Source organism: Carettochelys insculpta, chromosome 22 (assembly GCF_033958435.1).
Source record: "Carettochelys insculpta isolate YL-2023 chromosome 22, ASM3395843v1, whole genome shotgun sequence".
Classification (NCBI taxonomy): Eukaryota; Metazoa; Chordata; order Testudines; family Carettochelyidae; genus Carettochelys; species Carettochelys insculpta.
Genome location: NC_134158.1, coordinates 20,264,174 through 20,325,121, shown reverse-complemented (window position 1 = coordinate 20,325,121; position 60,948 = coordinate 20,264,174). Strand labels below are relative to the sequence as shown.

At 57.8% G+C, this 60,948-nt stretch overlaps 1 protein-coding gene across 2 annotated transcripts; it reads right to left on the bottom strand.

The window, feature by feature from the left end:
* Positions 1–961: 961 nt before the first annotated feature.
* PLEKHG2 (pleckstrin homology and RhoGEF domain containing G2) lies at positions 962–47,487 on the bottom strand. Of its 2 annotated transcripts, XM_075016736.1 has the most exons (19): positions 47,288–47,487; positions 34,524–34,597; positions 29,687–30,147; positions 25,459–25,559; positions 20,592–20,658; positions 19,673–19,719; positions 19,067–19,217; positions 18,330–18,461; positions 17,733–17,915; positions 17,221–17,313; positions 16,586–16,672; positions 16,352–16,385; positions 14,947–15,048; positions 14,616–14,717; positions 13,840–13,881; positions 13,360–13,397; positions 12,477–12,743; positions 8,307–9,810; positions 962–4,564 (listed from the first exon to the last, which is right to left on the bottom strand). In XM_075016736.1, the coding sequence occupies exons 2-19, from the start codon at positions 34,570–34,572 to the stop codon at positions 2,220–2,222; spliced, it is 5,805 nt and encodes a 1,934-aa protein (XP_074872837.1). In that variant the 5' UTR covers positions 34,573–34,597; positions 47,288–47,487; the 3' UTR covers positions 962–2,219. The 2 variants fall into 2 exon arrangements, with proteins under 2 accessions (XP_074872837.1, XP_074872838.1); XM_075016737.1 differs by lacking the exon at positions 14,947–15,048.
* Between the last annotated feature and the right edge of the window lie 13,461 nt (positions 47,488–60,948).

The window sequence follows — 60,948 nt, the reverse complement described above, 5'->3', positions numbered from 1 at the left end:
GCACCAGTACATGCCTCTTATTCCAGAATCCACAGTCTAAACAATTATTCTCCCCATGGGGGATCTGAGGCATGGGCAGGTTAAACAAATTGACTATAGTCACACATTGAGTTTGTAACAGAACTGGGACTACAACCACTGGCTAATGGCTCATGCATCACATGAATCCCAAAGGTTTAAGAGGGACTGAGATGGAGCTGGATTTCTGCCGAGGGAGTCCCAACACCACAGTTCAGCATCTCAGTGCACTGACGTCCAGAGCGCAACCAACCCACGTTGAGCACGACCCCTTAGCTTAACTGGGACAGACACAGCAGGGCTGGCGGCTTTTCAGTGGGAGAACGACCTCTCCGGGCCTACTGCCCTCCTCTGCTGGGCTGCTTCCAGGAGAGTTTGGTGGGGGCCCAGACTTGGGGATTGTGCCTAGCTGTCACTTTCGGCTGCACACGTGGAAAGAGAAGGAAAATGTACATATTCATACCACCCTCCCCCTTGCTGTGTCCATACTGCCTGCTGCTAGCTAGGCATTCCTCTGCATCTCCACACTGCCCCCTGCTGGCTAGACATGCGTGTACAGCCCATGCTTCCATACTGCCCCCTACTGACTGTGTCCATACTGCCCCCTGCTGGCTAGACATGCGTGTACAACCCATACGTCCATACGACCCCTACCGGCTCTGTGTGTCCATACTGCCCCCTGCTGGACAGACAGACATGTGCAGTCCATGTATCCATACTGCTCCCTCTGGCCAGAACACGCATGTACAGCCCATGTGCCCACACTGCCCCCTGCTGGCTAAACATGCATGTGCAGCCCCCACACTGCCCCCTGCTGGCTAGACATGTATGTGCAGCCCCCACACTGCCCCCTGCTGGCTAGATATGCGTGTGGAGCCCATGTGGCTATACTGCCCCCTGCTGGCTCTGTGTCTCCATACTGCCCCCCCCCCCCCCCCGCGGCTCACTAGGCTGTGGTGTGCACCCGTCTTCCGATCTCAAACAAGACTTACTCTGCTGCCCCCTGCCGGCTGGGGGTGGGAGGGAAGAGGGTATGCTCCCCCTTCTGGTGGTGAGAGTGTGAGCACAGGCATGTTAGCATGTGCCCTATCCCCATGCTACTCACTTTGGTCCCCATTGAGAATGAACCAGCTGAGGAAGGAGCCAGGTGGGGAAAACGACCAAAAGTCGTTTGCCTCCTGAGAGGCCCTGCGTGGCAGAGAGCACTTTGCCTGGTGGCTGGCAGGTGCTGTGGCCACCTGGACCGGACATCACCATCAGCCAAGCTTGGGTGGCTTCTAGAGACGTGGCCCAGCAGATTCCTCCTGTCCTGGGAGAGACTGGGGCCAGTCGTTAATTCCACAGACAGATCTTGAGTTCAGGTGGCCTTATTCACCCCACTGCACTCTAATGTCAACCAGGAGCATCCGGAGCCGGATCCACAGCTGGTGTCAGGAGCCAGAACTCAGCTAGCATCAATGGGCATTGCTCCATTGGGTCAAGGGGCCAGATGCCAGCTGGGATCTATGCACCAACCCCAGCTGGCATCAATGGGTGTCACTCCATTGCGTCAATGGGCCAGATCCCAACTGGTATTAATGGACTTTGCTCCATTGGGTCAGTGGGCCAGACCCCAGCTAGCATCAATGGGTATCACTCCATTGGGTCAATGGGCCAGACCCCAGCTGGTATCAATGGACATTGCTCCATTGGGTCAATGGTCCAGACCCCGCTAGCATCAATGGGTATCATTCCATTGGGTCAGTGGGCCAGACTCCAACTAACATCTATGGGTATCACTCCATTGGGTCAATGGGCTAGATCCCAGCTGGTATCAATGGACATTGCTCCATTGGGTCAATGGGCCAGACCCCGCTAGCATCAACGGGTATCACGCCACTGGGTCAATGGGCCAGACCCCAGCTGGTATCAATAGACGTTCCTCCATTGGGCCCATGGGCCAGACTCCAGCTGGCATCAATGTGTGTTGCTCCAATGGGTCAATGGGCCAGACCCCAGATGGCCTCAATAGAGCAGGGCCAAATGACTCTAGTTGTGGCACTGCCACTGCCCCTGATGTCATGAGCAGGTCAGTAACAATTCATCCTCCACCCCCACACACCTTGTACCATCCAGCACCAGACACGTTACCATTGGTCCCCAGCATGTGCAGAGCTGGGATTGGTTCCCTGGTCGTAACTCCCGCCTGCCCCCTCGGGCTGTCATGTTTTTGGCTGGGTCTCCACGGTGCTGCCGTTGATCCGCCTGGCACCATGCGGCCCAGGCGCCACCAGCAGCGGGTGGGTGAGGCTGACCTGAGCATTGCTGAAGGAGGCGATCCGCCCACTGCCCCCGATCTGGATGTTGACGGTGGTGGAGTAGCTGGCCCGATGGGGGCCTGTGTCCCGAGCCAAGTCCGCCCTCATTTGGGAGCACTCCTCTGCTGAGCCCAGTGCCCCAGGGCTGCCCTCCTGGCCGGCATACCCGGAACGCAAGCCGGGGACATCTGGCCACTTGATGCCATCCAGTTCGTCAGGGCTGAGGCTGGGTGAGCCCTGAGGGGGCTCTCTGGAGCAGCACCCCACCCTGCCTCCATCCCCGGGGGACTGTGGGCTCTCAGGGTTTCCCCTCGGTCTTCTGCCAGGCTGAGGTAACGTGGTGGAGTCGGGGGAGGAGAGGCAAGGGGCAGAAGACTGGCCGGGGATGTGCAGGGGAGTGAAGCAGGGTCGCGGGGGGGCACTGCTAGGTCTCCCTCCTGTGGGGCGCTGGCTGGAGGGAGGCGGGGAGCACACCCGCGGGCAGGCTGGTGCTGGGGACTGGACCCTGGAGCTGGGTTCTGAGGCGGAGAAGTGGGGGGGCTGCTTGGCCCGGGGGGCTGGACAAATCCCCGAGAGACGGTCGAAGGCTGGCAGCGTGCTTGAGCCGGACACCAGGGGGGTGGGCTCCCCTAGCCAGCTGGCATCGCGGCAGAAGCCAGAGGGAGAGGGTGGCCTGGGGTTGGCCCGGGGGGGTGGGCAGGCACGGAGGGGGGAAGGCACCCGCTTGCTGGTGCAACGGGACCAGGCACCGACCTCCTCCTGGGGGAATGGAGCAGACCAGGGCGCTGGGGCTCTGGGGCCCATGGGGGGCCTGGCGATGGCAGAGCAAGGAGGCAACGGCCTGGTGGGTGCTGGTGTCTCTGGTGGGGACGGCTGTGTGCCAGGAATTCCTGAGGAGAAGTGGGGCGGCCTCGGGCTGGCTGAGCACCGAGGGAGAGGCCTGGTGGGTGCTGGCGTCTCTGTTAGGGGAGGCTGGGCACCAGGTGGCCCCGAGGAGCAGGGGGGCAGTTTCGCGACAGCTAAAAATGGAGGCAGAGGCCTGGTGGGTGCTGGCGTCTCCGGCTGCGTGTTGGGCAGCTCCGAGGGGGCACCGTTTTTCTTGGCCAGGCTCTGGCTGATGCAGGAGGCAGCGATGTACCTGGAAAGGGCGGCGGCGCTGGAAGAGAGGCGCCGGTGCGCCGGGGAGGAGGGCTGCAGGCGCAGCAGGCTCGGGAGGGGGCCACGATCCGGGCCGCAGCTCATCAGAGAAGCGGGAGCTGGCTGGGCCACAGAACGGCCAGGCTGGGCAGTGGCAGCTGAGGGCAGGTGCGTCACGCTGGAGGCCCTGGCAAGCACACGGGAGCCACGGGCTGGCAGCACTGCTGGGGACGGGAAGCTGCTGCGGAGAGGAGACGGGAATCCTGCAGCCCCGGAGGGAACAGGTGGTGGCTCACAAGGCTCCGGGCTGGGAGGCGGGGACGCCTCTCTGGTCCCGCAACCGCTGGGCCCCGGTGATGGACGGGGGAGCAACTCCTCGGTGCCAGGCTGGGGATCCCTGCCCCAGCCCCGGGCCTGCTCTTGCGGCGGCAGCACAGGGATGGGCACACGCTGCTCTCCCGCCAGCAGCATGGGGGGGCTCTCCCCCTGCAGGCCGGGCTCAGTGAAGGAGGCACCGGATGGTACCGGCTGCCGTTCCACCACGGGGCTCGGGGAAGGACCAGGGAGTGGCCCGGCCACCTCTGGTGCCTGTGGGCTCAGGGGCGCTTCCCAGAAGGGACAGGAAGCTGCTGTCTTCATGGAAACCTCCCCAGTGACGGTCTCCTCCTGTCGCCCGCAAGCCGCCAGTTCTGCCCCCCGCAGCTTCGCCCGGCAGCCTGGCACCGACGGACACCCAGCCCCCTCGACCTCCAGGGCCTCGGGCGTCAGGCCGGTTCCACTGGCAGCATTGTCAGCAGCTGGGCTGGGGCTGTCCCCAGCCAGGTCACCTGGGCTCGGGGGGTCTCTGCTGACCTTCGGGGGGTGCTCCCCGGCCGATTCAGCCGGCCGGGGGGAAGGCGAAATAGCCATGGGCAACCCCAAGCTTGGGAGCTCCTGCCGGGCAGGTCCTGGCTCCTCTGCGGGGGGTGAACCCAGGCGGGGTAGAGGCCGGTCACTGCGCAGATCCAGCGCATTCTCTCGGGGGGCGGTCACCAGCGGGACGTTCTCCTGGACACAGTTCACGTGCAGGGGGGGCTCCCGGATGAGCACGTGGCCATAGATCCGAGGCTCACCTGTGGGGAAGGGACAGGCAGAGAGATCAGCAGGGACAACAGCACTCAGCTGGCATAAGCCCCCTCTCCCTAGTGACAGCTGCGTGGCCTAGTGGTTAGTGCGCCAAGGTCAGCTTCATGAGACCCCAATTCCAGTGCTGCAGGGTAACCTTGGGCAAGGCCCATGCCTCAGTTTCCCCCTCTGTAAAAAGGGTGCAATGGGGGCCAATTTTGTGAAGCAGTTGGGAGACAAGCCAGGTTTTGTTGTTATTCACTCGTCTGCTACAGGGCTGAACAATGGGCCCCTATTTTCCTTCAGAGCTGGGGTGCAGGGACCCAAACAGGGCAGAGCCCAGGGTCAGACCACACAGCTGGTATAGATGGACAGGAGCTACAGATGGAGATATTACTTGGACCAGCGTTCCCTGTAAAGTGAGCGCTTGGGAGACCACCCAGGAGAGATTCAGGTGCCGCCCAGCTGATTAGCCTGTGTTTCTATGAGCGGTGCACATCTGCACATGCCTCAGTGCACAGAACAAAATTTATTCCACCCACAGATGGAACCAGTTAGAGGGAACCCTGCCTGTGACACCCATTCACACCTGCTGGGGATCTCTCCTAGTAAATCAATGGCTGAATCTGTATTCTGAGCAGCTAACTCCACCCCATCCAGCAACCACAGCCAGTGCCAGCAGGGGGTGCTGTGAGCTCCGAGTCACGCCTAGGAAACCAGGGTGCTGGCTGAGAACCTATCTACTCTTCTGTCCTGCAAGGAACATTTTCTTTCCTAGGCACCTCTCCCAGCATGCACAACTGCTTTTGTTCTGCCTCACAGCTGGGGGCCCCGCTAGCTGTGTGGGAGGAGCAGCCAGCTGGGGTTACAACCCCTCCTGCTGCAGAAATACCAGCTCTTTATTCTGATCCTGGATAGGATGGCTGTGCATGTGTGTGAACCAAAGGAGCCCAGCTCAGCCTGTATATGGTTACTGCACCACACTGATGGGTTGCAGGGAAAACCACTACACAAACCTCACCCATCCAGAGGAGCTGAGATTAGAACCCACATCCCAGAGATCCACCCACCAGGGCAACCTATGGCTTGAGCTGAGAGCACCACAAAGGGGACCTTCTTCTTTAGTTGTTAAGCAAGGCTCAACTACCAGCAGGTGCTATACACCCACCCAAGGAAAGCCAGGACAGGCAGGGGAGATGGCCCAAGAATGGGGCACAGACCTCCCTGCCAGTAGGGGACACTGGCTTGAACCCTGCCTTTTGCCACTGGCTGCCGGGCTATTTTGGGTGACCCAGCCCTCACAGGAGAGGAGCACCAGCCCTTGTGCTTAACCCCCACAGATCTTAAAGCGCTTGACTCAGGAGGGCTAATAGCACTAATCCCTGTGGACATATAGAGAAATTGAGGCATGACACAGGGCCACATCTTGACCAAGGTCAGGCAGCAGCCTAGCGGCAGGGCAACGGCTAGGACACAGGTCTCTGAAGGGCCACCCCAACCCTGTGGCCACTAGAAAACTCAGCCTCTCAGAGCGAGAGGGGTACTCGCAGTCACACCAAACTGGCACTCCCCCAGTGAACCCTTCGGGGCATTGAGAAGAGCTCCTGATGCTGCCTTCCTGAAGCAGCCGCACATGGCTGCTATAAGAGAAGCGAGGCCTGCTTTTGAGTCCATTTAAAAGGTCGGTGTTGACTCTGAACCCTAATGACGAGGGTTTCCGTTGCCAGCACTCTGAACTAATTAGGGGCTGGCTGCTTTGGCAGCGAAGCAACCAATTAGTGCTGGAAGAGCTCGGGGGCGGGGGGGACACAACAGTCCCATCCCCCAGCTCTGATCCTCTGGAGATGGGTCTGAAGGCTCAGAAGTGCCCTAGTCATGGCCCCTTTGCGAGAAGCCTGAGCAGAATCCAAGGACACAATGGGCTACAGAGGCAGGGGAAGCTTTGTGTGTCTCCCTTCTGCCTCCTGCTGCAGGGGCTGAGCCTTGTCCTGTGTGTGTCCCCACCGACCCCTGCTAAAGGGGCTGAGCCCTGCCCTGTGTCTGTCCCTAACGCCCCCTGCTGGAGGGGCCGAGCCCTGTCCTGTGTGTGTCCCTAACACCCCCTGCTGGAGGGGCTGAGCCCTGCCCTGTGTGTGTGTGTCCCTATCGCCCCCTGCTGGAGGGGCTGAGCCCTGCCCTGTGTGTGTCCCCACCGCCCCCTGCTGGAGGGGCCGAGCCCTGTCCTGTGTGTGTCCCCACCGCCCCCTGCTAAAGGGGCTGAGCCCTGCCCCCCCCATGTGTGTGTGAGAGAGAGAGAGAGAGACCACCTAGGCATCACCCACAGAGTAGACAAGGGACATACACTAGGACAAATATCTGCCCAACCCGGGGAACCAGGTCACAGTCACTCCCCCACCACCCTCCATTGCTCCCCCGAGCCACCTCCTGCCCTGTAAGCCCTCCCCCAGCTGCCCCAGAGTCCTCTCCACAGCCCTTGGCAGCTGCACCCCTCACCTCCCCTAGCACTGCTTTGCTGAGGCTGCAAACGCCCATCTCCCTTGGTGGCCCAAGGACCCCGCTCTGCCTGCTGCCTAGCTGTGGGACTGGCGCCTCGGCTCCGGCGTGCAGGGCAGCCTGCTTTGGTGTCCAGGCACCTGGGGACAAACGCCTGGGGTGGCAGGGAACAGCGCTGTTACAGGGCAGGAGCCAAGGACAGATGGGGGAAGGCAAGGAAAGCCAAAGGCTGGGGCCAACCAGGGCAATGCTGTTTCAGGTTCAGGTCCTGCCCTAGCCTGGACCCCATGCTACCCATTGCCCTGGGATCCATTAGGCGTCTCCACGCAGCCTAGCCCTGGGGTGGCCACGCCGGGGCTCTTGAGCCGCATACGGCTCTCTGAGCCATTAAATGCAGCTCCTCCTCTGAGCCACGCACTAGGAGTGCCGTCTGCCGCCCCGAGCATGTGCCCCAGCGCATCGTGGATGGCGGGAGAAGAGCCTGGCGGCAGCAGCAGTAATACTGGCATTGGCAGCTCCGGTGAGTCGCTGGCGTCGAGTTAGAGCGGGGGGGTGACTGGCCCTAGGGGAGGGCATTGAGTGTAGGGGCCTGGGGGTGCCTGGATCTGGGGGAGAGGTGGGGAATTGGGTTATACCAGAGAGCTCAGGGTGCCTGGCTCTGCGGACAGCTATACCGGTGTAGAGCCCCTTCTCCCTGCCTTCCCGCCACAGGGCCGCCGTCAGGCTGACAGCCCCGCGGCTGGGGGCACGCAGGGAGAAGCAGCCAGGAAAGAGACCGATCCTGGTGGGCTGCTCAGTTTCCCAGGTCCCGCATGCAGCAGCCTGGTTCCCGTCTCCCCACCCCAACCTGCATGAAAATTTGAGTTTCGTGGAGGTTGCAGGAACGTGACTCCCGCCTAACCCAGGGTTTTAGCGTCTCTCTCTCTGTGTATAGCTACATATTATATCTATAGCGACACAGATGAAAACAAACACATAATACGTGGCTCTTTGCACTCTACCTGTGGCTCTTGTCCGTTACTGGTTAGGCCCTCTGGTCTAGAGATCCAACTGTCTGTCTTAGTGGTCTGGGAAATGGGACACAACATGCAGCCATTCCCCTCGGGGGGCGGAGGGGGGCAGCTTGATCCAGCCCAGAGCCCTACCCAGGGTTGGGCTCTGACACCTGAGGTGCCCTGAACCCCTCCCATGTCCCCCCAAGCCATGTCGCAGTGGAAGTGGGCTCCAACCCACCCAGCCAGGGGCCCTGGCTCTTACAGCGAGGCAGGCAGGCTCCTGGCGTCTCCTCCCGCAGGCTTTCCAGACCTCCTAGCCTGCGGCAGGCCAGGCGGCGCCCCCCGTCCTGTACCCGCCGGGGCACCTTGGCCTGGCTGATCTTCTCACTGTACATCCGCGCCAGGGCCTGCACCTTGCTGAGGATGCGCTCCGAGTTCTCCAGCAAGCAGGAGGCGCCGTCCTCGTACAGCCCCGGTGGGGGCGCGTAGCCCACAGGTGGGGTGGCGCTGGTGCGAGAGACCCCGTCGCCGTGGGGCAGCACGGCCAGATCGGACTCCTCCACAATCTGCAGCGGTTCCAGGAAGGGTGGGGGCTCCTGGGTAGCAGGTGGTCCTTTGCTGCCCCGCTTCCGCTGGGGGGCGCTGGCTGCCAGTGCGTTGGCCACCCCCCGCTCTTTCTCCCGCCAGGCCTGCCGGATCTCTGCGCAGGACTTGTACTCGGGCTCCTGAGTGGCGGGAGGTGGGGCAGCATGGCCAGTGGGCTGGCCCCGCCCCTTCCCAGCATCCTCTTGGTTGGGGCCAGCTCCAGGGCCTCGGTCAATGAACTGGCCCCGCCCCTTCCCAGCATCCTCTTGTCTGGTGCCGGGTTGGGTGCTATGGTCGATAAGCTGAGCCTGTCCCTTCCCAGCATCCTCTTGGTTGGTGCTGTGGAAGGCTGGGTTGATAGGCTGGCCCCTCCCCTTCCCAGCATCCTCTTCGTTGGCACCAGATTGAGTGACTTCGTCAAAGATCTGGCCCTGCTCCTTCCCAGAATCCTCTTGGTTGGTGCCATGAATGCCTGGGCTGATAGGCTGGCCCCTCCTCTTCCCAGAATCCTCTTGGCTGGTGCCAAGTTGGGGGCCTTGCTCAAAGATCTGGCCCTGCCCCTTCCCAGAATCCTCTTGGTCAAGAACCTGGCCCCACCTCCTCCTAGCATCCTCCTGGCAGGCCCGGTGGGCTTTGGTCCACCGAGCCCTGCCTCCCTCGCGGTCTGCGGCAGCGCCCTCCTGCTGGGGGAGGCGACTGAGGTGGAGCATGGATTCCCGTACCATGCCAGCAGGGACGGAGAGGGCACCCTCATGCACAGGCGGGTCTGGAGCAGCCTCACCCCCCTCATAATAGCACTTGATCTTCTCAATCAGCAGCCGGTCATCTCGAGTCAGAGCTGAGTCCCACTTGGTGCTGTCCGCTGGGGTGGGGGTATGTGGGACCAGTCCCACTGACCCATCCCTGCAAGGGGGGCAGGCCCCATTGGCACTGCCCAGGGGCCTATGGGATGCCTCTAGCTGCTCAGAGAGAGCATTCTCCCCTGCCAGGAGGTCCAGCTTCCTGTCAGCCTTCTCTGTACCCAGGTCTGCAGGGACGCAGTCAGATTCGCTGATGCGAGCGGGGTGTTTCATTCCCCCGAGGCTGCCACGGCGAGGCTCATCTTGCCTGGAGGCGTCTCCCTCCTGAACCTCACGTCCCTCAGCTACTTCATCCCGCCTGGCTCGGTTCAGAGGCAGATCCTGGAAAGTTCAAACAGACAACAGCAGGATCAGAGACAGGCAGGGCGGGGCTCTTCCAAGAAGGATTTTCCCATCAAAAACTCTGATTCATTGAAACCGGAGCCGTTGGAGGGAAAGGGACAAATTTCTCGCCTGGAGGACACCTGGGGAAAAAGTTTTTCCATTTTGTACATGAAAAAATCCAGTTCTTTGGTTCAAACCAGCTCGTCGTGAAATTTAAGCTCATGCCCAAGGCAGAAGGACGAGGCAAATAACTAATAAGGAAGATAAGTGGCACTCCAAAAATCGGATAACACAGCAAGGGGTGTGGGATGAGTCCTTATTTCACTTTCTGTGTTACAAAGTTTTCCCTAAGGGGGGCGGGTTTTGAAAATCATCCCAAAATGGGTGACATCACTTACAGAGAGCCCTAAGTTAAAGAAAAGGCTCAAAAGTGGAAGGAAACATTTTGATCAACTGGAATCGGAACAAATTTCCAATTGGAGAAAACCTTTGCGATTCTGATTATACATCTGGAGTATTGTGTCCAGTTCATACTGTCTGCCCATTATAGAAAGGACGTGCACAGACTGGAGAGAATCCAGCAGAGGGCAACAAAAATGATTAAGGGGCTGGAGCACATGATTTATGTGGAGAAGTTGAGTGATTTGGGCTTGTTTAGCCAACAGAAGAGAAGACTGAGGGGTGATTTAATAGCAGCCTTCAACTTCCTGAAGGGGAGCTCAAAAGAGGATGGAGAGAAACTGTTCTCAGGTTCTCAGGGCGGACAGATGGCAGAACAAGGATCAAGGGTCTGAAGTTACAGAAGGAGAGGTGTAGGTTGGATATTTGGAAAAACTACTTCCCCAGGCGGGTAGTGAAGCACTGGAATGCGTTGCCTAGAGAGGTGGTGGATTCTCCATCCCTAGAGGTTCCTAAATCCCAGCTTGACAAGGTCCTGGCTGGGATGACTTAGTTGGGGTTGATCCTCCTTGAAGCAGGGGACTGGACTAGATGATCTCCTGAGGTCCCTTCCACCTCTATGGCTCAATGAACACGTCAACACAACAGGGAAGTCCCAAAATAAGCAAAACTTATTCTGAAATAGTGTATCCCTGCACAATAGAGCCTACTTTGGATTAGAGTGCTTCCAGGACCTCTAATCTGAAATACTACGTCTACACAGCAGAGTTATTTTGGAATAAATTATTCTACAATAACTTATTTTGAAAGTCCCCATTCCCTGTCTACACAGACCCCATTTCGAAACAGGCACTATTCCTCATGGACTGAGGTTTCCCAACTTCGAAATAAGCAGACCGCTATTTTGAAATTATTTGGAAATAACAGTTGACTTGTGGATACACTCACAAAGTTGTTTCGAAATAGCGGCCGTTATTTGAAAATAACTATGCTGCGAAGACACCCCCTAAGTGTCAGCTTGACAAAGCCCTGGCTGGGTTGATTTAGTTGGGATTGGTCCTGATTTTGCGGGGGTTGGACGGGATGACTTCCTGATGCCTCTGAGGTCTCTTCCAGCCCTATGACTCTGTGATCCCAATTTGGGGAAAGTAAAGGTTTTGATCTAGTGATTGTGTTGACAGGAGCAGAAGAAATGACAAGAAACTCACTTCTTCAGAAACTAGAGGAAAGAAGCATCGGAAGGAGTTGTATCTCACGGAAGCTTATGGCCTAATAAATTTGTTGGTCTTTAAAGGGCCCCTGGATTCCTTGTTGTTTTGGCAGAAACAGACTAACACAGCGACCACTCTGAGACCTGGCAGGGTGAGAAGAGTTTCCTGTCCAGGTCCAGTGACGGCTCTGCAGCCAGCGGTCACAACTGTTGAGGTTTAATGTCATCATCCCACAGCAGTTGGAATCATAGACTTCTGGGAGAATAATCACAGCTTTGATTCCAAGACCAAAAGGACGTTTCTAGCCCTTCTGGTCCCCCAGAAAAGGATGAAAAACAGGATCATGCAGCAGCAAAAAGAACCCTTGAATCTCAGGACTTCTCACCAAAAGTTGGGAGGAGTTGTGAGCCAAATCTTGAGCTGGGATGAAGGCTGAGGGCGCCACGCTGGCGGAGCCGGAATAAAATTTTTACAAGCACCGTCACGTTTTCAGACGCCAAGTCCCACTTGGACAGAATCAGACCTCAAAGGGCCAGGTCACGTTTGAAAATGTTACTGGTAGACACACAGACGTCTGGCTCCCAGCCCCTCTGCTCTAATCACTACACACCACTCCCCTTCCATAGCCAGAGAGAGACCCCAGGAGTCCTGACTCCCATCATCATGAGACTCCACCGCCCTCTCAGAGCTGGGGAAAGAACCCACGAGTCCTTTCTCCCCGCCAACGTTCCTTCTAATTTTTTCCATCCATGGGTGGAATAAATTTGTTACGAGCACCGAAGGCCCGTGTGGATGAGCACCACCAATAGACACATACACACACTGCCAGCTGTGGGCGCTCTGCTGAATTCTCAGTGAATCTCTCCTGAGCAGCTGCCCCAGTGCTCAGCTTACAGGGAACACTGCTCCCAGCCCCTGCTCTCACCACTAGATCTCACTCCCTTCCAGAGCCAAGGACAGAACCCAGGCATCCTGGCTCCCACCCCAGCGCACCATCCCTAAGCCAATGCCGCTTCCATCTTCTCTCCTGATACACCCCTTCTCCTCAGGGACCTGCTCCAGCTGCGGCGGGGGGCTCCCAGGGCACTGCTCCTGCAGCGTCTCCTCCGTGCCCAGGTCCCTGCTCAGCACCCTCTGGCTGAGCAGCTCCAGGATCTCCTCGGTGATGGACAGCGGCTCCGGGGCCAGGCAGAAGGTGGGCGACTCGGCCTCCTCGCCAGGGTCCGACTCCTCGGCCACGCTGGAGGCCAGGGTGCAGACGCTGCCGGTGGGCACCATGGGCGATGGGGTGGAGAACAGCTTCCCCTCGCTGCCTGCGTGCTGCAACGAGAACCGCCCCCAGGCTGCTCAAGGTGGGAGCCCCAGGCTGAGACACCCCCACCCGCCCAGGCTTCCCAGACCTGACACTGGCCAGGGAGAGGAAAGGAGGGTTAGGTAAGTTGGGGAGAGAACAAAGGAGTCCTGGGTGCCAGCCCATTCCCGCCCCCAACCACACCCGCTTCCCAAAGCCAGGAACAGAATCCAAGAGCCCAGGTTCCCAGCCCCCCCGCTCTAACCACTAGACTCTACTCCCCCTTCTGGAGCCCTGGTTCCCAGCCCCTGCTCTAACCACTAGACTCTACTCCCCTTCCAGAGCTCTGATTCCAGCCCTCCCCCCGCACTCTAATCACTAGACACACACCCCACTCCCTTCTCAGAGGCAAAGTGAGAACCCTGTAGTCCTGGCTCCAAGCGTCCCCCTCCCCACTTTAATCACTAGCAACCACTCCACTCTCAGAGGCAAGGCTAGAACCCAGGCATCCCGGCTCCCAGCCCCCACCCCAGAGCTGGGAGCACAACCTGCTCCTACCAGATCCCTGCCCCAGTACCAAGGCCTCATAGCAGCAACAAAACACCAACCAGGGAAGGGAAAGCCCAGAAGACGCTGGCCCCTTACCTTCAGTTTAGGGGTAGCTGGGAGTGTCCGGCAGCCACCTTAGCACGGCAGGGAAAGAGACAAACCCAGGGTTAGACTTCAGCGCGGCCGGTCCCGAAACCGACCAGCACAGACCCACTTGGCAGAACAAGGGCCAGCCCAACCAGCAGCTCCCGGCCTGAGCACCGGCAGGGTCACATCCTGCGCCAGCTATTTGGGAGCATGGGAATTTTCCCTTCAACTCAGACACAGGGGCCCATCTACCCTGGCATCCAGCCTGCTCCAGAGGAAAGGGAAAGCTGAGCTAAAAACCTCAGGACTGGCCGCAAGACAGCACTGCAGCCGATGGAGGGGGCTGGTTGGGGGAGCCCAAGCCCAGGGTAGCAGGGGCTCAGGGGTCAGGATTAAGGGGTACAACAGTGGGAGATCCCAGGACAGGGATAGGTGGGGGCTGCAGACTGGGAGTGAGGGACAGCAGCAGAGTGGGGGTGGGGCACTTACCATTCTGCTCTTGCCCCATCTGGCTCAGCTCGGTGCCCGGCTCTGAGAGCAGAGGAGGAAGCATTAGCTGAGACCTCCCCCAGGAAGGAAAACGAGGGTGGGACAACAGCTAGTTAAGGCCATTCAGATTCACCCCGCTAGGAGGGGCTGGAGGCTGCTCAGCTTCCCCAGGGTGCTCACCGGGGTTACACCCCCCCAGCCCCCGCAGGTGAAACGACAGCTCGGGAAACTGAGGCACAAAGCAGCAAATGCCACACGGGCAGACTTTTGGTAGAGAACCCAAGTCCTGATCTGCTGGTTTCCTGCTCCAACCACTAGACCCCACTCCCTTCCCAGAGCACAGGAGAGAACCCAGGAGTCCTGGCTCACAGCCCACCTGCTGTAACCCACCAGCCCCCATTCTCCTACCAGAGCTGGGGAAAGAACCAAGGAATCTTGGGGTCCAAGCAGCCCGTTCTGACTCACTACCTCTCGCTCCCCTCCCAGAGCTGGAAGCCAGGACACTTTAGAAGCCGGGGGGCGTGTCTAGTGATTGGAACAGAGGGCTGGGTTCTCTCCCCAGTTCTGCCACTTATTTGCTGAAAGACCCTCCGTGCCTCAGTTTCCCCAGTGGGGGTCTGTCAGAGTTCATGGCCAATCAGTCCTGAGCCCATGGATGGGAAAGCACCGTCTGTGACAGCTGGAAGGTGACGCCTCACCCCAATCCCTTAGAGCGGCTGGGCTGAGTCCCGGCAAACTCATCACCTGCCACTGCACGCTAGCTCCAAGGCACTCACCGGACTGCCTGCGCCCCCGGCGGTACTGAGTGACACCGTCTAGCGGCAGGGCAGGGCAGCTTTTGCGGGTTCTGTCTGGGCTGCACATGAATTCGGGTGGCTCTGAAACAGGACAGGAGAGGGCAGGTCAGCAGGGGCAGGAGGCTCAGGGATCTTCCCTCTGCCCAGCCCCGGCGCAGGGCTCATCCCAGCTCGCTGGCAACAAGATCCCCTCTGCTTCCCCCCACCTCGGCTCAACAGGGTGCTGGCCTGGCCCATGGCTGGGAAAACTCTCCCTCTGCTGCCACTGCAGGAGCGGCTGCGCCCCATTTCCGCCCCGTCCCCTCGGTACCAGACTGCCGCCTGCCGCGGTAGTAGCCCCAGGCATCCTCCAGCCTTGGAGAGGGGGCCGGCGTCTTCAGGGGCTCCGGGCTGCAGCAGATCTCCGGGGAACCTGGGACAAATGAGGGGCTGGAGCCTCTAACGCAGCCCCCTGCCCCCCCCCAAATGGTGCAAATGCTTCGGACCACAGGAGCCCAACAATCTGTTTACACCCCGAGCAGCACCCCCGGCCCTCCCACTATCCACCCGGCCCTCCTTCCATTCCCTCCCCCCAGGTCCTGTCATGCAGCAGCAGCAGCCACCTGGCTACTAGCCTACAGTGGAGGTGGGGGCAGGGAATCAGCACTCCTGGGTTCTACCCCCAGCTCTCGGAGGGGACTGGGGTCTAGTGGTTAGAACAGGCAGCTGGGGATCAGGACTCTTGAGTTACATCCCCGGCTACATGACGACAGTGGGATCTAGTCGTCAGAGCAGGGGAGGGCTGGGAGCCAGGACTCCTGGGTTCTAGCCCTAGCTGTGGGAGAGGACTGGGGGTTAGAGGTTGGGGCCACCGGGCTGGGAGCCAGGAGTCCTCGGCTGCTATGAACGGTCATTCAGAGCTGCAGACAGAGATATTACTCTGGCCAGCATTCCCTGGAAGCTCAGTGCTTAGGCAGTCACCCAGGAGAGGTTCAGGTTCTGCCCAGCTAATGAGCAGCGCCCTCATCCCCCGCTCTACCAGCACGACTGGGTCCCAACTTTCTGCCCGTAGGCGAAAACTCGGGAGACGGACACTCAATTCCCACTGAAATACACGTAGAAGTCTCTGATTGGTGCCTAGGGCTCTTAACCCAGCAAAGGAGGGGCAGCAGGTGGCGCTGCTTCTGCAAGGTACGTGACCCTTGGGGTTGGGGAGGGTTAAAGGCTGGGGGCAGTTTGGGGCTGTGAGCAGCAGGGAGGGTTAAAACCTGGTAGCAGGCTGGGTCCTGCAGCGGTTTGGGGTCTGCCAGGCGGGCGGGGTGGAGGTTAAGGCCGTGGTTGGGTAGAGCCGCGGGGAGGGTGCAAGGCTCGTGTTACGGGGGGATTTCACTCGTCCGGTGAACAAAGCTAAGCCTAAGCCTCCCTCGTTTCAGCGAGCGCTCGTAATTAAAGTACTCGTTTAACGGGGGATGAGTGTACCGGCAGCGGGTGCGTCTGCCGGTGGTGCATGTTCACACTCTCCTCGGTGCCCAGAACAAATTTTATTCCACCCCGGGACAGAAAATATTCGCAGGGACACTGGCTCTGCCCCCAGCTCTGGGAGGACACGGGGGTCTAGTGGTTAGAGCAAGGCACCTGGGAAGCAGGACTGCTGGGTTCCACCCCTCGCTGCAGGCAGGCAGTGGGGTCTAGTGGTTACAGAAGGGGGGGCTGGGTGCACAGCTCTGGTCACTTACTTTGGAAGCTGTTCTCCAGCAGCACTTGCTTGGCCTGTAACAACAGGGAAAGGTGGTTAGGCAAGGGGCTCCAGTGCATGGTGCCCTTCTGTGCAGCCCCCAAGGCCCCAGCCCCTCATTGGCCCCTGGCTGAGGCCACTAAGAGCAGTGGGATTCAGCCAGTGGCAGCAGCTCCCATTCGGAACAGCAGCGGTGCTCATGGAGACCCCTGTGCGGCACCCTGCCCCTGCTCACCTTCTGAGGGATCGACGCTGGGTGGTTCTCCACAATCAGGCGCTTCAGGTAATGGATCCACAACCGCTTCTCCTCCTGGTTCCTGGCCTGCAGGGGGAACAAGGAAGTAACACCCACAGCTGAAATGCAGCCGCCTCTGGAGTGGGGCATGGGGGGCCATTTATACAGGGATCTCTCGCCCTGTGCTGAGAAGCAGCTGCCTCTGGGGTGGGGCGTGGGGGGCCGTTTATACAGGGATCCCTCGCCCTGCGCTGAGATGCAGCTGCCTCTGGGGTGGGGCGTGGGGGGCCATTTATACAGGGATCCCTCGCCCTGTGCTGAGATGCAGCTGCCTCTGGGGTGGGGCGTGGGGGGCCATTTATACAGGGATCCCTAGCCCTGCACTGGGATGGGACACAACCGCCAGGCAGCACAGAGACCACCCCCTTCCAAGCCCCCAGCCCTACTCCCTCCAGCCCAGCAGAGGGGTCTACCCTACTACCCAGGGCCACATTGGAGTCAGCCCTCCCTGCAAGGGCAGAGTCTGCCCACCCACTCCCCACCACCCCTAGCGCTGCAGCCTGGGAGCCAGCACGCGGAGGGAAGAGAGCCCTCTGCTGAGCCCACCCCCGCCCCGGCTCTATTCCCCCGCTCACCTGCACCACATGCTGCTGCTTGGGGATGGTGAGGTCCGAAATCCTAAAGCTGAGTGGATCCTTGGTGCTCTCCGACAGGGCCAGGTTACAGCACTGCAGGGGGGAGGGAGAGCACGGTGGGCCCCCCCCCCGATGGCCAGCAGCCCCTCGGGGGGACAGGGGTCCGCAGGGGGGCCTGAGTGCAATGGCAGGAGTTGGGGGAACCGCCCCCCAGCGGGGGCCACAGAGGGGCTAGTACAGACCCCGCTCTGGCCACAGGGGGCAGTGGCTGATAGCCGGCAGAGGGGAAGGAAGCCCTCCCCACCCAGTGGGTGGGCTGCCCCCTCCCCATTTCTCACCCCCACAGTAGGGAGACTCCTCCCCCACCTGCCCCACAGAGAAGAGAGTCAGCCCTAGCCATGCCCCCCAGAGGGATGGGGGGTGTCCTCCTCACTGCTTCCGGAGCCCCCATCCACCTGCCTGCCCCCCCTTGGATGGGGCTGCCCCTCCCGGCCCCCGGCCCCGCCCCTTACGAAGATGTGGCTCTTGTAGGCGAAGGCCGGCCCACGGCGCTTGGCGACCAGCAGCATCTTGCTGAAGAGGAAGAAGGCGCGTTCCCGTCTCACCCGCTGCACCCGGAACTGGCCCTCCAGCACCAGCTCCCCGAAGGCCCCCAGCTCCGGCCCCGTCCAGCCCACCAGCAGCCCCTGCAGCTCCTGGGGAGAGGGGCAGGACACAGCTGCAGGTCAGTGCTGGGAGCGTGGCTGGATGAGGCCCTGTGCCGGGGAGGTGACCCAGGACGGGGACCCAGCATGAGGGTGGCGGGGGGGACCTTGGCTGCAGGTCAGCCTCAGCTGGTGCTGGGAGCGTGGCTGGATGAGGCCCGGTGGGGGGAAGGTGAGACAGGGCAGGGACCTGGCATGGGGGGGACTCGGGCAGGCAGTGGGGGGTGGTTGTCCAGCCAAGAAGGGCCATGGGGATGGGGAATGGGAGACCAGCTGGGGTCTGCCAAAAGGGTCCCACCCGGGGCCAGGCCTGGAGGTCTGGGGACGGGGGAGCAGCCGGGGCCCGGCCAGAGGGGCTCTTTGAGGGGCAGGGTCAGCTGGGGGGCCGGACAGTGCCCCTCTCACCTGCAGCCGGGCCGCGTGCTCCTGCTTGCGCTTCATGTCGTTGATGTACCAGGCCACGGCCGTCATGGTGATGGTGGCTTCCTCCACGGCCTCGTAGCCTGGGCTGCTCCGCTCACAGTGCCGCGCCAGCTCCTGGGGGCGGCAGGCAGATGGCCGCTCCAGCACCTGCCGGCTCCCCCCGCGGGCAGGGGCCATGGCAGCTGGGGGCCTGGGCGGACGCCAGGGAGAGGCTGAGCCGGTCCCTCTGCTCAACGAGGGCCATGTCCCTGGGGTGGGGGTGGGGAGGGAAACGCTCCCAGTGATTCCGGGGCTTCTCCCAGCAGGGGGCGCTGTGGGGCGGGGGGTGGGCAGGCTGGGGGAGGGGGATTCCCAATCTCTCCCAGCAGGGGGCGCTGTGGGGTGGCGGGAGGTGGGCAGGCTAGGGGAGGGGGTTCCCAATCTCTCCCAGCAGGGGGCGCTGTGGGGCGGGGGGTGGGCAGGCTGGGGGAGGGGGTTCCCAATCTCTCCCAGCAGGGGGCGCTGGGGGGAGAGGGGGGGCTTGGGCTCTGGCTGCCGTGGGGCGCTCCATACTGGGTGCTGGAGCTTTCAGCCATCTCACGCCACCCAGTACAGTCGCTTCATGTGGGTGCCTGTCCCCAGAGCCCTCTGCAGCAAAGCTGTGCACCCCTCGGGGAGAGGCGTCGGCTGGCCCAGCCTCAGGGAGGGGGCGCCTCTGGCCCCTGGGTGGCGCCACTCACCTGCAGCAGGAGATGGTACTTGAGGATCCTCTGGACGGGTTTGAGCAGGTAGGTCTCCAGGGGCAGGGAGTGGGACAGCGTGGCCTGGCGCTCCCGGAAAAACCCCGCCAGCACCGGGTTCTCCATGCATTCCCGCAGCACCGCCACCGAGCTGGGGGGAGACGGGCAGGCTAGCCGGGCAGCAGCGAGCGATGGGGCACGGTGCCTGTCTGCCCGGGCACCAGGCAACGGGGAATGCCAACCTATTCCCGGCTGGTTCCCAATGCCCCTGCCCCTTTCCCACAGCTGGACTGGGGGCAGATGCTCTGGTTGTAGTGACCCATGCACCCCCTTCTCCCTCCCCTAGCCTGGAGGGGACCCATGCACCCCTCCCCCTCCTCCAGTCTGGGAGGGACCCATGCACCCCCTCCCCCTCCTCCAGTCTGGGAGGGACCCATGCACCCCCTTTCCCCCCAGCCTAGAGGGGACCCATGCACCCCCCTGCTCCTCCCCCAGCCTGAGGGGGACCTATACACCCCCATCCACCTCTCCACCACCTGGGGGGACCCATGCTGCTCCGCTGCCCTGCCCTGCCCCTCCCCACCCCAGGCTGGGGCACCTACTCACTTGGGGTAGTTCATGCAGTACAGGGTGTAGATGTCAAATTCCTCACTCTGTAAGAAAAGATGGGGGTCATCGGGGAGGGACCGGGAGAAACAGGCACGGAGACAGCAAGGTGGGGAGGTACCAACCCAGGAGGAAGTGGAGGCCCAGCAAGGGGGGGCAGTTCCACAGACCCCCTCCCCCTGGGCACACAGGTCCCTAGTGCTCAGATGCAGCCACATCTGGGGTGGGGCGCAAGGCTTGTTAACATGCCAATCCCTCGCCAGGCACGGAAAGGCAGCTGCCTCTGGGGTGGAGCGTGTGCATGGTTGGGAGCGTTTATACCGGGAGCCCTCGCTTGGCTCCGAGACGCAACCGCCTCGAGGCTGAGATGTGCCAAGTCTAAACACCATCGCTGCCATGACGCCCTCAAAGCCCCTTCCCAGCCCTCCCCTCCAAGCTCCTGCTCATGTACCCAGGCACCAGACTGGCTCCATTTTGTCTGGCTGGCCTCCCTCTCCCCCCAGCCCACCTTCCAGGCCAGCCCCTCCCCTAGCCCTCATCCCCCCACCCTGCCCTCCATATCCCATGACAACCTGTGCTCTGGCCCCACCCCCAGACCACCTCCCTCACCCTAGATCTCCCCAGACCCTCCTTCCACCCACCCCCACCCTGTCCCTCCCCTATCCTCTGTCCACGTAACCCCTACCCTCCATCTACCCAACCCCACCCCACCTTCCACCCCCTTCGCCCCTTTCCCACCCCCCCTCCCCCCACCACCGTGCGGGAGGGGCCATTTCTCCTTGCAGAGGGTGCAGCTGACCCAGGGCAGGCCTGTCCCTCCCCCATCCCCAACCCAGGCCCAGAGCTGGCTGCAGCAGGGGGTGCAGGAGAGGCAGGGAGCCGCTGCGGGGGGCTGCTGGGTAGGGGGCAGGGTCCTTACCCGTTGGACGAAACACTCGGCGATTGCGTGGGCGCTGCTGCTGCTCTCCAGCTCTTCCAGGAGCTCGCTGCATGAGGGGGAGAAAGTGGGTGAGGCTGATGCCCTGTGGGGCAGCCAGTGTAAAGGCTGTTTCTAAGGGGGAGGTGGATCTTGCTCAGCAAACCTCCCCCCGCCCCCGCCCCCGCCCCCGCCCCCGCCCTGCCCTGCTCTGCTCACACCCAGAAGCTTCATTCTCAGACCCCACATTTGCACGCGGCTGGCTCCCCAGTAACTGGCCTGCTACTGGCTGGATTCAAACCTGTGACCTTAACATTCAAGGCACGGAGGCCGAGTCCCTGAGCCCAGCACTACCCCTTCCCTTCCCTTCCCTTCCCTTCGACGCCCGCAACACGTGCAGCACTTCCAGTGCAAGGACGCCATTCCCACCTGCCACTGGCCCCAAAGGAGAATCTCCCCAGCTGCTTGCAGTAGGGGCCATGACACACAGAAGTGCAGTGCCTATGGCAGCCAGTAGAGGGTAGTGACACAGGGCTGCAGGGGGCGGGGCGCTGAGGTCTTGTTCTCACTTCTCTACGGTGCCCCCTGCTGGGCCCCAGGGCCTCGCCCTGAGTTCCCACCTTGGGCTAGACTCAGCCCCACGACCCAGTGATCGCTCTGCACCAGAACTGGGCTCCCTTCTGCCCCACCACCAAGGTTACCTGCCAGGTCGCTGGGGAGGGATGCTGCTGTCTTCTGACAGAACTAGCAGCTGCCAGCCGGGCACCCCGACACACACACACAGAGCCAGAAAACATTCCCCCTCCCTGACCCAGGAACCAGCCCAGCTACAGAGGACAAACCCAGCCGCAAACCACATGGCGGCCAGTGGGGGGGGTCCCTCGCTGATCCACCCTGCCCCCCCCAACCTTCCCAGGCGGCCAAACGCTGTTGGGGGAGGGGAGGCACCCTCCTTTCCCTCCTTCCTTTTTCGGTTCTGCATCCCTTCCGGCCTTTAAAACCCGACCCCTCCGCACATGCTCACTAAACCAAGGCTGCCACCGACACCCTGCAGCTCCCATAGGCCTGACTCTCGCTCGGCCCCCTAGACCTCACTGCCCTCCCAGCAGTGGACACAGAACCCAGGGTCCCGACTCCCATCTTCCCTTTATCTAACCAGTAGATCCCGCTCCCCTCCCAGTGCTGGAAGCAGAACCCAGGAGTCCTGACTCCCAGCCCCCCTGTAACCACGAAATGCCTGCACCCCGACTCCATTACCACTCTAATGCAAACCCGCCCTCCCACCCCCAACTAAGAAAACTCCTCCAAAAAGCCAAGCTGCCTCTCCCCATTAACAGGTGCCCTGCAGCGGGGGCGGGGGGGGGTGGCTCCCTTCCCCCACTGCGCTACAGCGCCCCAGCTTGGCGTGCGGCTCCTTCCTGCACAGGGTTAAGCGCCCCAGGCTGCCAGCCCACGCAGCCTCTGCTGCTAACCAGACGCAGATGGGAGGAAACAACAAAAGGAAACAAGCTTGGCTCCCCCTTCTCCTCCCCCACCCCAAGAACAGAGCTCGGGGGGGGGGGGGGGGAGTGGCCCAGAGCCAGCCCTAACTGCAGCCCAATACTCCTCCAACCCAGGAGTGACCTAGAGGTGTGGGTCAGGAGGCAGGACCCCTGGATTCTATTTCCTAGTCTGGGAGAAGAGCGGCGTCTAACGGTTAGAGTGAGGGAGGACAAGCCAGGGCAGCCGGGTTCTGTTCCCGGCTCCCAGAAGGGAGTGGTGCCTACTGGTTAGATCTCGGCAGGGTTCCCCTTTAACCTCATTGTTCCAGCAAAGGGGAAACCGAGGCACACGTGGCTGGCTGGTTGAGTCGGCTGCCTCTCAAAGGGTCCTGAAAAACTGTGCAGGGGGCAGAGAGACAAGAATGGACTGAAGAGAGAGAAAGGGTAGAGGGCAGCCCAGCCAAGCACTTAGGGCAGCAGGGTGAGAGTTAAAACCCTTAGATTTCATTCCTGCCCAGGATTCTCACAGTGGTAATAAGACCCAGGACAATTCTTAACTCACTGGCCATTTTTCTCAAGGAGCTGCTCTAGGAATTACTTTGTCACAGAGTAGGGGGGCCCCAGGCCCTGCCCCCCATCCGCAGTCAGAGATGACTGTCATTCAGCAGGGAGAACAGAGAGGTTATCAGGCGACAGGGACACAGCGTAGAACAGACTTGTCAGCACAGGAACCAGAAGACGACAGTATAATCCATTTTGGGCAGAGGGGCCCAGCGGGGATCCCTGAGCCGGGGCCCTGGCCTCCTTCCTCCCTCTGCAGCCAGACCAGACTGTCCCCATTCAACTGCCCAGTTCCAATTCAACCCAGCCAGTTCCCTCCTCCCGCCTGTGTCCTGTGTCCAGGGGCAGAAAGGTGTCACGTGGTAGCCTAGGTTACAAGGAGCAGGGAGGGCTCAGCCTATGGGTGAGAAGTCATCACACTGAAACGCCCATTACTGCTATGCTGAGCCTAGGGAAACTGAGGCATCCACCTTGGGTTACTGCAAGACAGTAGGGAACACATGCAACCTAACCAGGGGCGTGAAATCCTCACACCCCCCACTTCATCAGTGCCTTCCAGGCAGATAGGCTACAAAACTCCAAGGTCCTTTCTGGTCTGGAAATCTACAAATCCATGAACAAGCCGCCTCCCAGTCTGGGACTCAGTTTCCCCTCCCTATCTTTTGTCTAAGAACAACAGGGAAGCAGGGACTGTCACTCAGGCTCGGTCTACATTTGCACCCTGCTTTCGAAAGGGGGATGTTAATAAGACTCTTTGGGATATGCTAATGAGGCACTGCAATGAATATGCAGCAATCCATTAGCATATCCCAAAGTGTCTCATTAGAATCCCCCTTTCGAAAGGGGGGTGCTTGTGTAGACCCAGCCTCGGGGCTGTGTCTACACAGCAAAGTTAGTTTGAAATAACTACGCGAGCATCCACACAATGCAACTGCTACTTTGAAAGAAGCTCCAAGTAGCAGTTGGCTTATTTTGAAATAGGTAAACCTCATTCCACAGTGGCTACATCCACAATGGAACAAAACTCCGAAATGGCCATGCATGGCCATTTTGAAGATGACTAATGAGGCGCTGAAATGCATATTCAGAGCCTCATTAGCATGCCGCCGGCTGCGGCTCTTCGAAATAGCCGCGTTTTGCTCCCACGTGGCTCATCCAGATGGGGGTCCTTTTCAAAAGGACTACACCAACTTCGAAATCCCCTTATTACTATCTGCTGATAGGAATAAGGGGATTTTGAAGTTGGCGGGGTCCTTTCGAAAAGGACCCCCATCTGGACGAGCCGCCCAGAAGCGAAACGCAACAACTTCGAAGAGCTGTGGCTGGCAGAACGCTAAAGAGGCGCTGAATATGCCTTTCACCGCCTCATTAGTCATCTTCGAAATGGCCATTTGAAAGTCTGATTTCAGTGTAGACACGGCCAATGAATAGCACCCATTTCGAAATAGCTATTTTGAAATCGGGGCTGTGGACACAGGGAATAGAGCCTATTTCGTAATAAGCCACAGTGCGTCCCACGGCTCTTTTTGGAAATCAGCTCTACGTGCGTAGCGCTATTTCAAGAACGCATTTTGTGTGCAGCGGCGTTATTGTGAAACAAACTCTTCTGGAACGCGTCTTCCAGAATCAAACCACGAAAAGTCCTGTGGTAGCTTATACACCAACAAACTTTTTGGATCATAAGCTTTCGTGGGCAAAGACCCACTTCATCAGAGGCAATTAGAATAGCTTATTACGGAATAATGCTGCTGTGGAGATATAGCTTCCATCTGGGTCTCAGTAGCTCCGGGAACGATGGAGCCTTCAGCAGTTCCTTTAGTTCCATGAGTCAGTTTGGTTTGGCAGTAAAATATTAAATACCTCAAATCCGCCATTCAGTATAACCCACACAAGTTAAATACATCCTCTAGCTACACAGCTTGTTAAATACATGAAAATAGAATTTGAAATTGAACATTATAATATCATCTAAAAGTCAAAGCACAACGCACTGAAATGTTAACATCAAAATTAAACATTTCTGGCAGCCTCCAAGCAAAACGCTTCGGCTTTTCCCTCCCGTTAGAAATGTCACTGCAAGGGACGCTGGCGCAAAACATTTCAATCCCAGCCAAAGGAGGTTTTCCATAGGAAAACTGTTCCATTGAAAATTCTAACACAAGGTGCCGTTTTGTTGCAGGTGGTGTCCGCCCCAAGGATGGGAGTTGGGGGAGCAGGAAAGCACACAACATAAAGAATGCGGGAGATCATATGCAATGACCTTTTCCGTGAGCATTTGCATGTTACCCGGGGGTGGGGAGGGGGAGGTTATGAAAATGTCTCTGATCCTGAAGGTTTTGCGAATTAAAAAAACCTTGGAAATTCCCCTGTATAAAAGTCAAAAAGTTTGTGACCTTTGAGAGAGGTGAGTCAAAGCAAGCAATCAAAACAGTTCCCTCAGGCAAAGTGTTCCCCCCTGCCCCTAAAAATGTTTGACTTCTGGGGCGAAAGCTTGAATTTCAGCCAGAGACTGAAGTATTTCAAGCCAACAGTCATAGTTTAGGTACATTACGAGCTCTCTACAGACCAGGCTCTCAGACTGAACTACATCTCCCACAATGCTCCACTCTCTCCCCTCTTGGGCAAGGAAGGGGTCCATTCCTGACCATGCTGCTTCATGAGAGCTCTGGATCCAGAGGTTGCAGGTTCAATTCCCCCATGGGGGTCACTGTTACCAAAATTGCTGGGAGCTCAGAAATCAATTCAATATCCTCCACAAGTCCCTCTCCACATAGTCTCCTGCCATTCCCTCCCCGACCAGAGAGGGCGCTGGTGGTTTGCGGACTCACCTGTTGAACTCATAGATGTCTTCGATGTTGCAGAACAAGGTGTTCACTTGCTCAGGTTTGAGGGGTAGGTGTCCGCAGTCTATGATACAGCCCAGGTAATCCTGCAAAACAGGAATGGGCCAGAACTTGGCATTCCAGGGACGCCTCTCCTCCCACAGAGCTCTGGGCAGACAACACTAAGCGATGATGCAGTCAGCCCTCATTTGCACGGTGGCGGCTTGTAGGGTGCGGCGTGGCAGCTCTTTATACAGGGATTACTCACCCTAGCACTGAGATTGCAGCTACTTCTGGAGTGGACCCTGGCCCATGATTATATGAGGATGCCTCACGATGTGCCCACCTCTAGGGTGCCCAGGGCTGTTGCTGATACAGGAATCATGCTGCTCCCCTCAGCACTGAAATGCAACCATCTCTGGGGCAGCATCCAGCAGCTGTTGCATAACACACTGCATGGCAACCACTCGCCTTGGATTGAAATGCAACTGACCTGGGGCGGGGCGTGCCAGTTGCTTAACAGCCACACAGCAACATAGCTCAGGGATTACACACCCAAGAATGAAATGCAGAAACCTCTGGAGTGGAACACACCAGTTGTTTATACAGGAATCCCTCACCCAGCACTGAAATGTAGCCACTTCTGGCAATGGGGCACGTTAGTTCTTCATACAGTTATCCCTCACCTAGCTCTGAGATGCAGCCATCTCTGGGGTGGAGCATGGTACCTATTTATACAGTGATCCCTCACCCATGAAACGCCGCACTTGCTTTGCTGCCAGGAAGAAACCACAGTGCATCATGGGAGACGAAGTCTGGCCTGGGAGCAGGTCCCAGTGGTGAGAAGAAACACTTGACTACAACTCCCACAATGCAGTGCGGCAGGCCAGGCAGTTGCAAACTGAACCCTCCCGACATTTCCAAATGGAAACTTTTGGTCCTACAAAAGGATCTAAGATTCTGACTTTTCTTCCCAAAAACCAGCGTTGAAATATCGGACTTTCCCAAGGACAGAAACTCCATTTCCCCGTCGGTTCCCCTCATCCACTAGGAACCTCCTTAAAGGGTCCTGCCTGGCAGGGGCAACTTCCCCAGCCTCTCTCTGCCATGCAAGGTGGGCAAGCGTCACCGGGGTCTGGATTCAGGAGGCGCCATTGTCACCTCGACTGCAAAGGACCTGAAATCTATACCCAGCACGGACCAGGCTCCCTTTTGTCCAGAAGGCAACATGTTTAACGGGGAGGTGCTGGGAGCCAGAACTCTTGGACAGCGTCCCCAGTAAGCTGAGCGCTGGGGCAGTTGCCCAGGAGAGATTCAGGTGCCGCCCAGCTGATTAGCAGAGCGCCCACACCCGGTGTGTCTATTGGTGGTGCACGTCTGCCCATGCCTCGGTGCACAGAACAAAATGCATTCCACCCACAGATGGAAAAAATTAGAAGGAACTGTGCTCCTGGGTTCCCTCCCGAGCTCTAGGAGGAGGGAGTGGCGTAAAGATTACAGGAGGGCTGAGAGGGTCAGGGCCCGTGTCCCCTCTATTTTTTTCCATCCAGGGCAGAATAAGTTTTGTGCTGTGCACCAAGCCACGTGCGGATGTGCTCCCACAAATAGAAACACAGGCTGCCGGATGGGGGTGCGCGGCTAATCAGCTGGGCGGCACCTGAATCTCTCCTAGACGGCCACCCCGGAGCTCAGCTTCCAGGGAACACTGGTCAGGAGGGGGTTGGATGGTGTGGAGAAGCCAAAACTCATGGGCCCTTCTTCCCCCACTCGCTCTGTGCCTCGGTTTCCTGGAGGGAAATCACATTTCGCTTCAGCCCTGCGCTTCACTACACTTCCAGCACTCGCCCACCCACCAAATGCAGTTCATAAATCCGGAAGGAGAGCTGCTTAGCCAGTCTGTTAAACTCATTCTCATTTCTGCGCCAGTGACCCTTCCCGAGCTCCCCCCGCCCCTCTCCAACGCTGCACCTACCGCAGCCAGAAAAACCCGCCTGTCCAGGCGGAGGAGACTCAGGGCTGGCCACAGCCCAGCACAGCTCCGGTTGATTCATAACAGGCCCTAGAATCTCGGGTCTAGCCCCAGTCACAAGCCGAGATTTCAGTAATTCCTGCTGGGAATCTGGCCTAGCAGGAAGCCAGGCAATGTCAAAAGGTGCTAAGGGATCATTGCAAAAGTTTCTCCTTGGTGGGGAGAGAGGGAGAGTCAACCCCAGACTTTTAGCTACAACAGCCAGACTAGCGGTTTCTCTGTCCCCAAATACGCTCGTGGAATTCGATTTTGGTGAAACAGAACCTTTGGAATCTGTTGGAACCTAGTCGAATTCTTTTCGATTTTTCAGAACTGCCAAAGGACCAAGAAGTCAGTTATTCGCCTGGCTCTCTTAGCAACGTCTCCGTGTGCTTTTGAGGAGGGAAGAAGTTGCAGCTCCCGACAGTCTCTCCAAATAAAAAGAACCTAGGAAATGCCTAGGACAAAAGCTTTAAAAACTTGCTTAAGCATGGAGAGAGCCGTCCAAGTCAAGGCAACTTGTCCAACCAGTGAAATCCTGCAAGATGGCACAGCCAGCCTCCATTTAGCAATGTCCCTTCGCAGGGTCAGCCATTTCAGCCACCGTCTCTTGCCCAGATGATGGTCAGAATCTGTTATTTCCAGTCCAGCGGAGATCAGGGCCCATTGTGCTCAGAGCTGCGGAATCCTGTGGCAGAGTGCCCCGATCAATAGATGTTACAATCTCAGGCCAGACAGACAGAAGGCGGGAGGGAAGGAGGGCTATTCTCCCCATTCAGCAGATGAGGAAACCGAGGCACAGAGCTTAAGGTCCTCCTTTTCAGAATTACCAAGCATCTGTAGCTTTGCTGAGCCAAGGGCACTCAGCAGCTCTAATCATTTGGCCTCCAGTGGTTTTGCTCATGGTCATGCAGGGAATCTGCAGAAAAGCTGGGACCAGAATCCAGATCTCCTGAGTGCCGGGTGCTCTGCTCTAACCACTACTAACCACTCCCCTCACAGATCTGGGAATGGGACCCAAGAGGCCTGGTCCCCAGTCCCTCCCTGCTCAAACCACTAGATTTCCCTCTCGGACCTGAGCCCAACTGAGACCAGGAGCTCTAACCATGACTCTTCTCTCCCCCTCCCAGGATCTCAGCCTAACCCAAGGGAGAGCTGCAGCTCTGGTGACAGCTGGCTAAAGGGGAACTTGCACAGGCACATTATGCCAACAAGAAAGGGAGACAAGAGAAAGCCAACATGCCACGCTACGAGACCTACAGGGACACGGACCTTTGGCAGGAAACAGGCTGGATGTCCAAGGGGAAGTTCGTTCCTTGCTGGGCACAAGAGTCCAGCCCTGGGCTGAGTTGTTTGCTGCCAGGGCTGGAGTTTCTAGTGAGCCGCGTGCGCTCAGCTCCCTGCCGGGAACCGGCTACAGGCCGGGATCCAGGCTCCCGGCAGAGGCTCCCCACCCCCAAATACTGGAGCTCACATTTCAGCCCTTCCTGCTGGAGGAATAACTGGGATTCTTTGGGCTTCCCTTGGGGCAGCCAGGGCCTGTCTGACCCGCCAGGGCCGGCGCTGAGCCACTGAGGCTGGTGAGGCAGCCAAGCAGCAAATTACGCACTCTGGACTCGCTGAGATGTGGGTCACCTGGACTCAAACAGCGCAGCCGAGTGGCCACAGGGTCGGGTTAGGCTGCAGGACTCCAGCAGCCTAGGCCTGGCTCTGCCCCAGACTTGCCACGTGACCGTGGGCAAGTCACAGCCTCACTTCATGACTCAGTTTCTCCACCCTTTTTCTGTTTAGACTAGACGCTCTGCGTGGCAGCATGGGCCTGCGCTGCTCCCAGTGCCATGCGGCCCTCATCTCAGTCAGGGCCTACAATCACTATTGGAAAAAAATCACTGGTAATTAACACTGTGTATTAATTATACATATTAGCATAAAAAAACCCAGAGCAAAATCAGCACCTCATTAATGGGAGCACTCTACGCTCCCCCACCACCTCCACAGTGCCCTGTGCTGGGACAGGCCAAGGCTGGAGCACCCAGGAGAGCCCCCCGCTACCAGCCAGTGCCCCCCACCCCACAGCGCCCCCTGCGGAGACAGGCCAGGGCTGGAGCACCCAGCAGAGCCCCCAGCACCAGCCAGTGCCCCCGACCTCGCAGCGCCCCCTGCTGGACAAGGCTAGGAACACCACAGCCAACAGCTCCCGCCAGCTTCCCCCTTCCCTCCGCTCACCTCCACGATGCTCCTCAGGTCCCGGACATAAGCCTGCTCTGTCTCCACGATCTCTAGCACCACCCGGTCCAGCTGGGATAGCTTGGCCCGGCGTTCCCTGGTTCTGGTGGGCCCGGGGGACCAGGCACCGCTGCTGCGTTTGGCACCCCCCGGGGACCATTTGGCCTCGGCCGGCCCCTCCAGCAGCGCCACGGGGGTGAGGTCGAGGTTAATGTCACTGCCGCTGGGCTGGGCGTCAGAGGGGTAGCCGGCAGGGCCGCCCCCGCCCAGGGCCCCGCTGCTGCCGAAGGCGCTCTGGCTGTCGGGCAGGGAGGCGGAGGAAGCAGAGGAGCTGAGGCTGACGGGCCGGTCGCCGTCCGAGCACACCGTGTTGACCGAGGTGCAGCTGCCCGAGATGGTGGCAGTGGCCATGCCGCCGGCGATCCCGCTCAGCGAGGAGGCGGAGGATGGTCTGGCGGCTGCTGGGGAGGAGATGGAGATGGCCGGGTTAGCGGCAGCCCACCCAGCTGGGAGGCTTCCCATCAGGTAGGTAGAGCCCGTGCTGGAGGGATACCAGGACTGGAGTAGCTGGGAGCTCCGCCCACAGCCAGCCCCTGCCCCAGGCCCCACAGCGCCCCTGGAGGAGAGTAGTGTCTGCTGGACAGAGCAGAGAGAGGAGTCTGTGGGTTTCCCCCAAACTCTGTTGCTGGGTGACTCCGGGCAAGCCCCACACCTCCAGCCCATGCTTCAGTTTCCCCTTCTGAGTACAAAGTACAACGCCCCCCACCTCCCTCACCATCACCTCCGTATGGCTAAACCCATTCCTGCCTGCAGAGTGCTTGGACATCCCAGGAGTGAAGGCTTCGCTGCATTGAGGTCCAGGGCTCATGCAGATTTCCCCAGGCCCACGAGCCAGCTGCGGCTGGAGTCCATCAGGGCTCAATTCGTCCCCCCCCCCACCCCCACCCCCACATCGGAGGCTCTCCGGTCCCCCCAGGACCTGCCTAGCAAGATGCAGAAGGGACGCAGCCCTCTCTATTCAGCCACTCTTAGCCTGAGTGTCCTGCTCCTGGGGGAGAGGGGTGCACCCCACCCCAGCCCCCAGCTTCAGCACCTGCACTGTGCAAACCACCCCAGCCCGCCCCCACCAGGAGCCACCGCCCCACAGCTGCAACCACTCTGAGTTCATGCAGTTACCTCCACGCTCCCCCATGCCCCTCATCCTCACCTCTGATCTCGGCTCCACGGGGTTCTACCCTCACCGACCATGGCGACGCTGGGGCACCCATCCCCGGCGGCGTTTCACGCTCCCCCCTCCCGCCCCAGCTCCAGTCTCCCAAGGCTTCCTCGCCTGCCTTGCCCCTCTGCGCCTGTGGGCTGCGTTGCATTGTGGGAGGAGGGGTTCTGAGCGCACATCCTGCACGCACCGAGCTCGGCCACTCAGGAAAAGGTCTGCACAAAAATAGACACTGGAGACGGGGCCCAGAGTGGATCCGGTAGCCCCGGGGCTCTCCTCTGCCTTTGTTTATTATACACGCAGGCCCCTCCGTGCACACGCGTGTGCAAACACAGACTGCACACATCCCCGTGCACAGACACATTTGCACTTCTGTGCGTGTAGCTCTACACACATCAACGCACGTTGTGCGTTCACCCACCCACATGCATGCGCACACCCCTTGCACACATGCACATCCCCTACGCACCCCTGACACGCACCCCAGGCACTCATCCACAGATGAGCTTCTCCCATGCACGCCCGTCACACTCATGCACACCCACACACCTATCACCCGAGCACACCACAGTGCAAGCACACAGATGCACAAACGTCTCAAGGCGTGCATCTCCCCATCTGTTCACACAGCCACTTCACACACACGCAAGCCCTCGCCCACCCACACACAATTCAAGGCTGCTCTGTGCACGGACCTTCACCCCCCCCGGGCGCACGTGCACAAGCCAGCAGCACACGCGAGTGCCCAAGTGCACCTGGGTGTGCACGTGCGCGCGCGCGCACGCGCACACACACACACACACACACACACACACACACTGAGCTGAACTGCCACAGGAAGAACCGTAACCATAGCAGTGCAGTGAAACCTTCCCAGCTCTCACCCTCAGCTGCTCTCAGAGCACCACGTTTTATGGGGGGTGGGAAACTGAGGCATGGAACAGGGCAGGATTTGCTCGAAGGCCTCCAGCGACAGACTGGGAATGTAGCCCATGTCTCCTGAATACCTGCCCCATGCACCAGCCACTAGGTAACTCTGCTTACCCTCTCTGGCAGTGGGGGCGTAACCAACCAGAGTGTGGAGGCCATAAATATACAGACCCTTCGGTCCCTCCCACAATGCATGAGCTCCACGAGGGCTCAGCAAGAGGCCCGGGGTTGAGGTCTGCCAGCCCCACGAACTCCATGAAGCGACAACCCTTGACACCAGCCGGGGATCTGGCCCATCCAGGCGGCTTACATCTCTTTGGTCCTTTCGGTTCCAGCCAGCGAGCAACTGACTCATTTCGAGAGGCAGCCACAAACGCAGCCAGAGGAACCGACGGCCGGCCCCACGTCAGCCTGTGCACAGAGCGCAAGAAGAGGTGGGAGGCTGGGAGGATGGGGGGTGGTGGGACCCAGCACCGCCCACCTGGCTCCGTGTACAGGGAGCTCCCGGTGGCGTGCCTCAGTTTCCCCTTTAAAATCTCCAACAGGGAGCGGGGGAGGGGCCACTTCAGTACAGGCCTTGGCTCTGAAGGGAGGCACATGGGGTGGGGGTTCCCAGCTCACTGCTGTCAGTTTCAGTGACAGGGGAAGAGTTAAACTGGATCTCATCCATGTCCTCTTGCACCCCCCACGCGCCCAGCTCCTCCTACCAAGACTGCCAGGAATGCGGAAGCCCCTAAATGACCTGTTTGCTTTTGTCTCCCCATTGGGGGCCTCCGCTGGCTGTGTAGAGCCTGGAGGTTTATTATTCTAACCTCAGCCCCACACTCGCTGGAGGCTGAGGCTTGGCCCCAATCCAGCTCTGACTGCACTCCTGCCGGTGCCCTCAGCCCCTCCGCCACATCCCCGGTGGCCTCCTCCTAGGGCCTGGAAGCCAGATCCCCCCAGTGCTGCCCTTTGGGCCGGGGTTGTGGGGAGGCGGCTTTAAGTCTCCTTGCTCTGTGTGTTCTGAGGCCTGCTCGGCCTCCACTGTCAGAGCAGCCTCAGCGCTGCTCTAACTCAGGGGTCAGCAACCTTTCCGAGGCGGAAGGCTGAAATTTGACCTCTCGATATGGGCCGAGCGCCAGTGGGGCTTTTTAAAGTCACTAATAGTCCTACTTACAACAGCTTCATTAATAAGTAAATCAAGATTCAGAGCTGTACCGCAGTGGCTGGGAGCATTCGCTGCCCTTTTATTAACACCCAGGCAGCCTGGCTTTGAGCAAATTCCCAGCTGCGTGGGGGGAGAAGCGGGGCTGAGCTCCCACCTCGCGTGCTGATAAAAATCAGCCCCCGTGCTGGGGCTCATGACCCTGCTCTAACTCATGCACCATGGCTAGCAGACACCACCCACAGCACAGGGCACTCCAGTCCTGCCCCTGTCCCACCACTTATGGGCCTGGGGGGCCAAGCTCCACACTGGCCAGAAGGTTAGGACAGTCCTTGCTGGATGGTGTATAGCCAGGGTGTGATGGAAAAGCCCATCTGCTGCTGTTGTGGTAGGGCCACTGCCGAGCAGGGGGATCTGTGGTTTTGGGGGTGATGGTGGCCGTGGGGCTGGAAGGGAGGGCTTTGAAGTATGGTGCATTATGGGGGACTGGATGGTGGGTCGGGGGGTGGGGAGGTTTTTTTCATTCCCTCTTCCCTGCAGCCCTGAACAGAGCGGGGGAAGAAGAGAGACGTGATGCCTGTGAAGCAAGTCACGCCCGCTGGATGGGGAAACTGAGGCACGGCGAGGCGGTGAGATTTACCCACAGTCAGCCAGCAAATCAGTGGCCAAGCGAGGAATATGAGGAGAGGCTGAGGGATTTGGGCTTGTTTAGTTTGCAGAAGAGAAGACTGAGGTGTGATTTAATAGCAGCCTTCAACTTCCTGAAGGGGAGCTCGAAAGAGGATGGCGAGAAACTGTTCTCAGGTTCTCAGTGGGGACAGATGGCAGAACAAGGATCAAGGGTCTGAAGTTACAGAGGGAGAGGAGTAGGTTGGATATTAGGAAAAACTACTTCACCAGGAGGGTGGTGAAGCACTGGAATGAGGTGGTGGATTGTCCATCCCTAGAGGTTTTTAAGTCCCAGCTTGACAAGGTCCTGGCTGGGATGACTTAGTGGGGGTTGATCCTGCTTGAAGCAGGGGGCTGGACTAGATGACCTCCTGAGGTCCCTTCCAGCCCCAGGATTCTATGATCCTATGAATAAAATCCACGAGTCCTCGCCGGCGTTCCCTGTAAGCTGAGCGCTTGGGCGGCAGCACAGGAGAGATTCAGGTGCTGCCCGGCTGATTGGCAGAGCGCCTGCAGCCTCCAAGAGTGGGGAGCGTGTGTTTCTATGGGTGGTGCTCATGTGCACATGCCTTGGTGCACAGAGCTAAATTTATTCTGTCTGTGGATAGAAAAAATTACAAGGAACACTGGTCCTGGCTCCCAAGCTCCCCGCATCTGGGAAAAGAACCCAAATGTCCAGCATCCCAACCTACCTACTCCAGCTACTAGGGCTCCCTTCCCTCCCACCTCAGAGAACAGGACCCAGGAGTCCTGTCTCCCCGTGTCTGTTCCATGCTCTAACCCACCCACTTGCTGGGAGTTCAGCGTCCAGCTTCACTGGCAGGGCTGACCCTCAGAGGTCACACCGCGTGGGGCAGAGGGACCTGTGCACTAACCTTGATTGCCTGCTTTCTTGCTGCTGCCCCGATGGGCTCCCTCAGGCATGATGCTGTGGTCTCCGACGGACGTCCTGCACATAGAGAGAGACAACATGGAGTCACAAGGCATTCCCCGTAAGCAGAGCACTCACAGCTGGCGGTGCGTATTTCTGCTGGTGGTGCCCAGAACAAAATTTATTCCACACAGGAATGGAAAAATCGAGATGGCACATTGGCCACATCCACGCTAGTCTGTTCTCCAGAGGATGGGAGAAGGGCAAACTGTATGGCGGAGGCACCATATCTTCAAAACAGGGACTGAACAGAGGGAATTGTGGGCCAGACTGTCTCACTTTGATACCTGGAAAAATACCGGAACCCCCTGCAATGCAAGGAGCTTACAAATCCCTAAGATAAGACGGCGATAAGGAATGGCCGACAGACGCTATTTTGAACGTGGTAAACCTCACAGTACGAGGAATAGCCATTTCATATTAGGGGCTGTGTAGACAGAGGCTGTGACTCCACATCCCCTCCCTTTCACAAGGGGCAAGCAAACGTGGCCAATCAGAAATGCAAATGAGGTATGGATTTAAATAGGTGTGCCTCATTTGCATACTGGCACTGGATCTCGATTCCAGAAGAGGTGATTTCGAAAGCCAAAACAGCCATGTTGACGGGGTTCATTCGAAAGGAAGCCTTGCTTTCGAAAGCACCCTTCTTCCTGGAAAAAATGAGGAAGAAGGGCGCTTTCAAAAGCGGGGTTTCCTTTTGAACGAACCCCGTCTGCACAGCTGCTTTGGCTTTCGAAATCAGCTCTTCCAGAATCGAGATCTCACGTGAGGATGCGAATGAGCTGCAAGATATTTAAATCCACACCTCATTTGCAATCGGCTGCATTTGCATTCCCCTTCCAAAGGGGAATGTAGTATAGCCACAGCCAGTCGGCAGGGTGTGCTATTTTGAAATAAACTATTCCGGAATAGTTTATCCTAAAATAGTTCTTCTGTGTAGAGATGGAAACGGTGCTTCCAGGAGCACTAATCCGAAACAGGCTCTATTATGTGCAGCCCCACTATTTCGGAATAAGTTTTGCTTATTCTGCTGTTTCTCTGTAGTGTAGATGTGTTATTCTGGACTGGCTTTGGAATAACCACTCTGGAATAAGCTATTCCGGAATAACCTTGCTGTGTAGATATGCCCTTAGAGGGAATCGCTGTACGGTGGGTGTACAAGTGGCTAAAAAAAAAAAAATCAAACTCAACAGGCAGTTATCCATAGTTTGTTGATGAACTTAGAGGAGGTAGTGGAACGCGCCCGGGGTCAGTCCTTAGTGACTTGTATAATGGAGTAAAGAGCATGGCTGTACAATTGGCAGATGACACCAGTGAGGAGGGATGTCACGCCCTGGGGAGGGCAGGATGAGCACACAAAACCACCCCGACAAATGGGAGAATCAGGGGTGAAATTAACGAGATGAAATTCAGTAATGGAAGGAAAAAATCCCAGGCCCAGCTACCAGCTGGGCAACGCCTGGCGAGGGAGTCATACAGCCGCCAAGGAGCTGCCTGGGCGTCCCAGCGGGTCCCAGACTCAACATGAGTCAGCTGTGGAGCTGTTGCGAAAAGGGCTAATCTTATTCTGGTGTCGTATGTAAAACAAAGGAGGGAGTCGCCCTGCACTGCACAGCCCAGGTATGGCCTCAGTTGGAGCGGGGAGCCCAGTTCTGCAGGCTGGCCTGTTGGCCAGAGGAGGGTAAATCGGAGAAAGCCCAGAGGAGAGCCACAGAAAGGAGCCCTGCTTCAAAAACCTGCCCTAGGAGGAGAGGTTAAAACCTGGGGAGTGACTAGTCTGGAGTCAAGATGCTGAAGGGGGACCTGAGAACAGTGAATACCTTTATGGGGGTTGTAAGGATGGTGACGATGCTCCACTATTTTCCATGCTGGCTGAAGGCAGGACAAACAGCCACGGGTGTAGGGGCTTAATCCACACCCAGGGGATGTAGAGATTAGGACAAACTTTCTAACTCTGGAGAGCAAAGCTCCAGAATAGGCTTCCCCCATCACTGGAGGCTTTTAAGAACAGCCTGAGCCAAACCCGGTCAGGGCTGGTCTAAGAGTATTTGGCCCAGTCTCAGCGCAGGGGACTGGACCTGATGACCTCCTGAGGTCCCTTCCAGCCCAACATTTCTCCAATGCCGAATGGCTCCAACCCTGATTTGCTTGCAAACCAAAGTGCAGGGCCCTTCCCAGCCCTGTCTGCTCAAACCATTAGGCCTCACTCCTCCCCCAGAGCTAGAAACAAACCAGGAGTCCCACATCTGTCTGGCTGGAACTCAAGCGCGAGTAGACACATTTGATTTTGAATGAGATTCTGTGGAGGAGGAGACCTGGGGCACGTTCCAAAGTTCAGCTGGAGATCAAATTAGTTTTCCCTCTAGCCCCTCAAAGATGGTCTTTGCAGGAGGGGTTTTAAACAGCTTCCAGGCTTAACCCCAGAAGTGGCTGCATTTCAGCATCCAGTGAGCAAGCCCTCTATGAACAGCTGCCGCACCTCACCCCGCAGCACGCTGCATCTGAGCACTGCACAGAGAAAAACAACCCCATGGCCACAAAGGAAGCACGAGCCACTTGCAGCATCGCTTTACAGACACAGAGAAAGTGCCCCTCATGCTGCACCAGCAGGACCCAGCCCCGTCTGATGCAAGCAGGGGAAGAACCCAAACAGAATCCACGACTTCACGGAGGCAGAGCCGTCTTTCTGCTGCAGCCTCCGCGGTGTGTGCACACAGGGGGTGGAGGGTTTGTGCACGCCTCATGTCGCCCATTCACTGCACCAATGCCAGTGCACCCTGCTTGAGCTGGACCAGGATTTACTGGCGCAGACGGGTACAGAGCAACAGGGAACCAGGCCCCTCCACATGGGACCCATCTGGGTCCCTCACGCCTGGTCCTCAACCACAAACAGCCATTGTCGGGCCAGCAAGCTGAGCTCAGCTGAGGAAGCCGTCTGCGCTGAGAATGAGAACAATAGCACTTTCCTTTTCCATCTAAGGGCTGCTCTGTAAAAGCACTGTTAACCCCTTGTGCAAACAGTGCAGTGCTCAGGCACGCTACTTTGCACGGGGCTGGTGCCGAGTCCGCCTCCTGCAAACGGCTCTGCACAACACTGGTGCAGTCTACCCCATGCACACGGCACTGCGTATCACTGCGAATAATCCCCTTGTGGCAATTGCATTGCATGACCGCTTTGCACAACAAATCCCGTTGTGCAAACTGCATTGCACGACATACAAGCTACCGGGGCAACCCTTCTTGTGCAAAACGCCCTGCCTCCTACTGCAACACATGAGGGCAAGCCCTCCGTGTGCAAACTGCATGGCACAGTTGAAGTCAACCCCCCCCTTGTGCAAACTGGTGTGAGCAGCAGCTTGCACCACCCCACCTTCCCTGGGCAGCCTCTGGGAGCTCATGTGCAGGGAATGAGGCCGGTCAGGAACTGGCCTGCTGCAAGGAGTCTCCCACCTCCACGCCAGCCAGCCAGCTCTGGCCTGCGTTCAGCTCTGTCTGGCGGGGTTGGAGCAAGGTCGGGATGGCCCAGCTGCCAGCCCCAATGGAGGAGTGTAAACACAATCCTATCAGACAGCCCTTCTGTCCTGCTACCCGCCCACATCCTTCCCTCTTTCCTGGAGCTGCCAAGAGCTGCCACCACTCACACCCACTGCCCATCGGGCGAGCCTACAGCTGTAATTCCCGCCCAGTTCTCTGCTTCCCTCCATTCATCTCTGCAGCCCGGGGCACAATTGACACAGGCTGGGAACACAATGCAGCCTATTTTGAGCCCGGTGACTTCAGCCGGACCCAAGCTCTTCAGACGTAACACCTGCATGCCATAAGGCTGCTCCTGGACAGACAGGTGCCCCAATGCCCCTGCAGTGGTGGGGATCCATCCAGCGAGAGGCGCCCCACGATCCAAGCCAGGGACCCACGCATCATGCTGGAAACCCCTGAAGCCATTGGATCCATCGTGCATCCGGGGGGGAGGCAAAGTCATCCTGGCCCTCGAAAGGGCACCGGGTGAAGCCCTGAAGCGAGATCCCATTATAGGCGTCATCTTCATGCAGAGCAGCAGGAGTTACATGGGCCGCGAGAGCAATCACAGCTCTGCCACTGATAACTGGGAGCAAGAGGCAGCAACAACAGCGCCCTTAATGAGCTAAGTAGAAGGATCTAAAGCAAAAACGACTGGTGATAGCAGCCTGCCCCCGAAACCAACCTAAATACAAGCAGGTCTCTCCAGCTTCCAGCAGAGGCAGGCCGCCCTTGAGGTTAGGGCACTGGGCTGGCAGTCTGTTCTGAGGTTATAGGTGAAAGAATATTATGATGTCCCAGGTGTGCAGCTGCCCAGGAGCGATTCACATGCCAGGGCCCAGCTGATTAGCAGAGTGGTGCATATTCACACGTGCCTTGGGGCACATAAAATTTATTCCGCACATGAGTGGAAAAAATCTGCACGTCGATGGAAAAGATTAGCGGGAACATTGGTCCCAGAGAAGCCTGGGGCCCCACTGTACCCGGTGCTGCACCGACAGAGCCAGCTCCCAGGATCTTCCAGTCCGATCCGCCTGGGAAATGGAATAAGCTGACTTGGGAAAAGACACTTCATGTGGTGCACAAGGAGCGGCTGCCCCGGGGAGAAACGGAGACCCAAAAGACCCCAGAAGACAATGCAAGGAACCCAGTCCGAATCTCTGAACACCCAGCCTGCTACAGCAACCAGGAAACCAACCGGACAGGGAGGCCTGTCGCTGCACTCTGCCTCAGTTTCTCCATTTAAAGAATGGGGGCTGATCATCCCATGTTTCCTGGACCCCAGACTTGAGCCGAGTTCACCTCAGGGCTCGGCTGCCTCTTGATCATACCGAACAACACTGCTGTTAGCATGCACAGCACAAAGCACTCCAGGGGGGCAGTATCGTTCGCCACAAGGGGGTAAACTGAGGCACACAGTGCCAGCGCCTTTCCCACGATCACCCAGCTAAGCACACAGCCTGGTTTCCCCGTGTCCCAGTCTAGCACTCGATCCACTAGGCCGTCCTGCACCTGGCGCGACTCAAGATTCCCGATTAGGGCCGTGAGGCGGCTCCCCCAGTACAAACAGCGACAGAAGCAGCGAGGGGGATCAGTGAGTTGGGAGGGGACAGCACGAGGCCCAGCTGCCTGCCCAGAAGCTCCTTATTCCTGAGCTAAGTCCGTCCACCCACCCAAATCTCCAGGCTTAAAACTGGTGGGGGGCGGGGAAGGGCTCCCTTAATACAGTCAAATGGGACACCCTCCTCGCAGGAAGGAACAGGGCCCGACGGGGGGCTCTGGCATGGGAATCAAGTCGCTGTCACATGCCCCCACCAGATTTCCACCAGCGGGGCCGAGAGCACCCCTTGATCCTGGAGGCGGGATCGTCTGCCCTGGGTGTCTCCCAGGAGTCTCCCCGTTCTGCCTGGAGCTAGTGTAAGGGCCATGGATTGGGACCGCAGCTGGAGCATACTGTGCTGTGGCTATTCTCTGCTCCCCGGGCCCAGAAGAGGCGCAATAAGCGTTAGAGCAGCCCTGAGGCTGCACTGAGGAACATCAGGGACCAGGCAGGGCTCAAAACACAGTGAATGCAAAGGGTGCCCAAAAGCAGCCTGCTATCCTTGCTCCAGACTCCTTGGAGCTGCTGCACATGGGCCCTGGGAGGCAGGAAACACAGACAGCACAGGGAGCTCCTGCCACAGCCACTGAAGCAAAAGCTGAGTCTCTCTGGATGGTGTACAGCACCTGACACAATGTCACACTCCACCATCAATGGCAGGAACCAAAAGAAAGGAATTCCACCCCCACATCCACATACCCATCGCCTTATTCCAAAGAGAAACACCCAGAGGAAGGATCGGATCTAAAACAAGACAATGGTGTGGTGTGAGAAGACATCTGGTGATTCCCTTAAGGCCTTAACTTCTGGAGTCATGGGATTTCTCACACCTTTAGCTTGCTGGCTCATTTTTTAAGTGAGGTTGTAGCCGTCATGTCTCCCGAGAAATGCTTGGAAACATGGACCGAGCAAGACCCCAAGGCTCACGACAACCAGAAGTGAAGTAAAGAAGAACCACAATGTTAACGGGGGGGGTTTGCTCGTTTTTTGAGAATCATTTGTCAGTTTCCCAACTCAGCCAGCCGGTGAGCTGGTTTTTATCCGGTCCCTAGGTTGATCTGGGTTGGGCAGCCCAACAAGAGTTCAAGATCCCATTGAGAAATCTCTCTGCGTCATTCAGACACCTCGCTGACAGTGTCGGGCCCAGGAAAGGAGCAATAACACGGCTACAGGTTTAACCTCTCTAATCTGGAATTCTCTCATCCAGCAACATCCGCAATCCAGCATGATTTTAATTGTCCCGACCCATGCTAAGTGGTTGTCTGGCTAAGTTTCCTGGAATCCCATGAACTTTGTTCATAGGCACCAGTCCTGGCGCTCAGCGTTCTGTGCTGTTATTTAGCTGTAATTTATCCCGAAATGTCTTCCAAGAGCCCAACAAAAGAAAGCAGCAGCAATGTAGCACTTTAAAGATTAACACAATGATTTACTCGCTGATGAGCTTTCGTGGGACAGACCCACTTCATCAGGTTAGGGTTAGGATTAACCTAACTGCTTTGTTTTGCTGGAGTCCAGACTAACATGGCTACCTCTCTGTTACTATTTATTCTAAGAGCCCAGTAAGCAGTGAACATGTTGGTAATGCTGCTAGACAATACTGACCTCCCATGGTCCGGCAAATTCTCTCGTCCAGCACTGGTCAGGTCCTGAGGGTGCCAGATTAGAGAGGTTCAACCTGTTTTATACTAAATATCAGATCTGAGTCAACCGTAAATCTCTCCCCAAACCTGAACAAAACGGCCTCAGATTTGGGCTTCCAGGAATTTCATTCCAATGCACAGTAAAGTTTTCCCCCAACAAACGATCCCACAGAGCAGAAATCCCAGGGCCCAATCTGCTCTAGAAGCAGACCAGGGCTAGAAGTCCTGACGGCCTGACCTGCTTCTGCTCTAACCACTACATAGCGCTCCCCTCCCAGAGACTGCATTAGAACCAGGGGTCCAGATGCCCACCCCTGCAGCTGCTCTAACCGCTAGACCCCACTCCCTTCAGAGAATCAGGATAAGAACCCAGAAGTCCTGACACCCAGGCCTGACCTTTTAGGCTGTCCCTTAGATCTCCTTCCTCTCCCAGGAGACGGACCTAGAAACAAGGACCCTGCCCCATCTCCCCATTCCACCCCAGCCAGCAGCGCCTGTCCTCTGTCCAACTAGACTGTGACCTCCCCTCCCTCGCAGCTCCTTCCCAGCCTGCCGCAAGCATGCACAGGCCCGTCCCTGCCGCCAAGGCAGCCTGGAGCGTCTCCAGCTGGGATGAGGCAGGGGATTTCCAGGTTCACAGTGACCCCTTTCAGAGCCAACGAGCCAGGAAACCCCTAAGGACCCGGCCAGGCCTATGGCGCTCTTTTGCCAGGCAGGATCTCTGCACCCAGCTGGGCTCTAGCTCCCCTTGCACCCGGAGCTGCCCAGACACTGAAAGCTACCAGGCCAAAGAAGATAAAAGGAAGCATTAGAGATCCACCCCGCTGGTGACCAAAGAACTGAGATAGACAAGACGGGTTCCCTCTCTCAGACAGAGCCACTGGACCTAATTAGAAGCCAACCCTCCCAGCCCCCTGCAGGGTTTGGGCTTAGAGCAGTATTCCCCCATATGACAGCTGGGGAAACTGAGGCACAGAGCAGTGATTCATCCAGTGAGGACCAGGAAGCTGGTTCCAGGGTGGGCAGCAGGAGACTGGGAGAGAGGCAGAGAATTTCCCCATCCCAGCTCCTTCTCTCCAGCCACCCACAGGGCAGGGGGTAGCAGAGAAGGGGCGCGGCCCCAGGGCCCCCCCCCCAACCCCAATCCAGCCCTTTCGGCCCTGGGTTTTGAGCCCTCTGCTGGAGAAGCAGCATCCCCCCGACCTCCCTGCCTTCCAGGCAGGTGGATCTCACAGAATGTACCGCAGCACAGCAGGGGCAAATCCCCCCTCCGGTCTGGGGCACTGGGATCCCCAGCATGCACCTAACAGACAACCACCTCACTTACAGCGCCTAAGCGCTACCGTCGCTCGGGCAGCATCCGCACACGCAGCAATGCCTCGTAACGCGACGGCAGCCCTGAGGCTGTCGTTTAGCGACGCTTCCAGAGCATACCCCCCTCCTGGCACAAAGGGTTCTGGGGCGGCTAACACTGGGGCGTGGGATCCGACACACACTGGGCAGGGAGCCCACAATTACCAAACACACGCCAGGCACAGGCACACCCTGAGCCAGGAAGACAGCAGGAAAGGGGAAGCTCTTCCACTGCCAGAGGTTCGCACCTGAACGAGCAACTCCCCGAAGGCCACTTAGAAAATCGGTGGCAGAGTTGGGAACAGCACACTGGAATCCTGGGTTCCAAACCCAGGTCTGCTCTGACCATTAGATCCCACTCCCCTTGGATAAAGAACTCAGGACTCCTGACTCTTACCACCACACCACTCCACCAAGGCAGCACATGGACCGAGGTGAAGCCCAGACCTGGTTGGGTCAGTACCACCCTGCCTCCCAGCCTGGTACATTCACCTTCATTCCTCATCGTTGCGCCACGCAGCAGCTAATGCACAACAGCCACCCTGCTCCACCCCAGAGGTGGCCGCTTTCCAGCAGCCGTGCACACCAAGGCAAATAACGCTTGACATCACGCAGCTCTCCCTAGAGGCCGACGGTTTGGCGGCCATCAGTGGGAGCTGGGAGGGTGGGATTTGGCCAGCAAGAGCTTTGGGATCCTCCGACAGAAGAAACCAGATCCTGCTGTCGAAAGACGCTGGCAAGGAGCATGCTGGCCAGTGCCGCAGGAGGATAACAACCTACTAGAGCAGCCAGTTTCGAGTTAGGCCTTTGGCCTGGGCAGCAAAGTCTGGCACGCTGAAAGCCCCAGGTTCCAGTCCTCTGGCTGTGAGTCTAGGAGCTTCCCTCCACCCCCGGCCTCGGTCAACTCCACCAGCGTGAGCCCACACTGATGTTGATGTCATCTGACGTGCGCCAAACCAGCCCCCGTTGGGGGATCGGGGAAGGCCAGATCTAGCGTTCAGGCTCCGAGCCTGTTTCTTGGGAGAGTCCATTCAGGAACGGACAAATGTGAACAGCCTCCGCCCATGAACAGACCCTCCTCCACGCAGACCGGGCTGGGCGGAGAGAGACAGACAAAGCGAGGGCTGAATTCCGCTTTCCTTCCTTCCCTCCTTCCGGGTCTGTGGCTCCAGCTCCCGCAGCCAATGCTGACCTCAGACGAACTTGCTTTGCTCCAGCCCCTCTGGGACGGGGGTCGCTGGGGGTCCAGCCAGCAGCACACGTGTGCCCCGCTAGACGCCAAAGCAGCGGCCGCGGGGAGGGAACCAGGCTGGCGTCAGGCTCCAGAGAGTGGCTCTTCGGGGCAAACTATTCCTGCCGGTCCTACGTGTGTTACGCCAGCCAGGCGATCCCAGTCCTGCTGGAGCCTTCTAACCTAGCCCAATGCCCCCTGGCCAGGGTCCACCCAATACAGCTCAGCCCCCCAGGCCATGCTCAACCCAACCCAGTCCAGCCCCCCATGGCCAGGCTCCACCCAACCCAGCAAGCCATGGCCAGGCCTCGCCTAGCCCAGCTTCCGTGACCAAGGTCCCCTGGCCTGTCCCACCCCACCGCATCCAGGCCAACCCAGCCCAGTGCCCTGCATCCAGGACAGCCCGGCCTGCCTCCAGGCCGAGGCCCCTGCAGACCACATGCAGGGTAACCCTGTCCCGCATCTGGCACTCAGCAGCCGGCTCACAGTCCCCAAACCTCTCCCTGCCCCATGGCCGGGGCTCCCTCCCCACGCACCATGGAGAACCACACCAGGGTCAGGAAGACTGGGTTTCCGCTACCCTCTTTGCGCACTTCAGTGCAAGGGAGCGAGACAGACGGAGAGACACGCAGTGAGACACATTTTTCCGGCACTGCTCCCTGTTGAAAAGTTACTTCCTTCCAAGAACGGTAGCCCTTGGCACCACTCAACCCAAACGTTCACAGCCGGCTCGGGAGATGCCAGCTGATTTGCTCTCCACCACCCTCTACTGGGACTGGCACCGCCCTCCTGGCACAGCAGGGAGTTAAGGTCATGGATTTTAAAGCCAGGCGGGGAAGCCGGAAGAAGCCAGGCAGATTTCACATGAGGCGCAGGGCAGACCAGGACGGCAGGAACTTTAAAAAGGGCATTGCCATGGGTGCAAATAAGTTCCAAGTCTGCAAAACTTGCCTTAAAGTCACGGGGTGAAAGGAGGTTGGGCAAGTTTATCCAAGGAAAGGTTAAGAGCACGGTTTCCTGTAAGCTAAGCACATGGGCAGCTGCCCAGGAGAGATTCAAGTGCTGCCCAGCTGATTAGCAGAGTGCCCACAGCCAGCAGTGTGTGTTTATATTGGTGGTGCACATTTGCACATGCCTCGTTGCACAGAACAAAATTTATTCCACCCATGGATGGAAAAAAATGGGAGGGAACTCTGATTCAGAGGCAGCTTGGTCCTGATCTAGAAGCAGCTCCACAGAGCATTCAGACACCCAAGGGCTCTTGAATTCAGCAGACGAAAGAAAAAGCAAAATCAAACAACTCGGAGCAGAAGCGAGACACATGGGGACCAGGACGGAAATAAGGAACATGTTTTGAGAAGGGAGGGGAATTCTCTGGGAGGACTCCCCATCACTGACTGTCTATGTAGAGATGGGCCTGTCTCACTAAAACAGCAGCTCTAGCTCAACTGTCGGACAAGGGCTGGAGGCAGGAGTCAGTGGGGAGGGTGCCCTGGTGTGGAAGCGGGCAGACTGGATGTCTGCCTTCCGCCGAAGCATGCGGCCTGACCTCCAAGATAGCACAGCACAACAGACGTGATCCTGTACACGCTGCCCCCTCCAGGCCAGGCACCAGGAGGCGTCCGGCCCAGTTCCTCTTGTCCCTGGGTGAAAGGAGCAAGTCAAAGCCTCTCTGAGACAAGGATCTTTCCATTCCCAATGCAAGGGCAGCCAGGCCAGGCACGCCCCCCGTGCAGACTCAGCCAGGCACAGCATTGACCCCCCATTTCCATTCTAAGCCATTGTGCTGGAGCAGCTAACTCACCATGCACCCCCCGTGGGTCTGCGGCAGCCCCGCGCACTCCAGCCATGCCCCCAGTCCATCCCCTATGCTGGGGGGCGGGAGCAGTACCATAATGCCAAGGGTGCTCCAGCTGGCAGGCCCCCGCGCAGTGGGAAATGCGTGGCTAGGTTCTGCCCTGCCGGAGCGAGGCATGTGTGGGGTGCTGTCCCCCGCTGGATGGAACTGGAATGGCTCTGCTGCGGATCAGAGCCCCCACGCAGCCGGCAGCTGCTGGAGATTCTCCTCCGGCTCAAGCATCCGAGGCCTGGGTTCTGTCCCCTCCCATCCTGCAGGGTGTGGGTCTGTCAGGTTGGCGAGGGGGTAGCTCAGAGCTGGAGGTGGGAGGGAGAGGGCAGGGCAGCTCTTGGCTTCAGTAGCTATTTAGTGTCCTTTGGAAACCAAAGCTGCTGGGCCGTCCCAGGTTCATCTCTGACCCGCATGCACGGGGTGAAATTTCGACCTCTCGCCAAGAGCCACCAGCCAATCCAGAACTGAGGGGTGGGGGTTAGGGACATGATCACACGGGGGTAGCCTCTGCCTTGTTGCTCAAATGCCTCTGATCCATTAGGAAAGGCCCTGGGGGTGTTACACCTCTCTGCCCCTCCATGCTTCCCTCTCCTGTGCGCTGCCCCCCCTGCACACCCTGTTCCCTTCGTCCACCACAGCTGCATACAATGCAATGCAGAACTCAGATGCAGGGAGCCCACTCCCCCTCCCAACCTCCCACCCTGCACAGAATCCCCCCACCGCCGACATTGCCCTGCAGTGAAGATCTCCCCTTGCTCCCCACCCTCAGACCACCCACACCCCCTACGCCCTCCAGGAGTTAGCCCCCCCCAACCCCCCATTGAGCCCCCATGACCTCCTGGGACTGCCCCCTCCCCAGCACGCAGAACCATCCTGCAGACCCCCTCCCCCCCGGATATCCTCGAGCACACAGGCCCCCCTCCCTCAGTAGGGTACCCCCCAGCCAAGGATCCCCTGCAATTCCCCAGAACAGATCCCTCCCCCCCCCAGGACAGTCAGGGACCCTGAGATAACCCAGAGCAGGTCTCACCCTGCCCCCCAAGCAGTGACCCCGAGATTCCTCAGAGACGGACCCCGAGATTCCCCAGAGCAGATCCCCCCTCCCCAGGCAGGGACCCCGAGATTCCCCAGAGACGATCTCCCCCCGCCCCTCCCCAGACAGGGACCCCGAGATTCCCCAGAGACGATCTCCCCCCGCCCCTCCCCAGGCAGGGACCCCGAGATTCCCCAGAGACGATCTCCCCCCGCCCCTCCCCAGGCAGGGACCCCGAGATTCCCCAGAGACCATCCCCCCTCCCCAAGCAGGGACCCCGAGATTCCCCAGAGCAGATCCCCCTCCCCAGGCAGGGACCCCCCGCCGACCCCCGCTCCCGCAGCCCCGGCACACAAAGGCAGCCCTGTTCCTGCGCCCTCCGGAGCCGAGAAACTTTTCCGAGCCGCGTGTGAGTGCGCGTGAGTGTGTCACACGGGCGCTCCAGCAGCCGCGGGGCGCCCCCCCCTCCACCGGGCGCGGACTCACCTCCCCAGCTGAGCGGCGGCGGAGGGAGCGGCGCTCCCGGGGCCCCGGGCTCGGATCCCGGCTCGGAGCGCGGCGGGCGCCCGGCCGCCGGCCCACCCCCTCAGCTCCGGTAGGGGCCGGGGGAACAGCCATGCGGACGGGGCGTGCGAGCGAGGGGCGGCCCCGGGCCGGCTGGGGGTGCTTGTGAGTGGGTGTGTGCTGCGCGCGCACAACTCCCGCGCCGGGTGCGCGTGTGAGTGAGTGGGTGTGTGCTGCGCGCGCACAACTCCCGCGCTGGGGGGTGTGCGCCTGGGCTGGCCGCGCAACTCCCGCGCTGGGCGTGTGTGCGCGCGCTGCACGTGGACAACTGCAGCTCTGGGCGCGCGTGTGCCGCGCGTGCACAACTGCAAATCTCTGTGTGTGGGCGCTGCACGTCGGAGCTACAGATCTGGGTGTTGCACGCGCACAACTACAGAGCTCTAGGTGTGTGCAGCGTGTGCACAGCTTCAGGCCCGTGTGTGAACAGCAGGGGGTCCTGTGGCGCCTTACAGGCTAACAGAGATTTTGGAGCGTGAGCTTTCCTGGGCAAAGACCCCGCTTCATCTTCTGTGATTGCACACTACAGATCTCTGTGCACAACTACAGACCGCTGTGCAAACACAGCTGCAGATGTGTGTTTCTGGGCTGGGCGTGGATAACTACAGACCTGCGTGTGCGTGTGTGCAATGAACTCATCTGCGTGTGCTGCACCTGTGCATGTACAATGAACACACCTGCGTGTGCAAAGAAATCTGCGTGCACCTAACCGCTCTGTGCTGCAAACACGTGTGTGTGTGCAGCTAACCAGCTGGGCTTTGTGCCTGTAGCTATAAATCTGTGTGTGTAACCATAGCTGTGGGCTGTGTGGCTCCTGACCTGTGCCCTTGGGTGTGTGTGCGAGTCCAGCTCTATTCTTTGTGTGTTAATGTGTAGCTTCCAATCTCTGCTCCATGCAGCTACAGAGCTGTGTGTGTGTTCAGGATATAACAACTTCCCCCTCCAACACACTCCCCCTGGGTTGCCTTCCCTTCTCGCCAAGCCAAGTCCCCCAGGTTGTCTTTGGATCCATTTGGGAGAGAAAAGCTGGGGAGGGGATGGAGAGGTAAAAATATATTTGCTGAGGCTGCCAACAGCAGAGCCAAGCTGGGAGGGGAAGCGGGGTGGGGGGGAGGAGGGGCTGATGGATGCCCAGTTAAAGTGTTGGAGGCTGGGGGAGTGGGGAGGAGGGAAGAGGACAAGTAAAAATTCTCTCACACTCACTTGGGTTGGACAATTTCCTGTTAGCAGGCAGATGCGGTGCTGGCTTTTAACTCCTTCCTGGCGGGCTTCTAACCAAGAGATGTTACACACAAAGTCCGTACAACTGGAGCAGCAGGATCACACACAAACACACACACACACACACACATACACACACAGTACAACAGGACAGTCAGCTGGGTCTCCCTCTCTCTCTCTCTCTCACACACAGACACACAAATACACACACACTCATACACAAAGTATAGGCCGGGTGGCAGGATCACACACACACATACGCACAGAGTGAGTACAGCCTAGGCATCTGGACTCCTGTCTCTCACACATACACATATGCACACACCCAGAGTGTGGGTACAGGCCAGGCAGGGGGATTTCACACACAGAGTACAGACTAGGCATGTGAACATCTCTCTCTCTCTCACACACACACACACACACACACACACTCAACACAAAGTACTCGCCAGGTAGCAGGATCTCGCACACACACTACGTAAGTAGAGACCAGGCAGCAGGATCACACACACACACAATACAGATTAGGCATCCTGACATGTCTCACACATGCACACGCACACACAGTGGCTACAGGACAGGTGGAGGGATTTCACTCACACACACACACACACACACACACACACACACACACACACACCCAAGATACAGCAGGCAATCTCACACACACACACAGTTTTTTGGCAGGGGTCACAGGGTTAGATTTTGATCAGTAAATGTCAGTAACCACTGATTTCCCCTTGCACATGCAAACCCATGAAAAAATATTTCTATTGGTTGATTGCTGAAATGCATGCAGCGGCAAAGTGAGAAAAATGTGTTTTAGCAGCAAGAAAGCTTGCGTTTTGGGAATCTCAACATCTACTGTCATTACATAATTCTCTGACCACCCCACCCCACCATTCTCTGATCCCCCTGGGATTCCCACAACTGTTATCGTTTAAGTAGGGTTACCACATAAAGAAGAGGACACCCCTAAGAGGGAGTGTATCTTTATCAGTATCTATCACCTCGTGTAGTATCAATGTGTGATATTTTACATTAATACAATACAATGTACATTAATGACATCGATAGTGACACACATACATTCCCTCTCAGGCACATCCTCTTTTTTGAAAGATCAAATATGACAACACTAAAAAAGGGTAGAAAGTAATCATCAATATTATCCTTTGAAATTATTTAAAAAATCAAATTCTGGCCCAAATTCTTATTTGGTGGGATGCGTAAATTTTTTCCGTGGAATACTTGGGTTAATTATAACTAGAAGCGCGCATTTGTATCGACTTTGCGCTGGTGACTACAATCATGTTTTTCACACTGGTTCAAACAAAACTAAGACGTCTGTTACTGTCCCTAGTTTGAGTTGAGAAATCCAATTCTCTTTCAACCAACCAACCAACCAATTTTGTTTGAAATTTTTGGTGAAAAATTTCAATGTTTGTCAACGACAAAATCCCAAATGACGCTTTTTGAAATTTCCAATCTTCATCTGAGTGAAGTATTTGCTTCCAAAGCATGAAATGAAAATATTGATTTGAAATGAAATGCTGAGGGGAGGGAGATTGTGCAATGAAAATTCAAGGATTTTGTTTCAAGAAGTTTTCACAAAACGTGTTGCGTTGGACTGGGCTGCGTTATTTCAGGTAACTTTCATTACCATTAAGTCTCAGAGAAGTAGCCATGTTAGTCTGTAGCTTTACAAATAACAAGCAGTCCTGGGGCACCTTAGAGACTAACAAATTTATTAGCTCATGAGTTTGGGTAAAATTTGGGTAAAACAGGACTGCTTCTAATCACCATCAAGTGGCACAGCACTCCCACTGTGACAGGCACTCCACAGACGCAAAATGACAGGCCATGCCCTGAAGGACTTACAAATATGCAAAGGGCAGGAAGGGAAACTGAGGCACAGAGCAGGGATGCGACTGATCCAAGGTCCCCCAGCAGGCTGGAGGGTAAAACTCGGAATAAACCCAAAGTCTCCAGAGTCCTGTTCCAGCGCTCTACCCCCACTAGAATGCACAGTCACGATGCATTGAAACTTTAGTAACTCCTCACATGACGCTGACGGGTGGTGCTAAGGACCGTGACCCAAACTGGGAGACAAGGCAGGCCAAAAGGATTGCGCAGCCCCATTTTCCAGCTGGGGAAACTGAGCCACGGAGGCAGGCAAGAGCCAAAGTTCCTAGGGCTTGATCCTCCCCAGGAAAAGTGCTGAGCACCTGATACATTGAGCTCTACTGACAATCCCCCCAGACAGGGCCCAGAGCCAGGAAGAGAGAACTTCCTGCCCACCCGGCCTCCCCAGCAGACAGCCTGTAGGAGGTTAAGTGGCGCATCCTATGTCCCTCAGACAAAGCCCCCTGACCCCTCCTCACCCAGCCTTCAGACAGCCTGGCTGCCACTCAGCAATGCCCAGGGGAAAGGGCCCATTCAAGGTTGCTGAATTGCTGAGAGGGCACCAGCTTCCCAGCCTCAGCCTCCTCTTCGGAGGGACGGGGGCGCTCGGCCTGGAGCGGCGCCCCTTCCGAAGCACAGGGATTCCTCTGGAGCACAGTGTGCTGACGCCAGGCTCTTCTCACCTCGCCAGAGCAGGGGAATGACTGCACTTCCTATGCCCACCCACTCCCCGATGCAGACAAGTTCCCACTGGGGTGACTTGCCCCCAGCCGCTGGAGCATGGGTTGCTACCGATCCCAGGCAAGAAGCCGTTACTCCCACGGAGGTGGGGACGGGGCCTCCCCAGGAGATGAGCAATGAATCTGGCTTCAGCTCTTTCACCTGAGGATCTCAAAGCACTTTACAAATGATTATGATATATTTTTATTACAGTAGCACTTAGGTGCCCTGGGGTGGCTCCGGGCCCCATCGTGCAGGGGGCTGTACATTTTTGTTGCTGTTAGGTGTATTATGGTAGCACTTGGACAGCCCAGTCATGCACCAGGTCCCCAGTGTGCCAGGACCTGTACATTGTATTACTATTAGGTATCTTACGGTAGCACCTGCACAGCCCAGTCCTGGTCTGGGTCCCACTGTGTCAAGGACTATGCATTTTTATTGCTACTAGATATATTATGGTAGCATCTGGACAGCCCAGTCATGGCCCAGGTCCCCCTTGTGCCAGGCTGTACATTTTTACTGCTATTAGGTGTATTATGGGAGCATCTAGACAACCCAGTCATGGCCCTGGGCCCCACTGTTCCAGGCACTGCACAAATACAGAGCAAAGAGGCGGCCCTTGTGCCAGTGACCCTCGCCTGCCGTACCCCCTTATCCAAACTCAGGTAACTCACCTGGGCAGCAAAGTTCACACAGGTATTCGGTGCACGCCGGCTGGAACAGTGCTAGTTCTCCTCTGTCTGCCTGGGGGGGATGATGCAGGCTGCTGTTGGATTCCTTCCGCGTTCAGAGATCCAGGGCGCGGGTTCCAATGCTCTTTGTAAAGAAACAAAACTGCATCCTCTAAGAAATAGCCAGCTGCCATCTTTTCCAAGCCTCGACCCCACCCTGTTGGCACACCCACACCCAGGGAGCCTCCTCCTTTGACTAGCAGCTGCTCTGCTTCAAAAGGGGCAGCGGTGTTCTTGGCCTCATTTCATAGATGGGGAAACTGAGGTACAGGGGGAGCTGGAGTGCAGCGCCCCCCAGGTGCACACAGCAGAACTGGGTGGGGAACCCATGAGGTGGGGATTCCAGCGAAGCAGAGGGACAGACCCCAGGAGCCCTAAATCATAGCTCCCCAACATCATCATTCCACTTCATTCCTTGCCCAGAACTGCAGCTAGAAGCCAGGAATCCTGACACTCAAGCCTTCCCTGGGGGAAGTGGGGCTGATCATTTTTTCCAGCTTTTGAACCTCCTTTCTCAGAACTGGTGCAGAAGAACCACCCTGAGATCTTATTCCCTGTAGAGGCCCAAGCACCTCCCAGAAAAGATCAGCATCATTACCGCTGTTTTACACGTGGGGAAACTGAGGCACCGAGCAGGCACTTGCCAAAGGTCACCCAGAAGAACCACCACTAGAACTTTGAGCTTCTGGGCCCTAGCCCAATGCACAGCTCACTAGGCCTCACAGCCCTGCGTGTGATATCTGGCTGATCGCTAGCCCCACTGGAATGGTTTGGTGTTGCTCGCGGTCCCAAGAACTGACTTTAAAGCATGAAGTCAGGGAAATAGGCAGAACCATGTGTCTGCGCAGGCAGGCCAGCGGCCGTAAATCAAACAAACGTTGCAAAATCCTGGCCCAGCCTCATCCCAGAAACTCAGTCCTGCAGGACAGCAGAGAGTGTGATGCAACCACCACTGCATTGCTAAATAAGGCCATTCCCCCAAGGATGGGCTTGGGATCCCTGGTGCGGGGGAAAACGTGGGTTGGAAGGTCTCACGCTGCCCTGCAGAGAGGGGAGCCAGAAGCTTCACCATGTGGACTCGACCCATCCCTGCTGGATTGGCGCCCTGCTCGACCCCAGCTGGAGGGAACCAAGGCCCATCTGCTGAGCTGTGGGGGTTCCGCTGGTCAATGGCTTGTTGTGTGCCCCATAGTTCCTGCTCACTGCTGCGTTTGTGCCCCCGGGGCTGTGACCAAGGAACTGGAGTTGGGTGGGATTGTAGCCACCTCTTTTGCTAAAAATCACTTCTGTTTAGAAAGTGGAGGCGACTCCCAGGACTGGGGCCCTGGCCTGAGGGTTCCCAGCCCACTGCAGGGCCAGACCGATGGTGCATGTGTGTGTATGTGTGTGCTCGCATGCCCGTCTGCGCATGCCTGCCTCGGTGTGCGCATTCCTATGTTTGCACACACCTGCCTGGTTTCGGATGTTGGAACGGGCACAGGTGGGTGCATGTTTACAGCTGCATGTGCCTGCACTTATGCACAACTGCGCATCCCCTTGTGTGAGCATGCAAGGGTGTGCGTAGGCTGGCATGCCCACGAGTGGGTGTACATTTGCTTGCATAGTTGCAGGCATGTGTTCAAATAGGCGTGTGTGTGCATGCCCACACGAGTCCTTGTGTGTGGCCATATGGATGTGTGCACTCCTGCACACGTTTGCACACGTGTGGGCATGGTTGTGCATGTCTATGCACAAGGCAGACGCTGTCCCTGACTTCGGCAGTAAAACAGATCTTTGCAGCGGTTCCCCTGCTGATCCGGGGAGAGAAGCCAGCCGGGGGCCACAGCTCCAGCCATGGGGGTGATTTACAGCCTACGCCTCCCACGCTGCAGCCCCGGCAAAGGCCTGGGCTGGAGAGCTCCCGCCTTCAAGGGGGAAGGAGAGAGAATAATTCACAAGCTGACCAGAGGCCCATTCATGAGGAAAAATCACCTCTGCTGGCTGGGAAGGGCACAGCGTAAACCCAAGTCCATAATGGCACCATATTGACTTGGTTATACTGGTCCATAATGGCACAATATTGACTTTAGTTACACTAGCTCATAACAGCTCGATATTGACCCTGGCTATAATGGCCTGTAATGGCACAGTATTGACCTCCATCACACTGGTTTGTAACGGCAGGACATGGCCCTTGCTTGTGCTGGTTCATAGGGTGCAATATTGACCTCACAGAATGCCAACACTGGTCTGCAATAGCACTCTACAGACGCCCACCGCCTAGGCTTGAAATAGCAGGTGGTTGATCTTGGCACTCAAACGACAAGCAACTGCCCTGAGCTAGCCCCACCCAGCCCCTGGGCCAGTTTCTCCTTCCCCTCCCCATGTGCTCTGATGGGATGCCCCAAGGTGCCGTTCCCCATAGACCTGAAGCCCATATGTGTGGCTTCTGTACTTTCCATCCCACATGGTGAAAGTGTCAAGCAAGAGCAGGAGATGGCCAGAGAACTCTGCTCCAGCTGTCACAAGCTTGTGCACTCCCATCCCCAGCAACTCAGAGCAACCCCCAGGCTGCTCTAGTGCACACTGGAACAGAGAATCAGGGAGCTTCAAGGTTTCTGACAGTGCCGGAGAACCTGCCCGCCCTTCCCAGATTCAGTGGTCCATAAGGTCACCATATCAACCAGCTCACACCTCTCTTTGCTGACTTAGCTCTGCTGTGAGACGCTGGCTCAGACCACGCTCAGCCGCCCTGCAGAAAGGTTTATTTATCTCAGAGGCAGTATGGCGGAGTGGCCAGAGCCACAGCCCAGACCTCAGGAGACCTCTGTTCCTGGCTTTGGCACCACTGACGTTGCGCAAGTAGCTTCCTCAACCACTCTGTGCCTCAGTTTCTCCCTCTGCGAAGTGGGGATGTTGTTACTGCGCTTCTTTGCCAAGAGCTTTGAGATCCAGAGATTGTTTGTACATTTCTTTAGGATCTGAGCCACACATACTAGTAGTGCGGTGAGTGGATGCTGCTCAGAAAACTGGGTCCCCTCCTCAATAAGACCCTTGCTCTGTGACTCAGTTTTCCCATCTGCCAAATGGGGATCACACCGATGAGCTGTCACAGTAAAAAGCTTTGAGATCCAGGGAGTTACCAGCACTTTGACGGGGATCTGGTCCCACATGCCGTAAAGGGGCCTGATCTTTGCCATTGGGCATCTGCCCCTCTGGAGAACCCAGCCCCCAAAGGAAATTCACACTGTCCAAGTGTTGTCTCCATGGGGGCACCGGGGAGCCCTTGCCAATGACCAGTTGTAGATTTCCCAGTATTCCTGGAAATTAGCAGCCCGTGCCTTGGGAACCTGGCCGCGGCCTTCCCACAACGGGCGCCCGCATGCCTTTGCCAGCATCTCACTTCCTGCATCCAGAAAACCCCAGACTTCCCAGCAGAGCTGAGCCCTACAGACACACCAGCCCCAGTATCACTCCCACTGGGAACGGGCCCTCTACCCGGCTGAACCATGGCCAGATGCTCAGCTCAACCCCATGGCTCAGGCCAGTGCACTGTGCAAGCCCGGAGCCCGGCTCTGTGTTGGTCGGCCCTGGAGCGACACCAATTTCCCCCAGCTGGGGATTTGGCCCATTTGCACAGCTGGGACTGGCGCCTTTCCCAGCCTCCTCTTTTTTCACAGCCGACCTGATAGCTGGTGATTTATTTTCTGGCTGGGGTCTGAACAGGCCCACAGGGGCTTCTCAAGGGGCCCCACCATCCATCCAGACCCAAGGCCTAACACTGAGGTCTTGACATTTAAATGATGCTGGAGATAAAAGCTCCTCCCCCTCATACTCGCACCCCAACTCTAAAGGGCACCGTGAGGACCTGGCACCTCACAGTATGGGGCCTGTGGCTCCCAGTGATTTCAACAGGCACAGACTGTCAGGCCAGTGTCCCCGTTCCACAGTGGGTGGAGGAAGGGCTGCTGGGGGTGGTGAGGGGGATGAATGTGGGGGAGCTCAAGGGGAGGGGAGGGAGAGGTGGGGGACCATATGCTGTGGTTGGGAGAGGGGACATGAAAGGGAGGGCACAGGGAAGGGTGTGAGTGCTGGGGGACCCCATGGGGGGGGCTGAGGTGTATGTGTGGGAGGGTTAAGTGCTGGAGCCACTAGAGGCTGGGGGGGGCTCATGCCAGGCCCCCACTCCCAGCGTGGCTGCGCTGGCTGGCGCAGCACAGCGAGCCCTGCGGCCTTTCCCACGCCCCGCAGACTCCCAGCACTGACAGCTGAGATAACAACTGCCCAGGCCCTGCGCTCCCGCCCCAGTCTCTTCCACAGGCCAGGCCCACAAGGGCTGCACTGCCAGAGCTTCTGCCAGACCTGCCCTTCCTCCTGCCCCTCCGCCACTGGGGCTTCTGCCCTGCTGCCCACAACGCCCCCTGCTGGGACAGGCTGGGACCGGAGTAGCCGGGCGTTATCCCCTCCAGCCTGTTTGCACTCCTTGCTGATGTCACTGTGCACAGCCGGGAATGGGCCCTGCGATTCCAGCCAACGCCCTTTATTCCCAAACCAAGAAGTGAGTCTCTGAGTCCCAGCAGCCGCCTGAGCCCTCTTCCTGCCAGCTGGTGCCAGCGCCTCGGCCTCCTCCACCCTGCACATCGCGCCTGGCAGTGCCTGCTGTCCACAGCACAAAGACCTGATTCTTCCTCCAGCAGGTCCGGGGTGCTGTGCTCACAGCTGTGAGCTCCCATTGTGCTAGCCTCCCCGAAAGCAAAGCAGACCGCAGCCTGGGAGCCAGGACGCCTAGGTTCTCACCCCAGCTCTGGGAAGTAACAAATCCTAGTGGCCAGGGCACAGGGCAGGGGGCCAGGACTCCTGGGTCCCAGTCCCAGCTCTAGGTGAGGGGTGGGGTCCAGAAGGGTAGGATTGAGGGAGGCAGTAGGTGCAAGGCTCCTGGGCTCTGCTCCTGACTCTCCAAGGGGAATAGGAACTAGTGGTTAGATCAAGGAGTGGGGCAAGTGAAGATACCTGGGTTTGAGTCCCAGTTCTGCCCTATTTGATTTTTTTTTCCAGCTCTGGCTTTGCGGGGAGTCCCTGTATTGGGTCCTAGGAGCCCACCAGCATCTTGCTTCATAACCATCTGGCTGCTGGGTGTCTCCTCCCTTGGCCCTGCCTCCAGGCCCAGAGAGCCACCAGGGCGGGACCCATCCCCTGGAAATGGACTGAGCCACAGGGATCTCCTTGGGACATGCCACCCTGGCACCCGTCCTCTGCTCTGTCCGTGCTGAGGCTGGACACAGCTCTACCAAGCCAGCCAGCTGGCACAAGGGCTGTTAGGGGAGGCAGTGGTGCCCAGTGGATAGAGCACTGGTCTGGCCTGCTCTGCAGCTCAGTTCTATTCCCTGCTCTGTCACTGGCTGACTTTGGGCAAATCACCGCCCTGTGCCTCAGTATCCCCATCGGTCAAATAACATGCGTTGAGATCGGCTGGTTAGACGAGAGAGGGATCGCTAGTAGGGACGTGGGACGGGAATCCAGCTGCTACCAAGGCAGGCCCCGCAAGACAAGGCAAAGCAAACAGCTGTGCACTCTCCCTCATATATCAGGAAAATGGGGAGGGGCTGTCGCAGCTGTCAGCTAGTCCAGCCGCCCGCATTGAGGCAGGACTCTGGATCTCTAACCCACCCCAGGCAGAGGCTTGTCCAGCCTGCTTGTCACAACCTCCTGTGCATGCCACGACTTCCTGCGGAAGTCAGCTCCAGACCTTCACCCCCCAGAGAGTGTGAAAGTTTGTCCTGGTGTCTCCCCCGCTGAAGAGGAGGACAGTTTGGCCAGGGGTCACCAATTTGCCAGCTTAGCAGAGACAGATCCAATGGCCGGCAGTTAAAAAGGCGAACTCAGGCTGGAAAAAAAAAAGAGGTGACATTTTTAATGGGAATTAACCCTTGGAAGGACTTACCAAGGCCAGGAGCAGTGTTTTCTCTCATTTTTGCATTCATGCATAGAGTAAATTTTGTTACTGGCACCAAGGCAGGGTGCAGATGTGCACTGTCCATAGAAGCACGTACTGCCAGCGGCGGGTGCTCTGCTGATCATAAAAGACTTCCACCTACAACCCCAGACCAGACTGCCAGCCCAATGCTCCGTTCTCAGGCTGTGTTCCTGAAGGAGCTGCTCAGTTTCCACCAGGAATTAGTTTACTTTCAGCCTGGGCTACGCGGAGGTGAGGTTAACTGGTCACATCACACCCTTCTGGTTTTATAACCTGTTGGCTTATCTGACCCTGGTCTCCAGAGCTCTGTGCTCCCTCCCACACCATGTCCCGTCCAGGCGGGGGCCCGGCGGCATGCCAGGAGAGGGGCAATGGAACCGGGGGGGGGGGTGCTGACATCACTCTGGCCAAGACTCAATTGATACAGCGCTCCCTTCTCCTGCTCCCGCCCTCGGAATGACAATCCCCCGGCCAGGACGGCGCATAAATGTTTGCAGAGCTGACTACTACGGCTCAGTGCAAAACCAACACAGCAAAGCTATTCATAACCCAGCAGGACATGGCTTGTTGAGGGACCACAGGCGTGTTTTGCCTGCCAGAGGAGAAGAGTCGGGGCTTCATGGGACCCCCCTTGCAGGCAGGGACGGGTGTAAGCTGGGGGCTCGAGTGGCCGCTCATGAGAGATTCAAATGCTGCCCAGCTGGTTAGCAGAGCGCCCACACCTAGGTTTTGTCTATCGCCTGGTGGTGCACGTTTGCACATGCCTTGGTACATGTGAAAATTTATTCTGCACATAGATGGAAAAATAACTCTGCACATGGATGGAGAAGATTATAGGGAGCACAGGGTGGGGAGGACACCGGTTTGCTTTGTCCTGGCACCAGAGAATTGTTGGCACTGGGGTAGGGATGTGCTAGCTCTGTATAAAGCCTCTTCCTTTGCTTAAAGGCAGCCATCTCTGGGGTGGAACACGCCACAGTTTATAGAGAGATTCCTCAACTGTCACTGAGATGCAGCCACCTCTGGGGCAGGGCGCAGCAGCTGTTTACACAGTGATCCCATGCCCGTTACTAAGATGCAGTCACCTCTAGGGCAGAGCATAGCAGTTTTTTATCCAGGGATCCCTCGCCCAGCACTGAAATATTGCAGCATGTGCAGTGGGCAAGGGCTGCTGGCTACTGAGGGGCTTGCTCGCTCAGCACTGCAGCTGCCTCTGGGTGGGAACTAAAAGCTTTTTGTACAGGGGTCATTTGCCCAATACATCACTTCAGCTGCCCCTGGTGCAGTGAAATCCTCCCTCTAATACAGGCGTGTCCAACCCGCAGGCCGCATGCGGCCCTGGACAGCTAGTAATGCGGCCCCACAAGATCATAAACTTTTAACATTATTATGTGATTTATATACATTAACTATATTATATATTTTATATGTGGCCCAAGACCATTCCTCTTCACTCCATGCGGCCCAGGCAAGCCAAAAGGTTGGACACCCCTGCTCTAATACAAAGGAAGTCCCCAGAGGAAGCTACAGATGGAGATTTCACATCTAAGGCCTGAAACTGCCCTGTGCACCCCTGCAAACAGCAGCTGAGGCCTTGCACAGCTCTGCAAGCATGAATTTCACTTGGAGAATGCACGCAGCCTGTAGCCCGCAAGCAGATTTGAACCGGGGACCTCTAGAGGTTAGTACAAGAGCCTCTACAGCTTGAGTGAAAAGTCATCAGCCTCTCAGCTGTAGAGGACCTTCAGTTTTCCTCACTGTAACTGCTCGAGGCGCCACTACATGGGACAGTGAACCACACCTAGGTGTGTGCATTGCCCCCCCCCACACAGAGGCTACGGCTATGCTACAGCAATCTGCCTACAGCAGTTGCTGTCAGAAGAGATGGTCCGACAAACTTCCGGCAACAGTTCGCGTCTCCACATCAAAGCGGATGGATCTTTTGATCCGCTCTGGCTCCAAAAGGGCCCCCGCAGCGTCCACCCGGCCGTTTTGTCGACAGTTGCTGCTGACAAAACGCATTGTGGGCGTAGATGCGCCACAAGTTTTGTCGACAAAGCCCCAGTCTGGTCGACAAAACGCACGAGGGTAACCGTAGCTGCCGAGCGTGTTCAGGGCAGGCAGCAGCCACGCACACTTAAAGGGATCAGCAGGCGGCGCTGCGAAAGGGGCACCCCAGCTCGGCAGGGAGCAGAATATTGAGGGCAAAGCTCTGGAGCCGGAGGCGTGGGGATAGCAGACTGAACAGTGCGGAGGGGAGATGACAAAAACCAAGAGGGGGCAGAGATTGGCGGGTAATGAGATCCTGGCGTGTTAGCTTTCCACCCCAGCTGTGCCATTGGCCGACTGGAATATGAACTCACCGCTCGGGAATGCACTGGGGCCCTTTCAAAAATGCGATTCTCCTCTTGAAAGAAAACATGTGTTTGCCAAATCCCAGGGAAAGGGACAGCCGCTCTGGTGGTGCAGAGCCCTCGCTCCAGGCCGACCTCTGGAAAGCTGCTGCCTTGCGAGCCTCCCCTCCAAAGCTGGGAGCTGAAAGCTGTGGGGGAAGGGGAGGAAGGAGGCATAAGCATGCAAGAGCATACACCCAGGTGTGCCAGCCTGAGGTTGTGCATTCCCCTGAATCCACATGGGTGAGAGAACACCAGCTCTCAGCTGGGCCTGTCTCCTCCCTACCGGAGAGGAGGAAACCCTTGCAGAGCTTCAATGGAAGGCACTGGGCCATGAAGTCAGATTTTTTTCCTTTTTGGTGAATTCAACCTTCTCCAGTGCCTGTCAAAGCTCCTGGCACCTGCAACCGTAGCCCCAAAAACCTATCCAGCACCTGGCAGAGCTCGCAAAGGCCAGTCTTATTTTCCAGGTGGGGAAACTGAGGCACGGGTAGCCAAGCAGGCCAATGGCAAAGGCGGGAACAGAAGCTAGGCCTTGTGGATCCCAGGGGTATGCACAACCCAGTACACCACACTGCCTCCACCTCTTACCTCTAGTTTACACCCAGCTTGCGATTGCCTGGCACTTTGCACAGTCAGTGACACCAGTATAAAGTGGGGGTG

Bases quoted from the DNA above. Each gene is read 5' to 3' on its own strand.
- PLEKHG2 (XM_075016736.1), bottom strand. From the start codon at position 34,572: ATGCCTGAGGGAGCCCATCGGGGCAGCAGCAAGAAAGCAGGCAATCAA. The intron at 19,720-20,591 runs GTAAGGACCCTG...CTTTTCTTACAG, and splicing joins CCGAGTGTTTCGTCCAACGG to AGTGAGGAATTTGACATCTA. The intron at 16,673-17,220 runs GTGAGCGGGGGA...TTCCCCCTGCAG, and splicing joins AGCAGCAGCATGTGGTGCAG to GCCAGGAACCAGGAGGAGAA.